Below are 72,089 nucleotides of genomic sequence, written 5' to 3'. Positions count from 1 at the left end.
GTGTATACGTATGTATTTGTGCATGGCCCTGATCTTCATTTCTCACTTTTCCTCTCTTTCTCTCTCTCTCTCTCTCTCTCTCTAGAGTTATTGGGACTCAATAGAGTCATTAGAGAAAGAGAGAAGAGAGAGATATATATCTAAATAAATTTTTGATGAGAGAGAAGATAAGAGGAAAGTTTTTAAATAATATTTGATGAGAGAGGCGATAAAAAATAATTACTAGTTAGGAAGATCAAATTGTGTGTATATTTATGATTTGTTTTAATATGAGACATAGTAGATTGAGACTTTTTGAATAAACTATATTGAAATATTTGGACCTTACAAACAAAAACAATTCTCTCTTTTGGGAATTTTTTCTCCTAACATAGAAAACTAATATTTAACATAACATATAATGGCTATTGTCTTTTGCATTGTATATGTGAAAAAATAAAGACTTATCAAATATTTAAAAAAGTTTTATACTATTGATCAAAACGTGACTTTTTGGTCTAATTGTACTTGGGCCAAAAACTTTTAAATAGAGAAAGTTGATCTCAAGTTGGGGAGAGAGAGAGAGAGAGAGAGAGAGAGAGAGAGAGAGAGAGAGAGAGAGAGAATGTGTGTGTGTATTTTGATAAAGGTCCAAAGTTATTAATATAAGAGAAGTCCAAAGGTAGTATTGTAGTATTATAGAAGAGAGTTGCTATAATTGTTTTAAGCCATATATATATATATATATATATATATATATATATATATATATATATATGTATGTATGTATGTATGTATGTATGTATGTATGTATGTATGTATGTATGTGGAGAGAGAGAGAGAGAGAGAGTATGTGAGTGTGTTGATAAAGACCCAAAGTTATTAATGTGTAAGAAAGGCCCAAATGTAGTATTGTAAAAGAAAGTTAAAATAAATTTTTAAAGCCATACACATACACATACATACACACACATAAAGAGAAAGAGAGAGAGAGAGAACATGTATGTGTGTGTGTTTTGGTCCAAAGCTATTAATGTAGGAGAACTCCAAAGGTAGTATTGTGGTATTATAGGAGAGAGTTATTAGAATTCCTTAAAGCCACAAGGAGAGAGAGAGAGAGAGAGAGAGAGAGAGAGAGAGAGAGAGAGAGAGAGAGAGAGAGAGAGAGAGAGAGAGATTGTGTGTATTTTGATAAAAATTGAAAGCTATTAATGTGTAAGAAAGGCCCAAAGTTAATATTGTAGTATTGAGAGAGAGAGAGAGAGAGAGAGAGAGAGAGAGAGAGAGAGTATGTGTATAAAGATCCAAGGCTATTAATATAGAGAGAGAGAGGGGGTCTAAGGTAGTACTATAGGAGAGAGTGCTAGAAAATTTTGAAGCCAAAGAAGGGGGGGTCAATGCCCTCTTCTTTGGCTTCAAAATTTACTACAATACTATTCTTGGGCCTCTCTTACATAATTTTGAAAAAGGTATCTCTCTATCCAAAGTACTTTTCACATTTCTTTCTCTTCTTTCTTATCAATGATTTTTAAGAAGACATTTCTTTTTTGACTCTTATCAATAATTATTTTTATCTCTTCTCTCTCTCTCTCTCTCTCTCATCCAAAAGTTATTTTATCTCTCTCTCATTCCTCTCTTCTCCATTGAATCCTAATACCCTTCCAATTGAAATTCCTTATATTCAAAGTATCTAGAATATATTTTTGATTTTAAAGACTAGGCAAACCATTCATAAATTACTTAATCAAGGTAGATTAGAGTTTGTATGAGCAATAATCTCTAAAGCTATGCCTTTAGTTCTATAATATACACTAGCGTTTCACATGTGCTTTGCATGCATGGAGCCTTAGGTCGCTTTCGAAGTGGCAAGCGAAGTTGTCGTCTATCGCATGACAACTTTACTCAACAATCAATTTCTCATCTTTCTCTCTCCTCTTTTTTCTCTTTGTTTCTAATTTTTTAATTTTCTCTCTCTCTCTCTCTCTCTGCCTTCTATTTTACTTTTATTTTTTCTCCTCTCCCAGTTCTCTCTCTTTTTTTATTCTCCTCCCTCTCTCCTCTCTTTTCCTTCTTTCTCCCTATCCTATTTTTTCGTTTTTTTCTTTTTTCTTTCTTCTCTCTCTCTCTCTTAATTCTCTTTTTAATTTTTTTATTTCTCTCTCTTTCTTCTTCTTCTTTCACTTTCTTCCCCCCTCCCCTTAGTCATTCTTAAAGTATGTAAATTTTACATTTTTCCTATATATAATTCTCTCTTTATGTTTATATTCTCTCTCTTCTTCTCCTCTCTCTCTCTCTCTCTCTCTGCGCCCCCTTTTCTCCTCCTCCCCTTTCTCCTAATTTTTCTTTTTTTCTTCTCTCCCTCTCTCTCTTATATTTAAATTTAAAAAAGACTTTTCTCTTTTCTATTTTTCCCATCTCTCTTCCTCTTTTCCTCTTTATTATTATTATTATTATTCTCTCTCTTTCTTTCTCTCTCTCTCTCTCTGTCTCCCCCCCCTCTTTTCCTTCTCTTTCCTCTTTTTTTCTTTTTTTCTTCTTCTCTCTTAATTTTTTTTCTTCTCTTTCTTTTAAATTTTATCTTTCCTCTCTCTATAATTCTCTCTCTTCTTCTTATTTCTCTCTCTTTTTCTTGTCTCTATCTCTCTCCCCCCTCTCTTCTATCTCTTAAATTGTATATTTCCTCTCTTTATAATTCTTTCTCTCAATTCCCCCTCTCTCTCCCTCCGTCTCCTCTTCTTTCTATTTTGCTATTTGTATATCTCTCTCGCTCTCTCTCTCATAGTTAGATTAAAAATTTTAATTTAAATTTTTAAATTAAAATAAGAAGAGAGAACCTAGGCCCTACACATGAGAGAGAGGAGGGAGGGAAATAATAAAAATGTTAGTTTAAGAAAGACTATTCTCTTTCCTCTTTCCCCTTCCTCTCTCCATCTTCTTCTTTTTATCATTCTTCTTCTTATTTCTCTTCTCTCTCTCTCTCTCTCTCTCTCTCTCTCTCTCTCTCTCTCTCTTCTTCTATCTCTCTCTCAAAGTGTGTGAAAAAATATGTTCAAAAAACTTTAAATTAAAAAAAATCTTTTAAAATATTTAATTGAAAGAAAAGCTTAAATTAAAAAGTTTAATTTGAGAGAGAGAGAGAGAGAGAAAGAGAGAGACAGAGAGAGAGAGAGAGACAGAGAGAGACAGAGAGAGACAGAGAGAGAGAGAGAGACAGAGAGAGAACCTAGGCCTACACATAAGAGAGAGAGGGGGGAGGGGGGAAGAATTTAATTAAAAAGGGTAGGGGGAAAAGAAAGAGAGAGATTATAAGTGAGAGAGAGGGGAGAGGGTTTTAATTTACAAAAGGGAGGTGGGGGGGGGGGGGGGAGGGGAGGCTTTAATGAAAAAGGAGGGGGAAGAGAAAATGAGAGATTACAAGTGAGAAAGAGGGGAGGGGAGGGTTTTTATTAAAAAAAGGAGGTTTGGAAAAGGGGGTAAGTTCAGGAAGCTCTCTGAAGGATTGGGGCTTTCCGAATTTATGGCGAAAAAAATATAGTAGTAAGACTAGCCAAACCTACCTTGATTTGTTTCTCTATATGCATGTATGTGTGCATGCATGCACATATGTTTGCGTCTCATTAAGAACTTGTTTCTATATCTCTCTCTTATTCAAAAACTATTGTCATTAAAAACTCTTTTTCTCTCCCTCTCTCATAAATATATATACATATGTATGTGTGTATGTATTTATGTGTGTATATTAGAAGTCCTAATAACAGACATATGATTGGTTCAAAGTAGTATAACTATAGAGACATATGTATGTATGCATATATTTATGTGTGTATATTGGAAGTCTTAACACACACACACACACACACACATGTACACACATATAACTAGTTCAAAGAAGTATAATTATATTTTATAGCCTAGGAATATTAATATTACAACAACATGATGTCAAGTTAGCAAAGACATGCACAATGAGAGATCAAGATGATGCTCTTTCTCTCTCTCTCTCTCTCTCTCTCTCTCTTTCTCTCTCTAAGCATATTGATTGAGTATCGAATTTATACTTATTTCACCAATCAATATTCCTTCTTGCCACCACAACAAATAATCCACAAATGTGCAAGCTTTAATAATGAGTTTTTATTTTTTTATCAAATTTTAATGAGATTATTAAAGCCATGTATAAAGAAAAGTGTTTATTAAGTATTTGGAATGGATGCAAATGTAGACATCTTTATACACAAACCCATGCTTACTGTAGAGGACTTATATCTCATATTTGGAAACATCCAACATCACCCATAGTGTGACCAACAAAGTAAAGACTCTGCTAATTCTTAGAGCAAATGCATTTTATTTTATTGCGAAAATACATACATACCTCGTTTGGTTAGCTATGATCAAATTTATGATAATCTTTTATTATCATTGTCTATTAGTTTGTGGAATAATAGTACACTTGCCAGAGGTCAATGTAGCACAAATCTAGATCAGGATTGCTTATATAAATTATTTGTATTGTAAATATGTGTGTATGAGAGAGAGAGAGAGAGAGAGAGAGAGAGAGAGAGAGAGAGAGAGAGAGCTATTTACAAGTAAAGAGCTAACTATTTGTTGTGATACATATCATAATCTAATGTAAAATAAATTCTATCAAACCTAGAGTACTCGCATAAATACTTTTGTGTTGCAAATGAGAGAGAGAGAGAGAGAGAGAGAGAGAGAGAGAGAGAGAGAGAGAGAGAGAGAGAGAGAGAGAGAGAGAGAGAGAGAGTTGTTCGTTGCAACACATATCACAATCCAATGTAATGCAAGTTCTATCAATTTTTTGGAGTGCTTATACAAATGTTTCCATATTGCACACACACACACACACACACAGAGAGAGAGAGAGAGAGAGAGAGAGAGAGAGAGAGAGAGAGAGAGAGAGAGAGAGAGAGAGAGAGAGAGAGAGAGAGAGAGCTATTTACAAGTAAAGAGCTAACTATTTGTTGTGATACATATCATAATCTAATGTAAAATAAATTCTATCAAACCTAGAGTACTCGCATAAATACTTTTGTGTTGCAAATGAGAGAGAGAGAGAGAGAGAGAGAGAGAGAGAGAGAGAGAGAGAGAGAGAGAGAGAGTTGTTCGTTGCAACACATATCACAATCCAATGTAATGCAAGTTCTATCAATTTTTTGGAGTGCTTATACAAATGTTTCCATATTGCAGAGAGAGAGAGAGAGAGAGAGAACTGTTCGTTGCAACACATATCACAATCCAATGTAATGCAAGTTCTATCAATTTTTTGGAGTGCTTGTACAAATGTTTCCATATTGCAAAGAGAGAGAGAGAGAGAGAGAGAGAAAGAGAGAACTATTTGTTGAAACACCTTTCATAATACAATATGATACATATTCTATCAATCCAAAGTGCTAGCACAAATTATTTTTGGGTTGAGAGAGAGAGAGAGAGAGAGAGAGAGTGTGTGTGTGTGTGTGTGTTGTGTGAGAGGAGAGAAAGAGAGGGAGAGAGAGAATGAGCTACTTACATGTGTGTGTCTGTGTGTGTAGAGAGAGAGAGAGAGAGAAAATGAAGGTGGTGGTGAAGGCAATGATGGCAGCAATGGTGGTAGAGCTAGTGGCGGCAATGGTGGTGGAAGGTGAAGTGGAGGTGGGTACATCTAAGGATGGAATAAGTGAACTATGTGGAATAAGAATAGAGGGGTTGTCAAAAAAACCTTGCTCAAAAAACTCGCTTCTTGCCCTTCCTCCATCCAATGAGGCTTTCTAGGCATCTGCATAAATAGATTGACAAGGTCAACAACATAGCTCAAGTTTGTGGCCTTGTGATAGTCGTGTAAATTAGACTCCCTTCTATCCTCCTGAACATGGTAGGGTCTTCTATCTCATCCACAATGTCAATACTCAACTTCACATTTTTCTCCAATGGTACTGAGAAAGGATTACATGTTGTCATATCATACTTGGATAACATATCCAAGCCATATTGCCTTTGGGATAGCCGTATACCATAATCACATCTGATCACCTCAATACCAAGAAAGTATATCAGCTCACCCAAGTCCTTCATCTCAAACTTCTTCTTCAAGGAGTCCTTAACCTCAGCAATCCCATTGTCACTATCACCTATAATAATCAAGTCATCCACATAGATAACTATGATGACCAAACCTAAATCTCCCCTTCTCACATAAAGTGAATGATCAACATTAGAAATACAAAAGCCAATATTGACAGGATACTCTCTAATCTTGACAGACCATGCTCTAGGTGTTTGCTTTAGTCCATAAAGTGTCTTCTTTAACTTGCGCACATATGTGGGATGCTCTAAATCCTCATAACTTGTTGGCTGCTTCATATACACCTCTTCTTGTAATTCACCATGCAAGAAGGCATTCTTGACATCCATCTACTACAAACTCCAACCTTTGGTTGCTGCCAAAGCAATCACACATCTAATATGTTGTTTGTTTCTTGGTTCAGTTAGGTATTGCTCCATCCTAGCAATTGGATTGAATGTCTCTTCATAATCTATGCCATATGTTTAAGCATAGCCTTTCGTAACTAGTCTAGCCTTATACCTACTAACTGAACCATCTGCATTATGCTTGACTTTGTAAACCCACTTACAACCAATAGCTTTCTTGCCCTTAGGCAAGGGTACCAAATCCCAAGTCTTATTAGCTTCTAATGCAACCATCTCCTCATCCATTGCTACATCCCAATAAGCATGACCAACAATATCCTCAAAACAAGTGGGATCAACATTCTCAACTACCTTCACCATATAAGCATATTGGTGAGCTTCATAACCTTCAAAATCAAATCTTTTAATAAGGTATTTGACCCTGCTAGACCTCTGTACCACTGGATCACTCAGTGGAGCCTTTACATTACTATGTGCTCTCTATATACCTAGTGTCCTGACTAAAGGAATACCAAGATCATCATTCAAACTCTCTAATCTCCATCAAATCCCAAATGACTAGTAGATGCATCATTACCATCCAACACTTGTAGATCCACTTGAAGATGTGGGGCTACTCCTTAGTCTCCCAGACCAAGGGCTAACTATAGGTGTAGTACCACATGATGTTTATGGTCCACTAAGAATCCGTGATTCTTGCTTTTCTTTTTGCACATAGCTATCATGATCATTATCATCATCTAATACGTCACCAACAGGTGCATACCAACAACTGCTCATCTCATGAAAAATAACATCCATCCTCACTCTAAACTCACCTGTGACAGGGTTATTATAACGATACCCTTTCTCCTCTAACGAGTATCCAATAAAAAAATACATTTTTCAACTTCTTTCACAACTCATCTGGCACCTAAACATATGGAATGCATCCAAATACTTTCAAGTGTGATATATCGGGCTTCTTGCTTGTAAAGCATTCTTTGGGAGTCATCCCATAAATTGTAGCTATGGGAGTTCTGTTCATAATATAGATAGCAGCATGAACAACTTCAAACCAAAAATGTTTTGGCATATTCTTTTCAACCATCAGTGCCCATGCAACTTCTGCAATATGCCTATTTTTTCTTTTTGCAACTCCATTTTTTGTGGGATATACCTAGAAGTAAATTTCCTCTTTATTCCATGAGACCTCAAGAAGCCACTAAACTCATTAGAGAGGTACTCTTCTCCTCCATATGATCTCAAACACTTAACTTTCAAGTATGTTTCTATTTCAACAATTGCCTTGAAAGATTTGAAGTGCTCAAACACATCACTCTTTTCCTTCATGAAATATACCCATGGCTTCCTTGAAAACTCATCAATAAATGTGACAAAGTATTTGCTGCCACCAAGATATACATTCTGTGTAGGTTCTCAAACATTTTTATGCACAACATCAAGTATATTTCTACTCACTTCTCTGTTATGTGAAAAGGATTGTCTTGCTTGCTTACCAAACAACTGACACGCTTTACACACTTTATGAAATTTTACAACTCTAAAAGAAGGAAACCCTATAACCAATCTTTTGGAATGTATTAATTTCAACATTTGCACATTTGCATGTCCAATACGTCTATGCCATATTTTAATGTCTGCAAACCACTCCTTTTCCTTTAGTATACATAGCATCATCCATTGCCGAAATTCCAGCATCTAAAGTGAACATGTGACCAAGTCTACTTCCTTTTTTGAGGACCAACTTGCACATATCCTTAAAGTCTTCTACAAAACAACCTTTTGCATCATTGAATCGAACCTACAACCCTTGCTCTATCATTTGGCCAATAGACATTAAATTCTTTGTGATTGATGGCACATGTAATACATCTGTTAGACTTTTTTTCTAGCCATCATGTAAGGACAATGGAACTTTTCTAATGTATGAAATTGGGTGGCATGAATCATCACTCGTATGCACATAACCTGAATTTTGTAACTCCTGCATCTCTTCAAACCATTCCACATGATTGGTCATATGATTAAATGTACTTGAATCGATATATCATACATCATCATGTGTCCCCTTTTCTATAATTGCATTCATCATATGTTGCATACCAAACAAATGTTATTTTTGTCTTCATTATGTCGTGAAGACGATGCATGGTTTCCTTGCTGCAATTTACCACTACGAACATCATCCTTCTTAGCATAAAAATGGGCTGCAATATGACTTGTTTTGACACAATAATGGCAAACAATAGTAGAATTTCTAGAACCTCTGTTCTGCCATCCACCTCTTCCTCTAGAGCTCTCCTTGTCTCTAAGGTTTCCTTGGTCTCTTGAAACCTGCATTTCACCAAATTACTGATTTAATGTGTTTTTCTAGTTATCACAAACACATCCCATGTCACAGCCTCTCAAAGAGGATCTACGATGTCCCCTTCTCAAACTTGAGTAAAATGCTTGGACCTCTTTACCATTTCTTTCAGATGAGTCATCATATATATTAATATCTTCGGTAATCATGAGAGAGACCAGCTCATCAAAATTTGAAAATGGCTTCCATACATATACAGAAGTGACGAATGATTTTCAAGCCTTCTCATTATTAAGGCCACTCAAAGTGGATGAAATCAAATCATCATCCTCAGGCATTGCATCAATCGCTGCTAAAGCATCTGCAATGCTCCTCACCTTCTGATGCCAGGAAGCATATTTCACAGTGGATTCTGTGCCACGGTGGATTCCGTAAACTTTGTTGACCCGGGCTCATACACAAAGTGGATTCTTTGTGCGAGAAGTTGATGGGGACTGCTATCCTTTTCGGGCGTTTCATTAATTTAGTGTGTACATGGGTGATTCCATAGCGGGTGATTCCGCAAAATACATATTAAATTAATAAACATTTATGAGTTTAGAGTGCGCACTCGTGATAAATTAAGGTTAGGATTGATTTCTAACCAGTTGATTTATTTACGTAGCTGAAAACTGCTAGGTATTCACTTTTGTTGGTTTAATTGTATTATTTTACTAACGATTGTGAATGCTTCAGTTGATGTGTAGAGACAATAGCAGTGGCGGAGAAAAGCATTGGAGGATAGCGGGTATTCAAGTTATCACTTATATTTTGATAGGCGCATACCTTAGGCATGGCGCCTATATTTTGTCGCGCCTATTTATTAAGGCGTTGTATATTTATTTATTATTTTGTATGCGCATGGGCGTACAATTATGATATTTGTATTTGGACATTGTATTGGGTATGCCTGACTCTTTGGGCGCTCACCCATTAGCTTTATTTCTATTTTGTGTTAAAGCAAACTCAAAAGCCAAAAGCGTGCTATTTTGTAATTTGGGCTATTATTTGAGCTTGAAGATGATTAATATATAAAATGCATGCTTTGTGGAGCGCTCACACAAGGCATGGGGGGAGATTGCACCCAATTGGTCTCTTGTTCATGTCGTACATGCTTTCTACCTTGAGTTTTGTGCAAAAAGTAGAGTTCTTTTGTTCTTGGGGACCTTCCCGCGTTCACTACGCGAGCATACAGTATCCGATGTGTGCACCAGTGGTATCAGAGCGAAGCTGAGATCGAGAGCTTCCAATCGCTACCCATCTTATGCGAAGGTGGAGCTCTTGGAATGATCCAGCTCTACGGTCAGTCTCATCGCAAACGGTCGATACGAGTGGATTCCTGGCGGTCAAGAACCTCTGTTTACAGCCTCTGATCGCGAAGGACCGGCCTTAAACGGCGGAGGACCACGTCAACATCTCCTTCTATCAAGTCGTCTTCTCAGAGATCATAGAGATAAGTTTCAAATCATTCATAGAGTTTAAAAGCTTCAAGGCTAAGCTTAAGCTTTTACAAAGCTTAGCCCATAATTTGTTAAAATCGGCGCATCAGAGGACCTCAGCGTGATTTCCGCCGGCTGAAAACCCCCCCCCCTCCCCCCCTAAAATTCACCGTTTCTATTCAGATTAGCTATAAGCTAAGTCATCCAAATCTCAAATCACACAAAGCTCCAAAGTTTATCAAGTTTCATAAGTTTTGTTACTCTGCAAGTCCAAGAAGTCACCGGAAGTCAGAACTGACTTGTGCCAAAAACTCCCATAAGGAATGTTCCTGCGCAGAAGCATCGAACTGCAAAGTTGTTTCCTGGAAGACGCTATTCGCATACGCAGACTTGCTGAACCAGTTTCAGCACATGCAGAAGGACATACACAGATTTTACAAAGATTTTAAATGCCGCAACCGTAAAAATCGAAGACCATGAAAGCCAAACAAAAATCTATAAGCCTTGTACACCCGATTTTGAGCTACGCTCATCCCGCTAATTGGATTTTGAGAGTGTGAGGTCTTTTGAATTTTTATAGGATGACGGAACAAAATATGGATGATTTAATGGCTGAAGGCGATCTTCCTAAATCTACGGTGGAATAAAAGTTGGATTTAATTATGATGTAGTTGGATTAAGAACGAAGAGCCCGGTAAGCATTGCAAGTTCAATTGGCCAATTTACAAAGATCGACTACCGACAAAGATGGACCACAACATGAAGATCTTATCCGACGAACCATCGATGCGACTCTCGAAGCTCAATCCATCCGCAAAGAAACAAAGATAAGTAAAAGAAATTTCAAATTCCGTACTTTCAATGGCCCTCGAGATGGAAAGACTGTTCTTGCATTCATAAGTCAGTTTGATGATTACTTTCATGAAGAGACATATGCTGAAAAAGATAAAATCAAGTGTGTCACTAATCATTTAGTGGATAGAGCATCTCTTTGGTGGACCGTGGTTCGTAAGAGCATAGATTGTCCCACTACCTGGGAGAGTTTCAAGACAAAGTTTATGCAGAATTTCCTTCCTCCACAATTCCATGAAAAAGCCATAAAGCAATGGGACCTTCTTCAGCAAAGAGATCGTGAGCCTATTTCCCAGTACACCGAACGCTTTTGGAATGCCTACTCCAACTACGTATGCTTGAAGATGTACCTGAAGTGACTCACAAGCGCAAGTATATGTCTGGATTACTTGGGCATTACTACGCTGAAGTGAATATGTTCAAGCCTGCAACTCTTGAGGATGCAATTTCTTTAGCTCATGACACTGAAGACAAGCTTTGAGGAAGAGACAAGCGTCCACAACAATTTCAAGCAAATGGTAACTATGGTTCTAAGCAATTCAATTCAAATTTTAGAAGATTCAATCAAAGTCAATTTCCTTCATCATCTTTCCGTAAGTCTTGGACAAAACCACTTGCTTTGCCTTCAAATACCAATCAAAACCCTAAGCCATCCTCACAGCCAAATCCTAATATTCCTAGACTTCCTGCCATTGCAAACAATGTATCTAAAGCCAAACCTATAGTATGTTACAAATGCCATCAACCTGGACATCTAGCAGCCAATTGCCAATCGAAGAAGCCACCTGTCCATATCAACTATCTTGGAGCAATGGCAGATGAAGAGCATGAGGAAATGCTTGACTTTACGGAAGATGAGGACGACATTACTACTCCTTCGAATACTTTACCAGAGTTAAGAGACATCATGGTAAACAATATGGATTACTTATGCCTTTATCTATTCCATCAAGACCATGGGAATAGATTTCTATGGATTTTATTACTGGTTTACCTAATACTAAAGCTAACCATGATATGATTTGGACTATTGTAGACAAGTTTAGTAAACAAGCATATTTCATCCCATGCAAGAAAACTTTAACAGCATCTCAAGCAGCACAATTGTTTTTGAAAACTGTTTTCACTAATCATGGATTACCAAATGTTATTATTTCTGACCGTGATTCTAGATTTTGTAATAATTTTTGGATTACTTTATTTGCTAACCTAGGAACAAAGATTGATTTTTCATCTATATTTCATCCTGAAACTAACGGCCAAACAAAAGCCACTAACAGTACTATTTTAGATCTTTTACGTGCTTACACTATTTCTAAACCACAAACATGGGACACACATTTGCATTTACTGCAGTTTGCATATAATAATACACCACACACAGCTACAAAGAAAGCACCGTTTGAAGTGATTTATGGTTATAGATTGTCTACACATGTTGCATCTTTATCAAATAGAATTCAGAGTGCTGATGATATTGCTAACATGCACGCTACTATTTTTGATGAGGTTAAAGACATGATTGCCAAAGCCCAGCAATCATATACAAAACAAGCCAATAAGAAAAGACAGGCCATGAATTTCAAAGTTGATGACTATGTTTGGTTGAGAATAGGAAAACGTAGATTACAAAGTGTAGATAAACACCCAGTTGTAAAATTGGCACCTAGATTCTATGGACCATTTCAGATAATTCACAAAATCAATGATAATGCATTCAAGTTAGAACTACCACCTCATTGGAAAATTCACAACACTTTTCACATTAGTTTATTATGACCCTTTAGAGGCCAATTACCTATACACCTTGTTTATGAAAACCCACCTTTGTTAGATGAAGAGACTGAAATACTTGAGCGTGAAGCTATCATAGATACTGACTTTATGACTACTAGAACTGGCCCCACAGATATTCTAGATATTTGGTCAAGTTTAAAAACCATCCTGTTGAAGAAGCCTAATGGATGCACGCTAGAGACTTAAATGATTTCCCCACTCTGTTAGCTCCACATTGAGCTAATAGCAATTGAGGACAATTGCTATCCCACCCCGGGGGTATGATACCATGAGGCATATTTCACAGTGGATTCCGTAAACTTTGTTGATCAGGGCTCATATACAAAGTGGATTCTTTGTGCGAGAAGTTGATGGGGACGCCTATCCTTTTCGGGCGTTTCATTAATTTAGTGTGTATATGGGTGATTCCATAGCGGGTGATTCCGCAAAATACATATTAAATTAATAAACATTTATGAGTTTAGAGTGCGCATTCGTGATAAATTAAGGTTAGGATTCATTTCTAACCAGTTGATTTATTTATGTAGTTGAAGACTGCTAGGTATTCACTTTTGTCGATTTAATTGTATTATTTTATTAACGATTGTGAATGCTTCAGTTGATGTGTAGAGACAGCAGCAGTGGCGGAGGAAAGCATTGGAGGATAGCGTGTATTCGAGTTATCACTTATATTTTGATGGGCGCATACCTTAGGCATGGCGCCTATATTTTGTTGCGCCTATTTATTAAGGCGTTGGATATTTATTTATTATTTTGTATGCGCATGGGCGTACGATTATGATATTTGTATTTGGACATTGTATTGGGTATGCCTGATACTTTGGGCACCCACCCATTAGCTTTATTTCTATTTTGTGTTAAAGCAAACTCAAAAGCCAAAAGCGCGCTATTTTGTAATTTGGGCTATTATTTGAGCTTGAAGATGATTAATACATAAAATACATGCTTTGTGGAGAGCTCACACAAGGCATGGGGGGAGATAGCACCCAATTGGTCTCTTGTTCATGTCGTGCATGCTTTCTACCTTGAGTTTTGTGGAAAAAGTAGAGTTCTTTTGTTCTTGGGGACCTTCCGGCATTCATTACGCGAGCATACAACATCCGATCTATGCACCACTTTCAAAACATACTCATTGATAGACATTTTTCCTTTCTTCAAGGTATTCAACTCTTGCTTGAGTTGAATCTTTCGTGCCTTTGTATTTACTAAAAACATGTTTTCAAAAATTATCCAAGCTACATGTGAAGTTTTTGCATTCCTGATATGTCCCAGCATAGTATTATCAATGACTGCAGAAGATAGCGAATACATCACCTTTTTATCTTATGCATTTCATTCTTTCCATACCTTTAATTCATCTATAGTTGGAGGGATACTCTACTCTGGCTCCTTTTCTTCACCTGAAACAAACTCATAAAGGCCATTTCCAATGAGGAATTTCGTCACACGAAACTTCCATGAAAGGTAGTTATTCTTGTCGAGCTTCTCAATGATGGGATTTCCATTGTTCTCTACCATTATCACAAAAATGATACAAAACAACAAGCTAGTCTTCTGCAACCTTTCACAACAAATGCATAACAATACACCAAGCAACCTTTTTCACTGATTGCTCAATAGTACATGTAATCTGCAATCTGTTTGCAAATAAACCTTATGTTTGCTTCCTAGCAAACACCTCAAAAAATTATAGATTTGAAATCTATAACTTGTGCACCCACTTTCAGTCAATACAGCTGAAATCACAATATACCTTGAAACCATTGTCTGCAACCTTGTGGCTCTAAAATGGGGCCTAAAATAGCCTCAACAGCCCTAAAAATTTGCGGGAAAGCCTTGAAGGGCTCATCTGCACAGTAGAATATATAATGCTATGCTCGCACACCAAATCTCATAACAATATGAGATTTTCACTCTATCGTGCTTTCGGTGCCTCCACAGGCACTATCCAAGAGAAAGAGTGGAAGAATGGGAGAGCTTCTTACCCCTTGCTTGCTTGCTCGAACTTTGCTGCTTCTCCTTTACTTCAGCCTTTAAAACCAGCCTCTCTCAGTTGCACTGCTCTGATACCATATTAAGAATTTTGTGGTTGGGGAACTTGCTTGAGCTGATGTGTCAAACACACGCTGTATACATAAGAGGAAGCTCACTCAAGAACACAAGAAGAGAGATGGGTGCCAAAACGTTTTCTTGCTGGTTTCTTCTTATTCTTTCACACACAATACAATGTACACAAAGTATAAATAATATATAATATAAAGGAAAGTGGCCTACTAAGTCAAACAATGCATAACTGACTAGACTAGTCGATTGGTGCTATATCTATGCCAGTTGTAGGTAGGCGTAACAAACTAAATATGATAAGTGATAAGTTAGTGGCCATGTGAGTATCATAATGACCACCTGTGTGCTAATAGTAGACGCATGGACCCATCTAGCCAAGTGGTCCATCATCAATGTCTGGACATGTTGAGCTTGCCATCTCAACAGATGCAACATTCTCCATTCTTGCTAATAAAACTATAACTTAACACATTAAACAACTCCCAAAGTTTGAAAATGTTAATAATATGGGTTTTTATGTCATTAAAGTATTATATGCATACCAGCCTCACGAATTGCAAATGAGGAAAGTAAATGATGGACCTATCTCTTGATAATGAAAGTCATGAATAAATAATATTTTCACTTAGCCCTTGGTGTATTGAATGCTACAACTATCAATGAGCCCCTGGTGCACTAAATGCTACAACTACCAATGAGCCGGCTTTTCAATTTGAATGAGGCTTTTTCTATAGGACACATAGTCTCATTGCTCGATCTCATTCTCATGTATAAGATGGACCCCTATGGTCCAAGGGTGCACACCGCACAATATCCTCCCCTAGAAAATCATTACTTGATAATCCATAAAGAACATAGGTATAGAAATTTGTGGCCCTTACTTTGGAGTTCAAGATATATGGCTCCATCCTGGCACTATAGGGGTTGAGAGTATAATACATAGCTTAAAATCAATATGGAATCTTCCACTCCATGTCTTAAAATCAACATAGAAGATAATAAAATAAACATAGAGTTAAATCCCCATATCGTTGATATCTTAAAATGTTGATATATTTCACTCCATGTCTTAACATACATATCTTAACATGTTCATTCTAATCCAATGTAAATCCTCATATTTTAAAGTGTGTGGGTAGGTGTTCTCTATATAAATCCAACATTAAAAACTCCACTATTTCAAAAGACGAGAGGAAGAGACAGATAGACAAACACACATATACACATAGCTTTTGCCTATAAAACCAAATTATTATACAAACTCTACATACCCTACATGTAAGAGAGAGAGAGAGAGAGAGAGAGAGAGAGAGAGATGTCTCATCCACTACAATCTATTTATCAGAGCAAGAGAGAGACAAATATGTGTTCTCCATCCCCCCTTCTCTCTCTCCCTCTCTAACCAACCAACCACCCAACCTACTAACAAAACTAACCTACTAACCTACTTCACACCCTATATAAGAGAGAGAGAGAGAGAGAGAGAGAGAGAGAGAGAGAGTCCATAACTAATCAATCAATCAAATTTTCTCTCCCTCTCCCCTTCTCTCCCATACCTGATTTATTTATCAATTAATTAAAATCAAAATAATCTCTATTTCTTTCTCTATGTGTGTGTCCCCACACCTACATCAAGAGAAAGAGAGTCCATAATTATGTAATAATCAATTAATTAATTTATAAATAATCAAAAACTAATAATTAACCAATAATTAATAATCTCTCTCTCTCTCTCTCTCTAACCAACCAACCAACCTACCAACAAAGCCAATTTACATCAATTTACTTATTAGCAACACAAGCAAAACCAACCTATTAACAAAACTAACCTACCACCTCATCAATAACTCACCAACCACTAACAAAATGAACAATTAAAAAATAATAATAAATGAACATTCATTCTCTCTCTTTCTCTCTCACTTCCCATTAACAAATAACAAACTACTCTCTCTCTCCCTCTCATTACATCACACAATAATAAAATAAGTAAACTAAAATGAAAAGTTGGGGTTGGGGAGGTTACTTGGGTAGGTTAGAGAGAGAGAGAGAGAGAGAGAGAGAGAGAGAGAGAGAGAGAGAGAGAGAGAGAGAGAGAGAGAGAGAGAGAGAGAAGAGAATGCAAGAATATTTATTAGTTTTATTAGTGGATTGGAGAAAGAGGATTGGAGAGGTCTCTTTCTCCAATCCACTAATAAAACTAATAAATATTCTTGCATTCTCTTTCTCTCTCTCTCTCTCTCTCTCTCTCTCTCTCTCTCTCTCTCTCTCTCTCTCTCTCTCTCTCTCTCTCTCTACCTCACTAACAAAACTAATAACAACAAACATAACCTTACTAACATATACATAAGCTTGCCAATATAAACCAAGTAAACATCTCTCTCTCTCTCTCTCTCTCTCTCTCTCTCTCTTTCTCTCTCTCTCTCCTACTAACAACACCAGCAAAACTAATCTAACCTAATAAGCCAATAAATATATTCTCTCTCTTCCTCTTTCTCTCTCTCTCTCTCTCTCTCTCTCTCTCTAACTATACTAATAACATAAGCCAATAACAAACACAACAAAATGCAATCAAACCAAATCAAAATTACAACAATACCGAAGGAGAGAGACCACCAACCTGAAAGAACAACAGACGCAAAAAACTACTTGAAAGACCAATAGCCGTGAAAAAACACCAACAAAGAGCAATATCAACCAAAGCTTTAATTAAAAGCTCTCTCTCTCTCTCTCTCTCTCTCTCTCTCTCTCCCCTATTATATCACTTCACACCACATCAAAGAATAAATCAGTACCTAATCCAAACCGACCAAACCAATTAATAACAAAAACCTAAAGCAACCAACCAACAAACTAAAGCAACTTATATATATATATATACTAACATAAAGAAATTTCCCCCTCTCTCTCTCTCTCTCTCTCTCTCTCTAAAACATAAACTAACAAATATACTCTAACAAAACCTACCAACATAAACTCTCCCCCCCTCTCTCTCTAACCAATGTACCCAACTACCTAATATCCAACCTACCAACAAAACTAATTAACACAAACCAACTTACTATCATAACCAATACCAAGCATACACATATATATAAACATAAGCAAAACCAACACACACACACACACACACACACACACACACACACACACACACACACACACACTCTCTCTCTCTCTCTCTCTCTCTCTCTCTCTCTCTCTCTCTCTCTCTCTCTCTCTCTCTCTCTCTCTCTCTCTCTCTCTCTCTCTCCAACTAAGTAACCAAAATCCAAAATATAAAATAACCATCTATTGTAACTCTAACTATAATAATAATTATATAGTTACTTAATAATTAATAATAACTATATACACATATATAAGAATATAAAAATACTAAAAAACTATTAATTATTCATAACTAACTAACTAATCAATTAATTAAACGTTAATTAATAATAATATAATATAATATAAATCATATATAAGAATAAAAAATATTTAAAAATAGTTAATCAATAAATTTATTACTAATAATAATAATAATAAGGAATTAATAATTATTAAGCATCAATTAATTAACTTTAACTATTAACTTCAATCAACTAACTAATAACTAATAAAAAATAATAATAACTAACTAACATAATATAATTAAATAAAAATAATACCTAATAATAATAATAATAATCTTAACCTAATAATAACAATAATATAATATAATTTAATTAATAAATATTTAAAATTAACTAATTAACTTTAACTACACACACACACACACACACACACATACACCCCAATTAATTATTGACAAATTAATTAATTCATAACTAAATAACTAACTAATTAATGAAAATAATAAAAATAAAAAATAACAATTAACTAATGAATTATTAATTAATCAATCTTCAAACTACTATTAGTTACTTATAGTTATGTCATATTACTATAATAAAATAATATTAATCATCAGTATTAATTAATTATTAATTATTAATTATTAATTAATTAACTAAAAATAAATATAATAATTAATAAAATAAAATAAACAATATACAATACTTATATTATTAATTATTGATTAATCAGTCATCATATTATTAACTAAATAATTTAAAAAAAATAGTTAATATAATAGTAATAATAATAAATATTAATAACTAATAATAATAATAATGAATAATCTTATAATCTTATCTTAACAACAATTATAAAATAATAACAATAAACCCTAAACAAACTAATAATATAACTAATTAACTCATCTATAAAAATAATGAATAACAATAATAATCTTAACTTAATTTTAATATAATAATAGTAATAATAATAATAAATATTAATAACCATCAATAATAATGAATAATCTTATAATCTTATCTTATCTCAATAATAATAAATACTAATAATCATCAATAATCTTATGATCTTATATTATCTCAATAACAATAAAATAATAATAATAATAATAATAAAATTAATCTAACTATTAATATTAATATTCTAATCTATCTAATTAACTAATTTAATTAACTATAACTATAATTATAACTTTAACTTAGTTAACTAACTGAATAAATTAATAACTCTTGCCATGTCATTGTGCCCTCCTACCATGTCATCGTGCCTTCTCGCCATGCCATCACTACATCATCAGCATGTTGCTATCCACCACATCGAGAGAGAGAGAGAGAGAGAGAGAGAGAGAGAGAGAGAGAGAGAGAGAGAGAGAGAGAGAGAGACACACACACACACACAGAACTGTTTAGGAAGATCACCACCTTGCATGTGAACACCTACGTCCAAGCTCAAGAAGAAGACCACCAGCTTGCTTGCACAATCACTTGCCTGCCTGCACCACCCACCCAGTTTTCAAAAGCGACAGGAGTGCCAAAATTAGAAAGAGACCATGAGAAGAGAGAGAGAAAGCACATCATGCAATAAAGTGACCTCAATTGACTTCAATGATTATAGATTTTGTAGCTATTATAAAATCCATAAACCATCAAATTCGAATTCAAAATTAGGGTTAGGGGAAATAATAGGTTTGGGGCAAAAATTGGAGGTTTGAGAGATCAACGAACCAAGAGCTAAAATAAAGAAGAAGTATAGATTTCAATTCTAAAGTAGTATAAGTATATATAGGATCAATTGGGTACAAAATTTTGAAAGGCCACCATTCCTTAAAGATTAAAGGAAAGACATAGTAGCTATAACTTGCCTCCTCAAAATAAGTAAACCACCTTATTAATTAGATGTGTCTTTGGTATTCATCAACACTATGCAATACATTAAAAGTACATTCATTAAGTCTCTTTTGTTGCACCGATACCATAATCACTTGGCGCCATTCCATACAATATATAGTATACAAAAGAAGAAACTATGCTTAAACCATTGATTTTATATATATATATATATATATATATATAATAAAACCATTAACTTGAATGTTCAGGAAGGTGAAAAGCATAGGCAACCGAGCAAGGCTACTTTAGTTTGCGTTATAAAGAAAAGAAACGTACTAACTTTAATTTGTGTTAAAAGGAGAAATCATAAGGATATTCGAGGATGAACGCATATTCATAGAAAAAGGCGCGTAGCGGGTCAATTTCTTTAAAACGTGGACGATGCCTCCAGCACCGGGGCGTTTTCATATAATGTTCAAACCATATGATATTGATATACTTTGTAAACCGATATGATATCGATATAGTTCTAAACCGATGGCGCCCGCCCAATACCTTGCCCTGCCCGCCCGGTCAGTTTGATGCGAAACCCATGTTAAGTAGGCCAGAGTCAATCCCTGGGCTTCTCTTGTTGCCGGCTGCAGACATCGTCTTCTGCTTGTGTAACCAACCAGCCAAACGACCCCATTGATGATTGATGATGATGATCAGATACCTTGCCAGATCAACCCCATGTATGTTGTTGCTATCATTGACCAAAATCGCTCCCATCTCTGAGAACTTTTAGCTGGTTTTTGCCCATCAATAGCGATCATGATCATCAACTTGTGAACTTAAGGCATGGATTCAGAGACAGTCTATAGCAAGCCTTAGCCATCATCATCATCATCATCATCATCATCATCATCAAATTGCTATGTGATAATGCAGAGACAGTCTATTTTGGGGCAGCTTTACCCCCAAATTGTTCAGCTTTGGGACAGCCAGGCAACTGTAGAGTGAACCAGTTCAGCGGCTTGGGTTTCAATCAGAATCATAGTTTTTTAACAAGTCAACTTTGTGACCTTTAGACATGAATTCACATCTCGGAGAAGAGCATTAACAGGAGACATCATTACACGAAGTTGCTTTGTGGTCTGGATACATCATTAACAGGAAAAGGAATGTTCCGAGTGTACAGTGACGAATCATTTGACTGGGGATTACAGGGTGCACCAACTGGAATTTCAGGCCGGGGAGCTAACCTGCATCACTTGGAGTTTCCTTGTCTGCCTAGGGAGTGTATAAAGGGTTCTGCATTAGTTTGCAGACTATATTCACACGTAGTAGTCTGTGACTCTTCGCAGCTAGAGATTTTTTAGAAAAGGAACGCATGCCATTATCACCCCTCATCCAAGGTGTAAGCAATTGGTTGATTCCCTCCATGAGATTGCAGATTATGTCACAAGAGCAATGACTTCTGGATGCTGATGCAGCATGGAAATGAGAACAGCTCAGCTTCAGGCACCAAGTACTTATCGTTTTCATATTTGTCTTGTAACTGATAGTCGCTGGTCAGAATACTTTCATCTGGTTAAATTTATGTTTGTCAGTCTATGTAAGAAATGATTGAAGGCCTGTATACAGGCAGGGGCAATCACATCACTAACAAGTTTGCTAATGCAGAGCCTTTGGAACTTGCTCATGTAAATTGTTTGACATTTTGTTCCAGGTTAATGAGTAACAGTGGTGATACTGGAGTGATGAATAATGGTGGGCACAGTCGAGAATGGTGGATAAAGGTGCTTGTGGGATCCTTGGTGGGTGGTTTTGGGTTGCTATTTACACTGGTATTGCTGGCTACACTTATATATGTGTGTAAGCGGAATAGAAGGCATATAATCTCTGTTGAGACCAAAGAAACTCGGATTTTACCTCCCAAATGTAACTGCAAGTGCCTCTTCATGTTTTTTATGGAAACACTTTGCTTGGCTATTGCCAGTGTTATTCTGATGTGAATCGGTTGACTTTACAGATCATGCCAAAACTGTCCCAGAGCCAGATATTGTAGACCTGAAAATTGTAGAAGTACAGCAGTTTTCTTTGCTAGAACTGAATGAAGCCACAGATAGTTTCAGTAAGCGAATTGGAGAAGGTGGTTTTGGTGCAGTATATCTGGGAATTCTTTCAGATGGGCAAATTGTGGCAGTGAAGGTGCGTTCGGCCAACTCGATTCAAGGATTGCGTGAATACAAAGCTGAGGTATGGGGCAGCATAGGATAAGTTTTTGTACTGCTATAATGGAAGTGTTTTTAGCTGTGTTTCAAGAAAGATTTAATTACTAGAAAACAGAAAGCCTGTTGACAACCAATTCACACAAGTGACAAAGGCTATTTTAGATTTTCCAATTTGAGAAATCTGTATTAGGTGTGATAGCACAAGCTCGCTGAAAATCTTCTATTGTTTCCAACACAACTTCAACTGAGGAAACTTGAAACTCAATTTGTGAAACAGTAAAATGTTCAGACCTAAGTGTATGGTTGTTCTAATGCATCAAGAACATTACTTAAATTTTCTGCTTTCTCTTTAATGCCCTTGAAATTTGATCAAATGTATATCGTGCAATTTCTTTATATCTAGGTTCTTATAGAGAGACTTGGCAATAAGGATACTTGTTTTTGTTGTTGAAACAAGGTGGCTACCATGTTTGCTTGTTGGTGTTGGGATTATGGGCGCACAAGGTTCTCTACTTTGGGTGCCTCATTTTTAAAGACTACAGAGGATAACCTCTGTATAGTATCAACACATTGGTTCTAAGTTTCTCACAACAGGTTGGATTGTCCTTTCAAAGCTGGTGCTGAAATCATCCAAAGCTGATATCCTGCAACTTGTGCAGTCCACTAGGCTGTTGGAAGCATAGTTGCCCTAAATGGCATTTTGGACCCTCGTAATAGAAAAGTTGAAATGGAAATGTTTCAGGAACTCCGAAACATGTTTCTGGATCGTTGCTTTAAAAAATGAATATAAGTTTTTTTTTTTTGGGGGGGGGCGGGGGGTGTGGGCCTGAACTTTACCCACTTATGTTTTTGTTTTTTGGTTTAAAGGCAATGTGCTTTAGTTTTCAGCTTTCATGTCTAGTCTTCAAATTCTACTTTTATTCTATATGTTTGCATGCTTTCTCTCTTTATTAAAGCCGTCTATAGTGAGAGGATGCATGGAGTTCCACAAAGATTTGTGTAACTATGAAGATAGTACTAATTCTTAACTCTTGCTAGCAACCAATAGCTACTAAATAGTAAGTGTAATGTGTATGTTTGGCAACGTAAGCATCTAATTATGTAAAGGCTTAAATAGTAGCTTGTACAATGTACTACAACTACATGTATAGTTGCATTTATATATTTGTGTATTTTTTACATATATATCTTTCGAGTTTCCTTTCCATCATTTTGGACTGAGGTTGAAACTGCATTTTGTGACTCCAAAACTCATTTTAAAAACTCCTAGCAACTATGGTTGGAAGGCTGTTGTTGTGTATGATTTCTATCCTTGAAGATGTTATTGAAACTGGTAGAGGTTGTAAGGAGATGGTGTAGTGAACTAGTGGCAGCTGTCCTAATGTGGTGCTTTTGTGAAGAGGCAGCTGTTTGGTGTTGTTTCTTTTGTATATACATGGTCTGGACTAAGGATATTGTAGGATTACAACTGAAAAGCAAGAGATACATAAATTCATTAACTATGCAGGGGGTTGCTTAGAGTTCATGGGTCTTTTTTATTGTCCGATGACAAAGAGATTCTATTGCAAGGGGCACCTTAATGTAAATTACCACTAAGGTAAAATGCACAGTACAAGATTCCACAACAGAAGTAGAGAAAAATATATTTCTCCTTGGCTACTACTACTCAGGTGGCCTATAATGCCAAATTACGATGGGCTTGCAATGTGGAAGAAGATGCCAATCTCCTAGGTGTGAAGAAAAGTCTCTAGCTCCACTCATGCAATTAGAGTCTCCTTGTAGTCTTTCCTAGCCACCTTGTCTTCTTTGTGCAAATGAAAGAAAGGTTCTCTGAACTAGAAATCTATTGCTGCTCTATAGCCTCATTGCATCTGGTTGTCTAGATATAACACATAATGATGCTACCAGTGAGCTTCCATTTGTGATAGTGGCATGTAGTTCGCTTTGTTGAGAAAGTTAAGAGGGGGAATGCTATTCTGCTACTGTTGGTATTTGATAGGCTAGAGGTCCTCTATCCATGACCCATTCTGCTGTTCCCAGGTCACTATCATCTCACCATGAGTGTGTCATAATGGTATGGAGCAATGGAAGCAAAGAGACAGTTGATAGAACTGGTGTATATACAAAGAATAGAAGAGAACAGCAAGAACACAATGAACTCAAAGAGAATAGACTTGGGAAATGGAATCCATATACCAAGGCTCGAGAGTGTGTATAAAGGCACTAGCAAAAAGATGATCATTTAGCCATATTTTTAAATACTCAAAGATTATACAAATCACATTTTAAACTCTTTGAGCATCAAACTAATGTGAATCAGTGAGCTAATACGTCTAGGTGGTAGTTGATGTATGAAAGGTTGGTCACATTCTCTCCATTTTGAAATCTGTATTGTCCTCAAGATGTTGCTTGGAAGTACTTCTGGTCCTACAACTTCTTTTGGAAAGGTACATGAACTATATTGCTGATGCACTTTCTAGGATACCTCACCTTCAAAATGTAATAGGTGTTGCAGTTACACAATAGTGGGACTTTAATGGAACTGTTACTCTTTCAAGGGCTTCCCTTCCCTTCAATGGCACAAGCTACCTCTCACATAGCCAGCGTGTACTCTAGCTGCAAGCCGAGCATACTACCTCCACTTAATCCCATGAATGCAAGAAAGCAAAGAAGTCTCAAAGGCTGTAGTAGACTCACCAAACTCACCTCTCTTGTTGTAGTCTAATTGACTGAATAATGTTGCTGTCCAAATCTCAAAATTCACACTACATTATTTTGGGCCTAATAAATGTGCTTTTTTGAAAGTTGAAAGTAATTGCTAATCTTTAGCATGTAGAAAGAATCTAGGGTGCACATTCTCAAAGGTAGTAGACAAACTCACATGATTTTCAAAAGACATCCTATGGATGCAAGTGATGTGAGAAATCCACCATTTCAGTATTTTGAATCTTCCGAATCCTGGCTATCTATATAACACACAATGGACCCATTAATGATGTGGAAAAGAGAATAAGCGCAGTGGATTTTGGTAGAGATTTCATCATTTGGATTCAAATTGTTAAAATTTGAGTTAGGATTTTTTAGAAATGGAGCAATACTGGCATACCTCAATAAGACCTGAGCATGGGTTCTAACTTGATAGCCTCAGCCCTGGCACTTTGATCAATGAGGATGGGGCTTGGGCTCTGGGTCAAGTATATTTGTGCCTAGGTGTTAGTTATGTTATATTAATATCTTATTAGTTATGAAAGTTCCATGTTTGGTTCCACTGCACCAGAGCCTTGACGGAAAGCCTTTGCATAGGAGGGGCTGGTCGAGGGTGATGCTTGGCCTTTGCATTTCAAGGCCCGTGCTCTCATCAATGCTGCCACTGAGGTCAACATGATACTCTCCCCTTGTAACATGCTTAACTAGATTGCACACCACCTAGCTTTTATGTGCATGTTTTTATGGGCTGTCTATTTGGATAACAATATAATTGTCTATTTTCTAGGATGTGAATCACAAGGACTCTTGCTGGCTCTGGATACTCTCTGTTTGGATGTCTCTCCCCTCTGATCAGTAGCTTCAAAGCTATTCTTTGATTTGGTTTTGATTACCAAATTGGTACTAACTGTAGACTTTAGCAAACGTTGAATTTGTGCACATCGTTTTTTCTTCTACTGTCCACCTTTTGTTCCATCAGGAGTCAGGGCCTGTTCTGTCATTATCTTTGTTATGTCTTTAAAATAAGAGATTCTGAATTATGTTGTGATTGATAAATAGCATTATTCAACTGCTTCTCAAGCACAGTGGAGAACAAAGGCAGGACAATTTAGCTGGCCTGTTACAGCAGTTCAATAACTAATGCGATGCCTATGTGGTTTGGGTTTTCTCTTCTTCTTGGATGCCTTATGACAAGCTTAATAGTTTAAAGTACAGACCATTGAATCTCTTCAGAGCTTCCATGATCATGCATTCGTTGTATCAATAGCTGCTTATTCGGTCTTCTTTAGTTTACTAAACCACTTTATAGAAAGCTTGAAAAACCAAATTTGTCTTGCTTAATGTGTTTCTCCAGCTCAATCTTCTGTCGAGTGTCCGGCATGAGAATTTGGTTCCTTTGATAGGATTTTGCCCAGAGCAGCAAATTCTGGTCTATCCTTACATGTCAAATGGGTCATTGCAAGATCGACTATATGGTAAGTAACATCTCAGTATGTTGATTAGAAAAAGTCTTGATGTAAATACACTTCGTTCAAAGCAGTCATTGTAGCCTCTCCAGTGCAAAATGGGGATACTTCACAAGAAAAGCAGGGGGATATCAAAGAAATAGCTACATTAGACATGTCTGCATGCATGCACACACTTCTTTCCTTTTATGATAAAAGTCACCGTTCTGCTACTTGAATATTCATATGTTTGTATCTGTGTGTGTGTGTGTTTGTTTTTTTTGGGGGGGGGAGTGAAGTCCTGAATGTATAGAAACTTATGGGGTCTTCAAATGTAATGGGAATAGCAAATATATTTGTTACTATTATCCGATCGAAAATCCAACCATTAAGTAGGAGATTTTGAGAGATCCTTAAAGAAAAAGAGCATGTCTGGACTGTGTTTGTGGAACAAAGTATGCTGTCCACAATAGTAGGAATCATGAAAGCCAAACCCAGGAGAAGAAAATATGATGTGAAAGAACCATGAAATATACACATCTCGTAAGATGTCTATACTAGACATGCATATTCAGTTGCCCAAGATGCCAAAGGTGAACTAATGATCTTGTGTAAAAGCGTAGGTCAGTCTGCATCAAATGGACTATCATATTCTGTCTGTTCTGTAGAAATGTCATTGTCCAAATTAGCAGAAATCTTCTTTGTATGTCAAATTGTGCAATGCAAAACTGCTGCATGTCAAATTTGTAAGGGAGTGGTTAAGGATGCACCCTCTTAAGTGTTTGTGGCGCAAACTCCAGACTATTAGCATGTTCGTATTTTGGAAGGGTTTTCAGAGTGTAGAAGGCATTAAGGTTCTTCTACTGCAGGAGAATCTGCAAAAAGGAAATCCTTGGATTGGTTAACAAGGCTGAACATAGCATTGGGAGCAGCTCGAGGTGAGTTGTCCTCGCTCAAACTCTTATTTCAGCATTCTGTCTGCTGATTGTTCTGAATGCTTGATATTTTGTGTTAGGTTTGCATTTTCTCCACAGTAAAGCGGGTGAGAGATGCATCATACATAGGGATGTGAAATCGAGCAACATACTGCTGGACAACAGCATGGTTGCCAAAGTAGCTGATTTTGGCTTCTCGAAGTATGCTCCTCAGGAGGGTGACAGTATGGTATCTTTAGAAGTCCGTGGCACAGCTGGTTATTTGGATCCTGAGTAAGATTTGTGCGTTTATAGCTCAATGCATGGGGAATTACTGATTCCTTACGAGAAAAACTGACCCCTTTTTTATACAGATATTACTCAACACAACAGCTTACAGTAAAGAGTGATGTGTTTAGTTTTGGGGTAGTGCTTCTGGAGATAATTTGTGGGCGGGAGCCATTGAATATTCATCGTCCTCGACCAGAATGGAGTCTGGTAGAATGGGTGAGGTTCACTGCTTTATGAAAGGCTTTTGCCCCGTCTCTCTGCATTAGTGTAGTTGAACTTGTGATTATGATGAGCTGAAAAGTATCCCTTGAAGCCCCATTAGACAAGCCTCTGATAATCCTCTTCCCTTTCTACACACACACACACACTCTCGTGAAGTACCGTTGTTTGAGCAAACCGTTTCATTGTGTTAGAGACAGAGAGAGAGGGAGAGAGGGAGGGGAAGAGAGTGATATGATTGGATAATCTTCTCGTTGTTGCAGGCCAAGCCCTTCATTCAAGAGTCTAATATCCAGGCTATTGTAGATCCAACTATCATGTCAAGCTATACCCCAGAGGCAATGTGGAGAGTAGCAGAGGTTGCCATTGCTAGCGTGGAGCCTCAAGGAGTAAATCGACCCACTATGGAATCCATAATTAGAGAGCTTGAAGATGCTGTTATAATCGAAAACAATGCCTCACAATACATGGCATCCTTGCAAGAAAGTGTCGACTCATTTCAACTGTTGGGTAGTGCTGAAAAGCTACCGCCACCCATGCCATTGTTTAACCAATCACCCGTGTTCTCAGAGACGATGGGCTCACCAGATCCCAGGTGATCAATTATCCAAAGAAACATAAGAATGGGATGCTCCACTGATGATGCGTGGAAGACTGTAGCTACTCTTTCATCGAATTTTGACTTACTTCAGCTGCATGATCATTGTGCCGAGGTGAGTTTGATACTTTGTTGTACAACAAGCTATATTGGTTCAGGCAACTCAAGTGTCATCCATTTTGTGTCTACTGTTTTTTCTTATTACCCAGCCATGAGAGAGAGAGAGAGAGAGAGAGAGAGAGAGAGAGAGAGGGAGATGTGTTTACTAATCTTGATTTAATGGTTTGGACATTAAACTTGCTATTTGGGAAAGTTGAAATTTGAAGGCTTTCTTCACATCAGTCAAGTTGCACATCCAAGTACGTGTGTGCATGGGTTGAGTTGTTGCTTGAGTTCATGTAGCTCCAAGTTTGAAGCTAAAAGGTCTATCGAATGAATATACTAGAGTTGTTGTTGAGCTCGCTTATTTGAAACTAATAAATTGTATTTAACGTTGTTAGTTCAAAGTTGCGATTGGCAATCCTAGAGAGGATCAGGCAACCTCTGTGTATGAGTGACCCTATGTGTTCATCTACGACACATGCTCTCATTGATTGTAATAAAACTTTAGCCTACATGTGAATTTTCAAAGGCACATTTTGATATTTGGTAACTTCTAGGTCACCTCTAGCAATCATAGGGAAAGTGTGCTTCTAGAAAGATCACATTTAAGGTACTATTTTATGAGTTGTTGACTCAAAATAATCACTTGTTAGTAGCAACAAATGCGTCTTGTCGTCAACAAACAAGATCACCAATATTTGTGAAGGCATATGCTTATATGAACCTAGTGTGGGCTAAGATGTGTACTTCTCTACAGTTGGATTGTGTTGGCTTCTCATTGTTCATGGAAATCACAAACATCATTTCAAGAAGTAGAAGGCATGGGATATTGTTACAAGTTCACAAACTAACAAGTAGGTTGAAGACACAGTATTGGATAGTTAGTAATCTATTGTCAATTTGTATTATGTCATAGGAGGCTTAGACACTTGCAACCTAAAAATTGGTTGACAACATTAAGTATAAAGTGCTAGGTAACAACTTTAGAAAGTGCAAACTCATCTATGTACGCATGCATTGGGAATCATGGTTTATTATAGTATTTAGCTATATATAGTTTTTCAAACTTGGTTGAAACCTTGAGACGGTAAAGTTGTCTGATCTTTGCATTAACAATGAATGTATATCAAGTAATGTCATGCATTAAACGAATGGAGATTGGAAGGCTTAAGGAGAAGTGTGAGATGGCTTTTAAAAAAAATAATGCATGTTATCTTGCCTCAAAGGTATAATGATCTAATGAGCCAAGGTGATTCTTTGAAGGATAATTGATGTCATTCTCAACTAATTGCTTTGTTCACCTAGGTTGCTAGGAATGTGAATTACAAAAATAACACATGAACCTTTTTTGTCAAAGAAAACAAAGTAAACCATGATACAAAAGGAACCATTGTGTTGCATTTGCATATGTACTAAGAAAATTTATTCTAAAAACTATCATAAACAAGTTGCATAGTTTTACTTTATATAGTTGATTGCATATGTACTAAGAAAATTTATTCTAAAAACTACCATAAATAAGTTGCATAGTTTTACTTTATATTGTTGATTGCAGTGTCCTCAACAGGATGATAGTTACTCTTGTGGCTGGAGAGTAACTGTAAATGCCAGAAGATTGGTTCAGTTTATTTATCTTAATGATGATAAACTTATAAAGGTAATGTGAAAGATACTAAACTTTAAGATAGAGGTTTATTGCAAATAGTCCATTGATGATAATAATATGGTCCATTGTAAAAACACACATTGTGATATAAACAAGACATCCTTGATTTTCTATAACTAAACCATGATAGTTAAGGGATTCATAAAATCTCTTGAGAACTCAACGGGGAATATTTCTAAGATCAAACAACACCCTTTGATAAGTACTAAGCTAGGTTATAAGGTCCAACAACAAGTCATGAGCTTTATGATAAAGATCCAAGCATCATCAACTAGCTTTATCTTGATGATAGGTCTTGATTCTTTGAGTAGCCAACATTTGTGTGAAATTTGTTACCTCCTATATGATTTGTAGTAAGTCAAATAAAAACACAAGTCAAAAAGAATGATTGAAGGTCATGATCAAGAAAAATTAGGAGACCTTCCACAAGATTGTGTGGACATATATAGCAAGAGATATGCTTTATTCATAAAAAACTTGATATAGTCAAGTTGAAGGATATGCGATTGGGCTGGTTTAAAGAATTGATTGAAGGAATTAAGTTTGGATCAATTCTTCTTCAAGGGTTCACTAAGCCCTTATTGTTTGCTTTGAAGGCTTTACCTATCAAGAAGACAAAATATTGCTAAATAGTTGCAAGGAGATTGTGGAGGGCTTCAAGGACATGGCATATACAAATCATGTATTCTTAAAGATTTCATGCATCAATTTGATGTTGATAAAGGTTTTAAGTGCATTTGGAGCTTCCTTTTCTTCAATATCACCCCAATATTTTGACATTTCAAGTTGATGCTATTTGCTAAAGTGACCATAAATTTTCTAGCTAATGCTATGTGTTAAAGTCACCATAACTTTTTCTTAATGATAAAAATTTGTTGATGAAATTTAGATTCTCTAAGGTGATGTTTAATTCTCTTTGATGAATGGTGGACTTAAATTTGTTGCCTAAGTTTTATAATTGAGACACTACTATACTTGTTGAGAAGGAAGAGAACCCAATAATGATTGTATGAGGTTGTACTATTTAGAGCAACTATCAAGTTAATTTATGTAGAGCATCATTGCTGTTGTAGATTAAAAAATCATTCATGCATTATTTATTTAGAGCAAATTCAAAGTTAATTTATGTAGAAAATGATTGGCATTGTAGATTTACTCTCATTCATGCATTATTTAAATAAGATTATTAATGTAGGTATGCACTAATTGCATTGGTAGATATCAAGGTGGATGTCTTTGAGTTATTAGGATAAGCTTGCAAGCCTTGTTTTATGGAATTATCTTTATTCATATAAGATATCATCAACAAAAAGAGGGAACAAGAAAGAGAATAATGTAGTAGCGTGAGGAAATATGAAAAATACACAATAGACAGCTTCTCCCTTGTCATGCATTAGAGTTTAGTCATTCACGATTCATTTTAAAAGCTTCTCCTTGTAGTTCAATGATTTATGAATCATTTTAAAGGTTTTCACATGTTTTGCACACCTTGTTGATGCTTTATTACATGCACCCTAGGGGTGCTTCTCATGTGTTATAACTTAGTCCTTTATCATGGTCCTCTTATTACATCATTTCATCTTGTTGGGGCTATTCGTGACACTCCAAATTCAATGCTTTCTAAGTGACTAGCAAAAAGTTGAGGGAATGAGCTCCAACGTGAGATCCTCTTCTAAATCCAATTGAAAGGTGGTCAAAATGTAATAAAAGGATTATTGAAGTCATTAAGCACCATGGTAGGGTATCTTAAAGCTCATAATAAAAGACAAAGCAATGATAAACTTGCAAGATGTAGAAGCTCTTGTGCATGCTATTACTCTTCATCCTAATGATCAAATTCTTGTTCCTTTGCTATAAAACATTGAAAGTCTCATCAAAGATATGGAAAGAAGTAGAGCTCAAAGTGTTAAGATACAACTAAAAGGAAAATGGAAAGGAGTTGCTACCAACTCCTTTTTCTTCAAGGATCTAAAGTATAATAGCCAAAAACAAATAAAAGCAAAGATTGAAGATGGCAATGGCCTAGTTTTTACATATATTATATCATAGTACCTTGATCTTCCTCTACAATCATGATAAAAGATATTTATGGACTCTCCAATGATAGCACCAAACTAAAACAATGTGCTTGGATGTTGAGGGTAAAATTTCAGCTTGGTATATTAGTAACATAATTTGTCACAATTCTAAGACATTTAGATTATATCAATAAGGAATCTAAAATACATTAGTTGGTAGAATGTCCTAATTGTAAATTGAAATTGGTAAGGCCCTCCTCCTCCAAAATCCTAAATAAATTCTTACTACCCTCTTTCCTCAATGCATGTCCAACATGAAAATATCCTCTAGAGACTAGGCATATACATATAGACACACGAATCCATGTATAAAACTATGTTTGACATAAAATAATGGGAGAGTATCTACTTTGGGTAAGGTTCTTTTTTGAGACTTGCAAATTTTAGATAGTATGATTAAGCATAGCAATAAGTTATAATGCGCTTACATGTGCCTTGGTTATTAATAAATAAAAAAGATTATAGGCTTCCATCTTGTGTACTTGCAAATGGATTGCATAATACATATAAATAATACTAGATGATACCTTCCATGCTTATATCTAACATGTTAACATTAAGTGCAATCTGGTTTTTGTTACATGTGTATCATGATTACAAAAAGGAATCATTTAGGTTGATGATGCCATAGACCTACATTCACATCACATAAAGGGCACCCACAATCATATGCATATAGAAGTCCCCCCCCCCCCCCCCCCCTTCTCTCTATACTATTACATACATAATTGACAAATATAGAGAATTTAGGTATATCTTCAAATCTCACATTGCTATGTAACATAATGATTTCCTTCAATTAGAACCATGGTTTGAAGATATTATCCACCCTACATATGTATCATACACTGTGCACACATGCACTGTCATATAGTTCTTACTAGCATCCCTATTGAGTTTAGTGAGGAAGGAGGGAATGTACTTGTCTTACACCCTCCCTCTCAATTAGACTTTGATTATCATAAGTACGAGTAGGTTGATTGCCATGGCAGGTTACATCAATGAAGCTTGGGTCTATACATTATATTTTGGTGGAGCTTCTCGAGGACTTGCTAAGCATGTGAGTGTTGGGGTTGTCATTAAAGACCCTCATTGTCGAGTAGTTCTAAAAATGGGAGTGCATTTAGGCACTACGTTTATGAATAACAAGGTGGAATACAAGGCCTTGCTTATGGGGTTGAATCTAGCTAGACGTGGTGGTATTCACTGGTTATTGGTGAAAGGCGACTTGCAGTTCGTGATCAATCAAATGAATGGGACATATAGTGTAAGAGATCCCATTCTAAGAATGTACCATCGTGCAGCCTTGAATGCCCTTGAGATCTTTGAGGCATGAATATAAATCTCTCTCTCTCTCTCTCTCTCTCTCTCTCTCTCTCTCTCTCTCTCTCTCTCTCTCTCTCTCTCTCTCTCTCTCTCTCTCTCTCTCTCTCTCTCTCTCTCTCTCTCTCATATTACAACCACATGCTAATAGACATTAACAAAATTGGTTGGCCAAATCAACAATATACTCCTAAATATCTATCTCATGACCAAAAATCTTTCTCAAAATAACTAAATAATGATAATAGATGTTAAAAAAATTGGGTGCCCAAATCAACCATCTACTCCATATCTATCACACAATCAAAAGTGTTTCCTAAAAATAATCAATCTCTTGTAATACATATTAAGAAACTTGACATGCCGAATCAGTGATGTAGGTTGTAGGCATTGTGGAGCTTTAGCATATCAAAAGTCATGTGCTAATCTTGCAAATTAACTTTTAATTGTCAATTGAGTTATTGACATACGAACTGTCAAGAAATGTGATAGATTTTGAGCATTTGTTCTCCAAATCTTATCATTGTATTGAATACACATGTTCTTCAACTCTAATAATTGGAAGCAGTCCAATGCTTCATCATAAAAAACACATCTTCAACATATAGATGAAAACACTACAATGTATTCTAGGAGACTACATCCCAAGTAGAGATCTTGTCAAGACATTGGTGAGCTCCTTAATCAATGTTCTCCACCATATAAAAAGTATAGCCTCAACTAACCTTGTTCAACATCTCATATGTAGCCATGAGCATTCAAGTTGGAACAACTATATCATCAATAGAAATCAATGCACCACTAGTCCTAGCCAACCATTGAAAATAGTCTAAAGCCTATTGAGAAAGCCCATATTTAGGATAATGTGCATTCCATGTGACAACCAAAAGAGAGAGAGTTGCCAAACATGTCTATTATGGTATTCACGATAAGAAGTCATTCACTGTAGGCGACTATTGCTTCATCCATTGCATCAGAATGCACAAACAATTATGATAGAAACCATGACACTTCCATGGGAGGGTGAGGGTGAGACATCCACACACACACCCACGCACGCACACACAGACACAGACACACACACACACACACACACACACACCCACACGCATGCGCACGCGCACACACACACACACACTCCCTCTGTGTGTGTGTGTGTGTGTGCGCGCGTGCGCCTCCCCTCTCTATCTCTAACATAGCAATAGTATATCTTCAGCGGCATGTTAAGTGGAGTAGTTTTAACATTAAGGAGGTGGCTTGCACCTCTCCACATCTTGCGAGCCCTCGAAGCCTAGGGCTATATTTGGTTGAAGTATACATCATCCAATCCTAAATTTTCTCTCTCTATGGTCCTTGCCTTGGGTATGGAGGAGGATTTTGTCTTAGTTAACATGTTCACCGACAAAGCTTATGATTATAGAAGCTAGAATCTTATTTTGATAACATTGCTAGCTATGGACTTCCACTCCACCTTCATTGGGATGGAGAGTACATGGACAAGAAGGTGACCTTGATAGGGGTGTCCACTTGGCAAATAATAATTAAAAGTACATGGTGTGTCTCCCCCTCTATTAGATTAAGTTTCATTAAGTGGAGGGTGGTCACATGATGCTTCCCTACAAAAGATAGGATGGCCAAAAATATGAAAGTCCTATTAATTGTGTCCCTTATGAGCAAGGGAAGAAGATGCAAAACACCTATTGTAAGAGTGTTTGGATGCAATGATCTTATGGAATAAGGTTAGGAGATGAATAAAGAATGATTGTTTGAAGGATGTAATAAATTTAAGACTTACCCTTTTTGGAGAGGTAGCATACATGGATGAAGAATTAGCTTGAGCATGGCACATTGCAATGTCTATTGCAATAAGTCATATTTGGTTTTTAAAGAATTCTAAGCTAATTAAGAAGATCCCAACTTTGAAAGCTTTGTTTGAAACTTTTGGTACTTGTAGATCAACAATGTTGTGCGCCTTTAGGGGTGCTTAAAAGCATGCCAAAGTATTTTTTGTTTCTTTTTGAGAGGCATAGAGAAATGTGAGGTTTAGGTATCCTTATTTAATCATCTATCAATATGTTGTAATTGCTTATCTTTATTTAACATAATTGCACATTATAAAATCTAAATGTTTACCAATATTACACTTATATAAAGATTTTGAAGCACCACAAATATTGTCATATTATAAAGAAAACTTAAAGAAGAGTGATTTTTGATAATTAGGTCCACCAACTTATTTGTGACTACTTTTGAAGTAGAAAAACCATGGTCCGTAGTAAATAATGCTTTGTAACAATTAAACTCACCCTTCAATTGTTGAGACAAAACAAATGAGACAAACACTAAATATTTACAACATTTCTTTCAAATAGAGACAAGTACATTAACACACTACAATGTTCATTGATTTAAAGCATAAGAAGTACACAATGTGCTACATGGAAATATTGGTTATTATAAATTTAAAGGGAAACGTTGAGATAGGCAACATGACAATGCATTAATGTGGTTTTAGAAGACACTCTAACAATGTATTCATATAATGAACCAATTTGAGTTATTGAAAAGTGCATAATACTATCATTATCACCAACACAACTCAAGACACATCTACATGATCAAATTCATTATAAAATGAAAATACCATAGTGCTACAAGTTATTGCACATCATGAATCACAAAAGAAGGTACCATAACAATATAGCTATTAAAAGATGCATTTCACTTTTATGTCAAAGACAAGGTGATCTAAACACAAGGACTTGCCAAGGTAAGAGTAGAGATTTAGGGTCAAAGACTTCATGAAAGTGAAGAAGCTATCTAAAATAAATGTCAAAATATCTGAAATCATGCACACATGCAAGCGATATATGTGGGTCTAGACATGCATATTTATACATGCATGTTAAAAATACATAAGTTGAAGATATTTATGCATATGAGCATGTGCATTCATGCATGCATATAAAGAAAAGCATGTTTTAAGAAGTATGTGTATGTGGGTTACTAAAATGTTAATGAGAAGTAAGTAAATTACAAAGGGTCACATGAATGGACTTTCTTAAGGAGTGGACTAAGTATGGACTATAAAATTTCTATGAGAGTGCAAAACTGTGCATGCATGCATGCGTGCGCGCGCGTGTGTGTGCGTGTGTGTGCACACACGCGCATGTGTGCGCACACGTGCACACATGCATGTGGGTGTGCAAGCATGCATGTGTGTGATACTAAAGCTTGAAATAAGGGCTATCGATTGTGTTTCTATTAGCTACTTATGCATGGAAGGTCAAATGGTGATTTATGAGTCATTATTTGGGACATAGGTCCTCTACAGGCTTTGGTTCATTGGCCATTTATAGCTATGCATTGTTGTGCCCACTTGCACTAATTTTCCTCCTACTAGTATAAATTATGGCTAGTGATTGATTGGCTCGAGATCTAAATAGACAAAGTGTAGTGCATCTAGCTCACTAGTGGACCCATATATTACAACTATTTCATTATTTTGAACTGTTAGAAATAATTGAGGACTACATTTTGAAGACATTGCTCAAAGTACATTCATCAACACCCCCCTTCTTCTCACTATAATTAACTTATCTATGAGGAACAGGGTTCCACTTGCTTTGTGTTGCCAATCCCTTCTTCGTTGCATCCACTTATTATGTCCACTACAATCACAAGAGCTTGTAGCCATGTGCTTATAGAGTGTAACCATTGAGAATAAGTACACTCAAAATGGGCCAAACCATTAGTCTCACAATTTTTGGCTTTCAAAAAATTTAGCCAATATGATGCTAATCCAATGTACTCTTAGGTTGATCCATTGTGGCCCATGCTACTTGTAAAATAGATATCAACGTTCAATTATCTAGTGGGAGTTGTGTGAGTCAAACTTTATCTCTCTTCAAAGTCTTGTTATTTTGTGAGTTGCACTTTCTAAATTTAATAGTTCTCTCCCAAAAGGCACTCGTCTCCCTCCCAACACCTTCCCAAACCATTCCGTGTTAAACTTTTGATTTTCTCTTGCTTTTCTCACTCTCCCATTTGTGTTGTAGCTTCCTTTCCACCAATTTGGCTATTTCTCTCCACCATAGCTTTCCCCTTTTTTTCTCCATAGCTTCTGTCCTGTTGCATTTACTTTCATCTTGCTTTGGCTATAGGTTCCACCTTGGGTTGTTTTCCACCATTGTTACTATTTTCTATCACATCCATTCAAACTCTCCCCCTTGCTTGACCTTTCTCAACCACACTTTGCATCCCTGCCTTGCTTCTGTATCCTCCACCACTATTGTAGCTTGAGCTTTATGATCTCCATCTCCATATCCCCCTCCCTCTATCTTTTATCTGCATCCTCCTTTATCATGGCAAGCTCGAGCTTGTGCTTGAAACTTTATAGCAAATCAAAGGGGGTACACACAACATCATGTAAGGATATTATTCTCTTTTCCCTTACTCTTAATATTATAAATAGATTGTTCAGTCACACCATCAATATTCTCGTCTTGGTCTTCTTACCTCCAGGACCTTTACTTGTCATGCTGTCATGGAGATATGAAGAGGAAGGTAAAGTGTTTTTAATGCTAAAGGTGAGCATAAGAAAATTCTACATTTTGATGTAGGGTTTCATTAACCATACTCATAAATCCTCTTTTTTATTTTTCATGGTAAGAGCTCTAAGAGTTTCCTATCAAAGCCATGACAAGTTGAAGGAGGCATCCATACAGCACTATCCTTAACAATAAAGTTGTAGAATCTCACAAATGATGATGATGGATACCAAAGGGAATAATTAAGCGTGTGATTAGATTTACATGCAACCATGTCTTTGGTCCATGCAAAGTAAAAGACCATCATAACCTAAAGAAACATTAGAAGGGTTAAATATTGCTTTCATGGAGATTATCTCTTGCAAGTATGGAATATAAGCATAAGTTTGTCACTCATTCATAGTGGACGAGATGAGCATCAGAAACATTCATAGTTGATGCCATTCATAATGAATATATAGGTTTTCTATATACTATAGTCATATTCTCTTCTCTTCTTTTGACAAGAAATTGTTGGATTACTTGACTTGAAGAAATACTTGCCTATGTGCATATGTGGTTGATTTGCTATATACATGTAGGACTTAACAGAGCTTCTAGCTTTTGATATCTTCTTTGACAAGCACACCTACAAGACTTCAAATGATTCATCTTTTGAAAAGCTCAAAATATCCATGATCCCATTCATTTCTAGCAAGGAGTGACCCACACTAGATTTCTAAGAAACACATGATTTCAGATTGAAAGTGCTACATGATATTCATGCACCTTTGAAATGGATCAAGAGTGGGTCTTAAGTGGTTCACTTACATTCATGGATTTGTGCACTTATTTTCTTACCATGAACCACAAAGGATACCTATGTGTTTGTGTGTGAGAATCTATACAACATATTTATGAAAGGTCTACTTTGCTTTGGATGGGAAATGAAGAAAGGTCACAAAAAGGGAACATGTATGAATGGATAATGAATATGAAACGTATGATATTTTGTGATGTAATGAAGTGTATTTGGACACTTGTTTTTGGGGGTTATTTTATAAATACTTGGTGCTACGCTAGTCTAGGTAAGAGAAAACTTTTCATTTTCACCATAACATAATACAAGTTCAAGTCTCTTCATCTTCTCACCTTCTTGTTAAGATTTTATGGCTTTATGTCTCTTTCTCTCTCCTTTTTCTCAATTCTATTTCTTGTTCTAGTATTTCTCTCTCCTCTCTAGCTCAACCTCTTGCAAGTAGTATCAAATCACAGTCTTTGATCCATTTCTTTCTCCTTTCTTTCATAACAATTTCAATTTACGAAAATTCCAAGATAGTGTTGTATAGGTTTTACAAGCCATTGATGTTACCTTTGTATGACCAGAGGACCTTCCACAAATAGTAGGGGACAAGTCTATAGTTATTGAGAGCAGAGACATAGAAACATGGAGTAATGACCAATTTAGTAGCTTGTCACTCATTTTGAATCTTTTTTTGTAGGCATTTTTGTCAAAACGTGGTTTAGAGTAAAGTCATTGCTACTTTTCAAACAATCCTCTTCTTTAGTCATTCTTCCAAGTTGCCATGGATTCTTCAAGCTTTTTTCTCATCGATCTTTACTACTAGGCTCAAAGGACTAGTGATAAGGATTCTAGTCATCATCCTCAACAAGTTGGTAACCATTTGTTGAGAATAACAAATGATGATTGCCCATAGAGGCTAGAAAATAGACAAATGTTGTATGCTCTAGGAAGAGGGTTTAGAATCCCATATGCGTAGTGAGGAGAGTGGTACTATTCAAAAGGCTATAAAGGCATGTACTTGACACTCATTTCAATGGAATAGAACTATCAGTTTGAGTTGTTCAAGATTGTTTTTATGAGTCCAAGCTAATCTATCTTGGAACCTAATTCACTTGAGTTACAATCTCTTATTTTGATAATATATCATGTGTTTGATTTGTGTCCACCATAGCTAACCAGCTCTAGATCCGTGTTTCTCAACATGGTATCAGAGTCATGAGATAGGTAGTTAGTGGTGTGATTTCTTTCGTCGATCCTTCTATCGCTGATACAATCCTCCTTGAGAAGCACAACATCCCCTGCACCCTTTTTTTTTTTTTTGGCGATCTTGCCTCCACTATTACAGATAAGGAATTCAAGAATTATTTTTCTTAGATTGGGAACATCACAGATGTTGTGGCTATGTATGACCATAATACCCAGTGGCCCCGTGGACTTGGCTTTATCAGCTTTGATTCAGAGGATGCTATTGAGAAAGTCATTCAACATGCATTTCATCAGCCGTTGGAAGGAAAAACAGCTGAGGTTAAAAAGGCGGTTCCGAGGGAACTGTCTATGCCAAATAGTGAGCACACCACCACTGCACGGTGGGGCAAGCATATTCGCTCACCGCTTATGGCCAGTAAAATAGACAACGGGGTTTTCGACCCGTGCCGGAGAGCACCTGCGACAGTAGGAGCAATGTAGGAGCCTCAGGTACTCCATTCTACCAGCTTGAGAAGCCTACACAGTTTTCCGAATTTGTATTGTCTAGATAAATGTCCTCTCCTGGACCAGTCGCCGTAGGTGGGGTAGAAAGGTTTACTCTGGCTGCACTATTGCTGATGGTTGCCTCCTTCAACAATTTCCTCAACAGCTATGAGCAGTAAAAGATCACATGAGGTTTGCTACAGGGTCTCTGCCTTGAGGAAGGTGGATACAAACTACAAATCACATTCTTCTTTCAAATTGAAGCCATAGTCAGATCCCCGAGATGACCTGAAGCTGCAGCCTATAGTATATGAAGGATCCTTCTTTGACACACTTAATAAAGTGAAAAATATCTCCATAATTACATGCTACCTGCCCGTTGTTACAAGGCCAATCTTCACTTTTTCCTTGTTGCCTCAGGTGTCTATTGTTTGGAAGGGTGGGATTGCCATGGGAACCGAGGGCGATACAAACATGCGACCTATAGAAGTCTTTATGTGTAGCAATACATTTTCAGTCCAAATCTATATTGTTAAAGTAAAATTTTACCTAAGATTAATGGGTATTAGACACTATGATACCCATGATGACTCAAAAGCTATGTATCCTAAGGTCCATGAAAAGCCAAAAGCCAAATCTATGTGTACTAGGTTTATGTCACGTCAAGCTACATCAATGTATCTATTTTTTATCCATCTCAACTCACTGAGAAAGAAGACCAAAGGACCTCACAAGGAAGACTAGAGCACAAGATAATGAAAAACAAGTCAAAGATGAAGAACAAAAGACCAAGAAGAAGATCAAAGGTTACCAAAGAAGCAACAAAACAAAAAGGATGAATAAAATATTTTCTGCTGCTACAAACCTTTTCTTTTTTTTTTTGCAAAAAATAAAAAACTCAAATTCCCATATAATGGATTTAAAAATCCTACCAAGATGTAAAGTTTCAAGCCTTAACTTGACTAGGCTACTAAAGAGCTAGTCTCCTAGTCCATGTTTACATGCAGGGGGGCAAAAGCCAACTAGGGTAGAGACTCATCATTTGGGGGGGGGGGGGGGGGTGTTGAGAATAGCAAATGATGATTGCCCGTAGAGGCTAGATGTATACCTTGAAGAGGCTAGAAGATAGACAAATGATGTGTGCTCTGGGAAGAGGGTTCAGCATCCCATATGCACAATATAAACACAGATATGATGAAGAATGTTCTCGAGCTTATATTGTTCAACAAACTGCAACTAATGATGATCATACTCATCAGAGGAGAGTGGTACTATTCAAAAGGCTATAAAGACATGTACTTGACACTCATTTCAATGCAATAGAACTATCAGTTTGAGTTACTCAAGACTGTCTTTATGAGTCCAAGAGCTAATCTATCTTAGAACCTAATTCACTTGAGTTACAGTCTCTCATTCTGATAATGTATCGTGTGTTTGATTTGCGTCCACCATAGCTAACTAACTCTAGATTCGTGTTTCTCAACACCATTGTCAAGAGTCTGTGGCTAGTCTTTGCTCTAAGTAGCTCAATGCATTTTTCAGTGCATTTTGAACTTATCTAAAATAGGTATCATCTCCATCTTCAACCATTATCGAGTTCATTACTCCAACAAAAACCTTATATTTGGTACTATTGTTGGCATTGATTGAGCTTTATTCTCTCTTGTTCTTCTTGGCACTTTCATTCTCTTGAAATCATAATGGACAACAATGCTAGCCATTGAATATATTTTTAAAATTATAAGATCTTCAAATAAGGCTTCATTATACTAATCAAATGGCTCATCTATATCAAACATCTTGAAGGAGGCATCACGATTCATCGGTTTGAAGACTCATCGATCCATCATTAGAAGAAGAGTAAGGATTTGGCAACAATCTCGATTTCAGCCCATTCTTTCTTATTGGAGCATTCAAGATCATTGAGGGTCATTGGAAGGCTATATTGGAGGTGTCTTTGGACCTCCATGTCTAATGAATCAAATGAATCAATCTATGGATATCATCATACTCATTCAAGCTCCAACAAGCTTCATTTTAAGCGATACTTCTCATAAATCTTTCTTAATCTATCTTAAATCCTATTTTTGACATTGAATTCATTTACTAAAGAGAGATTCAATCCATCATTCAGTCTTTTATCTTGAATCTTTGGATTATTAGAATCATTCTATTTCTGAAATCATTGGATTGATAGAGCCATTCAAAGCATCATTCATGCTTATAGATTCATCTAGTTCATACTTATGGATTCTCTAACCTATTATCATTAATTTTTTTCCTCTTGATCAATCCATTTATGGAAAGAGGATATTGAGTAAATTAGTGAGAGTTTACTGAGGTATATTTCCTATCCCATCCATTTTTAATATTCAATATTCAATATTCAATTCCATTTCATTTGATTGAAAGCTTCTGTCTATTAAATCCATTTCAATACTTCTATTCTTAGTATTTTTTCCATTTAACTAATTCGAGAAATGATACCCACCTAGGAAAATGATGGATACTAGGGAGAGAGTGGGATAAAAGAGAGGTGGCCCTCCCTCACTCTTGAGGATATTGATGGGGTGCAACAAACTAACACAAGAAGAAAATTGGCTACCTCCCAATGATTTAGAGCCCATGTAGATGACCTTGGATATGCCACTTTATGCCTTGCATAGGAACATACTCATAGATTAATCATCTTGGAATGATTCTTGAAGCAAAGAGGTTAAATTAGAGCAATTGAAACTCAAATTTGGCAAGGATAAATAGTGGACAGATTTTGTATATCTTACTTTAGTAGCCATATCTTTTTTGTTTTGATCCAATCATATTGAGCTTAAGTATTTCTATAGAGAGGATCATCATCTTTCTACATCAAGATATCATAGTTCTATTGACAAGTAGTTTAGTATGACTACATTATTATGATAGGGAATAAAGGCAAGAATAAGGCACATGATAGACCGCAGGAAGACCTTATATCCAAGAAGAGATTAGCACACTCAATGTTACAATGTGTGAACATGAGATGAGGCATGCATCCAGACATAATGAATTGAACATTAGAAAATTGGATTAAATGGTACTAATTGGCACTAAAACCAATGAAGCTATTGACAAGCTTGTGGAGACTACTACTCAACTTACATCTCAAATAGCTAAATGGATGCTCTTTAAAATGGGGGCAAAACATAATAGAGATAAGGCTCAAGCAAGCATGGATGGATAGCTTCCAGTTCAACCAATTAACTCCAACTCTTAAGGAATCATTGGACGAAGAAGAACTCCAAGCAATCACTATGAAATGGGCGAGCCATCTCAATATCATGATGATCATCGTGGAAGTGTTCATGGGTTGAATTCTCAAGGACAAAAAGGTTCATTACTTGTTGGTAGGTTTCAACCATCATTTGGGAGAACTTAAACAATGGAGGTCAAATGGGTAGTTATTATGATTAGCCAAATAATGGACAATTGGTCTTTGGGAATTGAACAATAAGATTGTTTTGTCCAACTACAATGGCCATTCCTAATCTCCATCTAACTCAAAATAATGGACATTTAAGTTGAAGTCCTAGTTTAACATTTTTCCAAGAAGTGATGAGCCAAAGATCACATTTTCTACTTTGCATTTGGAAAGAGTTATTGTAAAACTTGGTGGAGATATATAAAATGGGAGAATTGACTCATTCAGACTTAGAAGGCATTTAAGGCACTTATGGTGCAAGGCTAGTTTAGGGATCCTTTAGGAGGACCAACTTTGCAAATAAGCAACCCAAGGGTCTCGACATATCTGCCTAAAATGCCAAAGATAAGGAGGCAATGTCAGACCTACAAACATCCCTAAAATAAAGAATAAAAAAACTTATTTTAAATCAAGAACCTCTCCAAATCAAGGCAATACAAAGTTCATCCCTATGGATCTTTTAAAGGAATGGAACAAAAGGGCTTGTGTTTCCGAATACACTCAATACCATGCTACCAAATACATCCATAAGAAAGCCAAAGTTAATGGAAATTTAGCATAAAAGAATTAGGTGATGAGGAGGATGTTTTACTTCCCTATAACCACACTCATACTGAAGAATTTGTGGCTAGTAGTGATCAATTCTATGACTCATTAGAAGATTGTCCTTTTTATTTGGGTGGCTATGTACCTTTTGATCTAGGTGGAAATGATTATGATGCACTATCAGGTAGCTCTACTTTAGCCTCTTCCTTTTCCATGGATACATAAACAAGTTCTAGAAGCCCTAATACTTCGAGGATTCAAGGCAGCATTCATAGAAATGTGGTTTACATTTTGGTAGATAGTAGGAGCACCTATACTTTCATTTATAATCAAGCCACTGACTAACTCAAATGTTCCCTTACAAATTTATATCAGCCAACAAACGTCCAAGCAGCAAATGTTGATGTTACACTCTATGAGCAACGTGGGGAGATCATGGGCTTAAAGTGCATCCTACTATGATTTTGAAATCTGCAAGTGCAACAGAAACAAGTGTTGTTGATTATATTGTAGGTTCCAATTTTTCTTTGATTAATACTAGAGTACCCCCACCATCCACTTCTAAGTAGATTTTCTAGGATGGCAAAGATGTGGAGGCTCTTTTATATATGATTTTTAGGGTTAAGGTTTTTTCATTCCCCTTGGGTATCCAATCCTCTTTTTAGCCACATGACTACTCCTCCCTCCTTTAATGTATATAAGCCTTAGTTTTAATGAAAATTTTAACTAGTACTCATCATAATCTTATGATGTTGCTTAATTTGATGTGATTTGTATGGGAGGGAGCCCGACTCTAAATAAAGTATTCAATTGATTTATATAATAGTCCTTTTTAAAAAAATTTGTAGCCTTTTCCGGTAATTAACATTATGTTCCCCTCCTAGATAAGTGCCAGTCCCATGGCACTCATGTCAAAGGTAGCTTGCAATTGATATTATGTCCCCCGCCTAGACAAGTTCTAGTGTCCCATGGGACTCACATCAAAGATAGCTTGCTATCACAAGTGAGGAATGATGCAATGGTCTATGAGGAGGTTGTGGTAGAGGAGGGATGGTGTTTGATAATGAAGGATTTGGTAAAGAGAGATAGCTTACAAGGTCAAAGGTTGCTTGCACTTTGACATGGACGTATCAAAGTGTGGGAGAGTGGTGGTTTCTAGTGGTGAAGGCATAATGGATCATTGTTGACATGGGACAATGATATTGAAGGGTCTGCAAGAATTCTAGTGTACACCCCATGTCACTCATGCTCTTCTTAAGGGGTGTCTCTACCTTACTTATGCAGTGAGTGGTGCATGTGCTTGTGCAACTAGGAGCTAGTCTATCTAGTTAGAATGAAGTTGTTTTGTTCTATTGATCTCAGGGTGATAGGTTATCCGAGCAAGCCCGAGGTGTCCTATCCTTGATGTGCCTTGAGATTGTGGAGGGGAGCTACGGAGCTCTACCCCGAGACCTACGGACCGCTTATTGATCAAGCGTTTCAAGCCGAGCGGCCATGGCTACCTCTCACATACGCAATGCGCAATGCCTACCTTACGAGTGTAGTGAGCTTACCTTGATGCTCGATTGAGTTCCCTCCTCTCTCTTGCACTTTGGTAGCTCCACCATCCTTGCGGCAAGCTCAAGCAAGCTCAAGCCCTCTCCGTCAAGCTCCATCCTCCATAGCCGTGCGAGAAAGGAGAAGAGAAGAGAAGATGAGAAGATGAAGAGAGAAGATGGGGAGCTTCTTCTCCATGATCCCTCACGCTCACACACTCACTCCTTCACGCCCTCACACTCCCTCAATCCTTCATTCAAGCACAAGCAAGAAGGCAAGAAACAAGAGAAGAAGAAGAAGAAGCTTTGGCCACACACAAGAATGAGGTTCTCATTCACTTTTGAACTTTATATACATGCCCTACTTTTTGGGCAGTCATCCCCACTTTTTACATGGCTGGCCATTAGCCTAGGCTCTCTTTTCCTATTTTCCACCATTCTAACTTATCCCATTCCTACTAATGCATAAAATTTGCACATGAGTGAGCTTGGCGCTCTTTTTACAAGGATTCAGGAGCACCTTCATATTTAATGGCGCACTTTTACTCTTTTCTTTTCTCGAGGTGACACTGAAGCCTTCTGGAGAGGTCGTCATTCAAATTTTCAGGGTTTGACCTCCATCAGGGGCGCCTTTTCCTTCCTTTGTCCCGTGCCTTTTTGGTTATCTTCTTCTTCAAATTTTCCCGTACTTCTGCACCATTTTCAGATCCTCTGTGCTGCGGTAAACATTACTCCCCTCCTAGCAGAGTGCCAGTCCCATCGCACTAGGGTGGGGAGCAGCAGGGTGGGCTTCCTCGGCTGTAGGCCTCTGCATTAATAGGAATTTGATAAGCCTAAGATAATTGCAGGTGGTTAGGAAGGCTGGATCCGGGCAACACGAAAAATCCGTGAGGAAGCAGTTGATGGATGGAAGGAGAACCTCTACTCTAAAAACTAGGCATTCCTCGGGATTTTGGGCATTTACATTATATATTCTAGGAAAGTCAAAATCCCCATGAATAGTGTAGTCATAATCAACTCCATGCCTACGGGGGTAGGGCATGTAGATGGGGTCGTTACATTCTTCGGGAAGTGAGCTGCAGAAGGTGGTCCAGGCGTCAAAATTAGCATCCCAAATCCTCCTCCGCCACTTCGGCTGTGCCTTGTAGCCTTGGACAGTTTTGGAAACCCTGTTCACCTTGTCCTGCCAGTAATCTACAGGCTCTTGCCTCCACCTGGTTATTATAAGGCTTCTCTCTTCTATCCATCTGTTCGCCAGGTCATTGGCTAGGTCCTTGCTCTTAGGTAGAATGCCTAGAGGCAACGCACGGTCCAACGAGTGTGGATAGGCAAATGAAAGCTCAAATGGTCTCGTCTGGAACTCCCGGTCACACCATATGATTAATTCCTGAGGCCAATCGATAGGGTTGGGATCCCCTCGTAGTGGCACTGGCTCATTAAGGAATTGTCTGGGTAGTGACCGTGCTTTGCGTTGTGCTTCCTCTGCTAGTTCTTGCCTTCTTCTTCTGGTTGCCACAATGCGCTTAGGCATGTGGGCATCTTCGGGCTCTTCAGGTGGGAGGTTTGGTAGAGGTGGACTGGGCATTGTTCATTGTTCTTCTTCAGCATCGTGCTCCAAGTCCAGGCCCTCTTCGGCATTCTGCCCGGCCACTTCTAGGGCCACTTGTGGTGGTGGTGTGGGTTGCTCCTGTTCTTCGAACCCTAGTTCCTTGAGCTCAACGGTGGAGAGGCCGGCACAACGCAGGTAGTGGAATTGTTGCTCCTTCGGGATTCCCGTGCCGGTGGGAAGATCCCGTTCCCGAAGGCCATATCTTAGCGCTCGGGTAGTCAACTCCAGCTTCCTTCTCACCCTCTCCACTGAATCATTGCCCTCTGCTTGGGTGACATGTAGCACTGTGCTGAGAAAGGCTTGCCTTTGTGCATTAGCGCATACATCGACTGCTTTGGCCTTGAATTCGGTAAGCACTCTCTCGCACTTAGCCACTGCCAAGCGCTCTGTTAATTGCCTAATTCTTTCAAAGTTGTTCTCTTCCCACGCGTTGGCTCTTTCACCCATCTTCCTCCTTCCCTCTTCCAGCTCACTTGCCAATGTGGTCACCACCTACTGCTGTTCATTTGTTAAGACCCAGAGTTGGTGCCACTCCCTGGATTTCCAAGCTAGCTGTTCTTTGACAATTTCTTTTGCTTGATTTGCAATGCTGAACCTCTGTTCTACCTTAGTGATTAGTTCTTACTTTTCTTGCGTTAGCTGCTCGTGGCTCTGGATCTCCACAAGGTGCAGTCTTCGTTGCGTGAAGGCCATGGCCATGAGGGCCTCTGTGTCTTCCTTGGCAATCTCCAACGCACCTTGCAGTCGTTGTGCCTCCTGTTGCCACCCTTGTGCTTCTGCTGCGAGGGTTGCCAGACTTTCCCGTGCTAGGAACTCTATCTCTCTCTCCAGCTTGTCTTGTTCCTCGAGTTCATACCATAGATTTGCTATGGTATCCTCTTGCCGCTTGCTCGGCTCGCCTTCTTGAGCTGCCAAGTGTCCATACCCTTTTAGTCTAACTGTTCTCTGTTCCAGGTCGACATATTGCTGCACCAGCAATTTTAAGCTCCGTTGCTCTGCCACCAGGTTTTGTTCTTTGTCCTCTAGCCTTTGTCTCAGGCGGCTCTCGTTGTACTGGGCTTCTTTCGTTTTCGCCTCCAGTTGATCTTGCAGCACTTTCACCTCCCTTTTCTGGTTGGCTCCTTGCCTTAAAACTTCGAGCCTCAAGGCTGCCAAAGTTTCCCTTTTCTTTTCCAGTTCCACCAGGGCCACCTTCTTTTCTTCCTTTGCTTTATCCAACAGTGCTAGGAGCTCAGCCACATAAGCATCGTAGTTTGCACCAGGTGGCATGGGAGTAGGAGTTGTGGTGGTTGACGCTTCTAGCTTTTGCCATTTCGGATCTTTCCTGGACTCAGCATCTACAGTGGCGGGTCTTTTTGCTCCAGTCTCCGGTACAATCTCAGCTACTTTGCTAACAAGCATCTGCATCATGCTCATCAACTAGGCCGTGTCCAAAGAGGAGGTGGGTTGCAGGGCGGTTGTGGTGTCGGTTGGCACCGGCACGAAGGAGGAAGGCAAGGGGTGCAAGAGTGACTTGCCCTTGCCTACACTCACTGGGGCTACTTCCGCGCTGCCACTTGCTTCGCCCTCATGGTGGGGACTCAAGGGGTTGATCTCTCCTCTTCCATGAGTTTCCTCAATAGATCTGCAAGTGGTCTCTGCCAACTCAGCTAGTTCTTTCATCCTTAGCTCGTTGGCTTCCTCCTCCACCCTTCTTTGCCTTTCCTCTTCTGCCCTTTTTGACTCTTCTCTAACTCTTTCAAGTTCTTCCTCTTCCTTCTTCCATCGTTGCTCCTCCACCCTCTTTGACTCTCTTTGAGCCCTCTTCACCTCGGCCCGCTCCTCTTTGCTCAGTCTCTCCTTCTTTTTCTGGCTCTTGTTGGTCTTCATTTGCTTCTGTGGCTCAGCCGTTTGAGTGGGTGGTATTTCAGGCTCTCCTTCGTCGCTTGTCGTCTTTTCGCTCGAGCCTTCTTCCTCATGGTGAGGTGAGCTTTGGTGCCTAGCTTGCTCTTCCTCCATGCCGGCATCCTTGATAGCCTTGTCAATGATTGCTGTGAGGACACCTCCGTATCTGATTGTAGAGGCTTTTGTGGTAGGTTTCTTTCTTGTGGATCGTGCGGTAGAGGTCGAAGATTCCCCACCAGCTGGTGCTACGGCTGGAGCTAGAAGGGTGGCTGAACTTCTGATAGTTTTCCGGACAAAGCCGTTCCAATCCACCTCCTCTTGAACTCCTGCCGCAATGCTTTCCAGCAGTGGCATGCCAATTCTACTCATTAGTGTGTTGTATCTGTGGCCCGAGAAGAGAGCATGGATCATCTTAGCTTGCATCCTCGTCACAGGGTCTGGAATGCCAGCTAGATTGATTCCATTGACCCTATGCACGTCCTCTTTTCTGACTCCCATCATGGCATACACATCTATTTTTGGGTGCCTCTCTTTCTTGGGCATGAGCCCCATGGCTCTCTCGACAATGTCTACGTTAAGGGGCACTTGCACCCTTCTTTCCTGATCACCCTCCCTCACTATGACCGTGCCACAGCTCCTTCCTTCATTGAAGCTCCTTAAGAAATCCGAACACATGCTGTAGTCTACAGCCTGTCCGACCTTCTCCACGTACTTTTGGAGGTTACATTTGTCCACCAGCTCCCTCACGGCCGGCTCTTCCAGGATGGCTTCATCTAGATTCATGGTATGCTTGAATGTGAATTGGCTAAATCCACGCATCTCGATGCTGATTCCATACTTTGTCAGCTCCGCCTCCATGAATGGGAGTCTACCATGTCCTGCCATGGTAGGTGCCTGACATCACCCAAGTCAACATTAGTGTTATAATTTGATTTATTCCTAGCAAAACCCAAGAAAGAATGCATGCGACAGTTTGCTGTGCTGATTCAGAGAAATGAAAATTAGAAATAATTCACAACCAACATCTATTTCCTCCTTGCATTCTTTCCTATTTGAATTCAGTTGATCATTTTCATCCTTTATACCTCTTGCTACATCACTTGGTTCGTCACTTGGCTCTCATCCCCCCCCCCTCTTCCTTTCCCCAAGTGTTAAGGGAATCCTTTTTAGGATTAGCGAGGGGAGGAGGAAGGCTCGCATGGGCTGTGAGGGGCGAGCTACTTGGCCAACAGCCAAGTGTAAAGGTTAGGGTTATATTGAAGTTGGGCATGGCAAACAAGTTCGCATGGTTGTATGGAAGCTTGAGTGATGTAGGTCAAGACATCATGAAAGATGTCCCCGGAGTTGAGGCGACTAGCAATATGCAACTCCTCTTCCTTGAGGAACTGGTCAATGTAAGGGTGGTGATCATCTAAGTGTATGTTGCGTGTAATGGCCAAAACTCTAAATAAAAGAGGTGCCACATAAGTAGGGTCGCGTTCAATTGATTGCCCTCCTTTGCTCAACATTGGCCATGATACGGCGGCCTTTTTTCTCCCATTGGAGTCGTAAGGCATACCACAGTTGTAAGAACGAAGAAGAGGAGCTTGCAAGCTGCGTGAGCTCCTCCAGTTCTCGTTCAGGTGTAGAGCGAGCAGACTTGCGGTAAGAGGTGACTAGTCTTCTGAGAACAGCCTGCTCCTTTGAGATTTCTCCATTAGCGATTAATTCAGCCGCAATTTTGGGAAATTTGATGGTCATAAACTCGTAGTCTTCCCAAGTGCATGACAACGCGTGAACATCAGAAGCAAGGGGTTCGTCAAGAAGTCCTAGGTCAAGCCTCTCATAACTCCTAGCGAATGTGGTGAAGGTGTCATCCAACTCCTTGATGCACGTCACTACGTCATTCCCCAAGGTCTCAGCGAGATTCTTGGCCCACTGAAAGGAAAGATCGTCTTTTGTATGAAGGCTTAAGACTTGCTAGTGGTGATGGCACAATTGGGCTGGATAGTGGTGACTCCATTTCCGGCGTCACAAATGGAACTTTGCACTCTGGAGCACTTGGAGATGCTGCCGTGGGCTTCAATGGCATAGGAGGCGTGCTACATTCCATTCGAGCTGGCATGGGGGTGTGCAACTCCTCTGACTTGGATGGTGCTAGGGTATCTAGCTTGGGACAATGAATGTGTTAGGAGTCATTAATCATCACTGGTGCTGGTTTAGCATTCTTTGCAGTTTGTGCTTTGTATGTGCCAACCTGTCTAGCTGGAGTGGGGTTACTAAGAGTTGAGCTTCTTCCACAGTTAGGCACCCATATCCAGGGGTTGCCCTCATAGTATCCTCGTGCTCGTAGGAGATCTTTGAAGATCCATCGTGGCGTGGTAGTGCGCCTATATCGATAGCATTTGAGCTGCCTCTTAGGCTGCGAGGACAGATAGTTTTTGCATTTAGAAGCATGTTTCTGCGGTTTACCAAGAGATGGCCCTCGCCGTTTTGGCACCCATATGAGCATGGGCTCTTTGGCCATGTGAATGGCTTGGGTGGGTTTGATTCTAGCAGTTGGAGCGTGGGCTGAGATATCCATGACCTTCTCCTTAGGCTTGGTCGTGGGGGTCTCTATCAGTGGCTCTGCAGTTGTAGGAGGTGTAAGATGACCCTTGCTAAAAGTAGTTACTATGTGCACATTGCCTACAGCAAGATGGATGCGATTTAGGTTGTAGTCCACATTGCATTTTGTCTGCTTTTTGAAAGTGCGGCCTAGTAGTGACTTATCATCAGCCCCTTTAGTGTTTGATAACACATAAAAGACGACTGGGATACTTTCAGACTCGATGGAGATAGCTACTTTGCATTTCTCTAAGAGAGAGTAAGTGTTGCCCCCAAATGGGCTGAGTTTAGCGGTTGTGGACTGTAATTTAGGCTAACCGATGTGCGTCCAATGGTCATGCATCAAGACATTACAGTCGGCACCTTCGTCGATCAGGGCATCAAAAGAATACGTCCATTCTGTGATGACTGTGATTTATAGGTACGCGGGGTGCTACTGCTTCTTCATCTTGATCTATTAGTTTGGTAATTGTGGCTACGTAGACATTGATAGGGGCTTCATGCATGGGTGGCTCGTGCAATGGATGGGAAGGAAGATAGTACTTTTTCATGCGACTTCCATTGAAGAAGCCTATTTCTTCCCCTTCGAGCATCTCTAACTCGACATTGCCCATTCTACTAATTGCATGCACCCAGAAAGGTCCCAATCCTCGAAATCTCATTTTTTGTTTGTGACCTTTCACCGAGTATAGTAGGACAAGGTCTCCTTGATCAAAGTTGCGCTAGTTGACATGCTTATCAAACCACATCTTTCGTCGTGCCTTCTCACAAATCAGAGTGTGGGTGGCTAGGAGTCGAGTCTCCGTGAGGCGCTCTAGCTCCACTAAGTGGTCGGTCCAAGCTTCTCTTCCCACCCAACGCTCCTGAGTTGCTATCCTTAAGCTAGGGACAAATAACTCTAAGGGTAGAATGGCCTTTGTTCCATAAGTTAGCCTAAAGGGCGTCTGTTTGACAGCCGTCTTATAGGCTGTATGATAGGCCCACAAGGCCACCATCAATTTATTATCCCAGTCTCTTCATGATGTGGATGCTATTTTAGTAAGCACATTGACTAGTATTTTATTTGTGGACTCTGCTTGGCCATTTGCTTGAGGGTAGTAGGGCGAGGACCTTCTGTGAATAATTAGGAAGGTTGAGAGCAGGTGGGATATCACTTCATTAATAAAGTGTGTGCCCTGATCACTCACTAGTTCTATTGGATAACCAAACCGTGAAAAGACCTGCTCCCATAGGAACTTCGCAGTGGTTCTAGTATCGTTCTTTCTAGTGGCTCTGGCCTCCACCCACTTGGTCAGGTAATCTGTTGCCACAATGATGTAGCATGCCTGGGAGTATTGTGCCGCAGGACTGATAGGTCCAATGAAGTCAATGCCCCATTTTTTGAAGGGCTGTCAAGCTATTACGGGGGTCAACTACATCTTATCCTTGCGCATGGGCAGCTTAGTCCTCTGGCACTCATCGCAGTGTTTGACAAACTTAGCAGCATCACGCAATAGGGTGGGCCACCATAGCTGGAATTGTAACACCTTATGGGCAGTCGTATCCCCACTAAAGTGTTCGGCAACTATTGCGCCATGTGCTTCTCTCAATACATCATGCATCTCGTGCTCGCACACGCATTTACACAACAAACCGTCTTGTCCAAATCTATAGAGTTGGCCATCGATCAGTTGGTATGGCGGCTGGATTTTTAAGATAAGTCTCCTTAGCCTGGCTTTCTCAATAGGTCTCTCAGGCAGACTGTTCTCTAGCACTTGAACTATATCATCGGCCCAATATGGTGTCAAATCAGCCCTAAACAAGTCTCCTTCGCTAGACAGGCCAAAGAGATGAGCGTCCGGTAAGTCGTCAGGTATGCCCTATCCAGCAGCTTCTCCTGTTGGTATGCGGGACATGTGATCTGCCATGTAGTGCTACTTTCCCTTACGTACAACCACAGAGAAATCAAACTCTAACAAGAGAAGTAACCATCTCGCTATGTGACTTGTAGCACGGATTGTTCATAAGATACATCAAGGCTTGATGGTCAGCGAAAAAGACGAAGGGTGTGGCCAACAGATAATGCCTAAATTTCTTTACAGCAAACACCATGGCTAACCCTTCCCTTTCTGTAGTGGAATAGTTCATCTCCATTTCGGTGAGCTGCCTGCTAGCAAAGCTCATGGGGTAATCAAGGTTATGTTCATTAGGCTAGCATAGAATAGCCCCAATAGCAAACTTAGAGGCATCTATGTGTACGTGGAATGTTATACTCCAGTTTGGGGCTCGTAAGATTGGTGTAGTGGTGACAGCCTTCTTCAACTGTTCATATGCACGTTGGCATTCCTCAGTCCACTCGAATATGATTAGCAGCTTGTACAATGGTCAAGCAATCAGTGCATAGTTCAGTACAAAGCGTCGGTAGTATCCTGTATGGCCTAAAAGACACTGAACGCCCTTGTAGTTGATGGGTGGTGGTAGGTCGACAATGACCCTAACTTTTGAGAAGTCGGTGGCAATGCCATTCCTTGACACTACGTGCCCTAGGATACATCCATGCTTCACCCAGAACTGGCACTTCAAGGGGTTCAATGAGAGGTTGTATCACCAACACTGTTCAAAGATAGCTCTCAACCTTTCTAAGTGTTCAGCCCAACTAGAGTGTATGCATAAATCGTCTACGAAGACCTCTAACTCGTGTCTCAGCAAATCCTTGAAGATGGTGCACATTAATCGTTGGAAGGTTGCAGGTGCATTCATTAGCCCAAAGGGCATAACGATGTAGGCGAATACACCCCACTCTGTGGTGAAGGCAGTCTTGTGCCTGTCATCAGGGTGCACTTGCACTTGATTATAGCCAGAGAAACCATCCAGGAAGTTGTACGCTTCTTTGCCTGCCACCCTCTCCAACATGTGCTCGGTATACCGTAAGGGGTAGTTATCCCTCTTCGTAGCGGCATTAACTTTCTTGTAATTCACGCACACCCGAATTTTACCATTCTTTTTCATAACGATCACTATGGGTGATACCCAATCCGTGTGCTCAATCTCATATATAAATCTTGCCTTCATGAGCTTATCGATTTCTTCCTTCACTGTATTGGCATGTTTGGGATTCATAGGGTAAGGTCGCTGCTTTGTTGGCACCGCATCTAGAACCATTGGAATATTATGGGTCACAACCCTAGGATTGACTCCTCTAAGTTTCTCCAAGGACCAGGCAAACACATCAACATACTCTCATAGGAGAGTAACAAGTCTATCCTCCTCATCCTTGGTTAGGTCATCAGCGATGAACACAGGTCGAGGCTTCTCGCCTTCCCCTGCCAGGTCGACTTCCTTGACCCTGGCGGGTCCCTCAATTGGTTCACTGACTTGCCCTTGTCTCTTTGCTCCTAGTAAAACCACCACTCTATCACCCTTCTTAAACTTCATGAAGCGTTTGGGGAGATCCTGCAGCTTCTTTTGCCTCTCTGCTTCTAAGTCTTTAGTTTGCTTCCTGGCCTCCTCCCTTAGACGTTTGTGCCTTAGGTGGACTGGCAAGTCTCCTTTGGTGCATCTGACCTTAGAGGGTTGGGGTATTTCAGGATCACTCTCTATATTGACTTCAGACTTTGAGTTAAACTCACATCCCTCGCTTGAGGAAGGAGTTTTGCCAAGGGGTCGTAATTCAGTAGGTGAATCCGTCTTCAGTACTGGAGCTTCCAGTGGCTGCACCACCCCTGCCTGCTCGTAATCCATGGCTCCCATGTGCTCTAACCAGGACCTATCGCACTCCATCAGCATGACTCCTTTTTCATTCCAGCCTGCCCTTTCCCTTCTAGGCCTAGAGTCTGCCTTGATATGTTCGATTGCTCTCCCTTCAGTATCATATTCTATCGTGTCTAATTCTTCTTCACTCTCGTCCCCCACAAAGGGACAGTGCTCGTATCTCTCATTATCGGAATCTTGCCCCTCTGACTGCTCGTCATCCCCCAGGTTTCCCTCTCCAATCTCCTCTTCGTCGGTGACTAAAGCCCAATCATATAATAGGTTAAGATCATGAATTTTGATCCATTTCCACTTAGGCCCAGCCAAGAGATCACTTAGGGGTTTTAGATTAGTAGCCATGTTGCCCTTCAGTTTATCGGTCAGGCATTGTATGATTTCCTGAAGCTCGAGCTTGTTGGTGGGGATATGGAACGAGGCTGCTTTCCCTGGGTCATGTGAGATTCCTGCTATCATGCAGAGTGGCATGGTGGGCTCCTTTGCTGCCATGCTTGGTGATTTAGCAGCTTGTCTATATAGCTCTTCCTCATCTGAGAATGGTAGGTCAATGGTTGCCAAGACATGCATCCAATCCCATTCGTCCTCAGGGCAAGGGATATACTTGGTCAATGACCCATAGGGTTTGCTTGCCTATGCATCACCTTTTAGCATGGTTGAGATAGCATCGAGGTTAGCTGGGGTAGTCTTCCAGGTGTCCATCTCCACCCTCACCGCTTTTGTTCTATTCCCCAAGAAGATGAGCCCAATCCTCAATAACCCGTGCGTTCCTCATCTAGGGTCGGCCTAGCAATATGTCGTAGTCCACTCCCTTCATGACAACGAAGTTCACGAAAAACTGTACTCCTGCGACCTTCACTGGTGGCCACCTCTTTAGGACCCCAAATGGTCTAACCTTCATTTTGTTGGCCAATGTAACATTGAACCTAGCCGCTTCCACAGGTGGGTTTCCCCAGGCCTGTAGAACTGCGTGGCTCAAGACACTAACCCCAGCGCCCGTGTCCACTATTCCTTTTCGTGATGCGTCCCCCAAGGCTAAGATAGGTAAGACTACATGCGTCTCTATGCCTTCCCAGAAAGCATTGATGTGCAGTGACCTTGGAGCCGAGTATAGCGTTAGGCTTGGAATCTGCATGGCTATGTCCTGCACTTGCAAGTCAGTGGTAGTATGCTCCCCTTTTCCCTCCACCCAGTGCCTTAATTCTTGCCATAAGGGAGGGTGCTACCGAAGCAAATATCCTAGGCTCACGGTTACTAGGGTGGTTACTAAAGTGGTGAGGAGTTTGCTGGGTGGTTGGCTTCCTCCTTGTTCACCATTCTTTGGCCATATGTCATGGTTAGTTTGTTGACAAGCTTCTCCTTGGTCTTGCCTCTGTGGACACTCTTGTGGTGTGGGTGCGTTCACCGATTGAGATCGCGATGGTGAAACGGGTGTACTCACACTAGAGAGGTCTTCCATTCGGTCTTCCAATATGGGTTCTACATCTTTAAGGTGTTCTTGGGCATCCTTGACCCACTCCTTAACTTTGGCTATAGCCTCGAGTTGCCATCTGGGATGGGGGTACTCGCCTACCTTGGCACTCCCTAGTTCTGTAGTCTTAGGAGCTAAGGTCTTTGCCTCTGCATCAGTGATCCCCTTTCCTGCCACTAAAGTTGTAGCTTCCTTAGTCTTAAGGGTAATCTTTGTGTATGTTCTCTTTCTTCTTCTCCTCTGGCTTTTCTTTCCCAATGAGGCTACATCTAGGTTACTTGGCCTAGGCAACGAGATGCCTGTTTGTTTTTTTTGCGCTTGCATCATGACATGCAGTGGGATGGGTGTATCCTCACTGCCAAAGGTCTCCACACCAAATAGTCCCAGGGGTATGGAGGGCACGTTGGCTGAACTAGCTGATGGCTTCTGTCTAGGATAGTCAGGAAATAGGTGTGTGATCCCACACTCGGTGCATCGAAGGTCAGTTTTGTCCTTGTTTGCCTGTTCCCTTTCCGGGCAGCATGATGAAATATGGCCTGGATGACTGCAAGTCCAGCAAGAGATTGGATCTTGACTTGGTCCTCCAAAGCCTCTACCTCTTCCTCTACCCAACGCCATTACCGGTATTGGTCGATAGTCCATCAGGTCTGGATTGCCTTCCTCGTCATAGGAGATATATGGGTTCACATAGGTTTCCTCTTCACTAGGTTCTTCCACATAGTGAACAGGAGTGTCACTTGGTGGTTGGGTTACATAGGGCCCTGGTGGTCTAGGTATACCTGTTGGGTTCATCTCTAGCCTAGGAATGGCCGGTCTTGCGTCATTTGGTACTGGAAGCGCCAGCTGGGCTCCCCTCCCAAAGGGGTTGGGTGGCGTGTTGCCTAAGTATGGAGGGTTTTATTGCTGCGCATATGGGAATCTCCTGGGCAATCTGCAGTGCAATGCGTCATGACCGAACCTACCACAGTTCGAGCATGTCCTAGATCCAGGATCTTGACACATGGCTGGGAGGTGGTTTCCACCACAGTGAATACACTGCACATGAGATCGCGCAGGCTTCCTCATCTATTCTTGCAATCGTGCAAGCTCCATTCTTACCTCAACTAGCTCCTGGCCTTGGTCAACACCTTTTCCCTTATTCCGTATGCTAGAGTTCTCTCTCTCTTCCAAAGCTATTGTCCGCTCTAGAGCTCTCTGGCTTGTACTATCCTGATTGGAGTTCCTCATGCTTCGCTCCCTAAACTGATCGTCCACCCTTATTGCCTCTTCAAAAACTCTAGCTAACACGTCTCTATGTAGGGTGGAGTTACTAGCCAAGGCCTTGTAGAGCTCCTCGCTTCGAATTCCATTTATAAACACGGTAGACACAGCCTTCTCATTAGGTCGCTCATTGGCCGGGATCCTCTTGAAAAGGCTACGCACATGAGTGACATAGTCTCTTATGTCTTCCTTTTCCCTCTAGGCTGACATTCATCAACCGGACGATGAGGTTGTCAGAATACCTTGCCTCAGAGAATCTCTTGATAAAATGGTCTTTAAGAAGGGCAAAGTTCGTGCGCTTGGCTGCATCTAGACTAGTGTACCAAATTCTCCCCTTATCACCTAAACACAGCCCGAAGGCTTGAGAGTGTCGTGCAAGGTCCGTGAGACCGTTTGCTTCGCAAACTTGTTCGAACTGCTTCACAAAAGCTATATGGGTCATTGCTAGGTTCATACTTCTCTAGTTGCTTTGCTACAACAGGGATTCTAGATTGCCCCTTTGCCCCTTGCGTGACCCCTAATCCCGAGAGTAATGCTGTGGCTAAGGCTATTGCGCTCTGCTCAGCGGACGTGTTGTCCATGAGCCGCCTGGCTACAAGTTCACTCAATGATAAGTTAGCCTTTACTGCTTGCTCTCTCTCTGTATTTGGCCCTGCTTTGGCTGCACCAACCAGGGCTGCACATGCTGGGCCTTGTACATGTCTACGTCTTGTTGGAGTTTCCTAGCCTTTTGCTCGTGGTTACAGGCAATTATGCTCTCTAGCGTCCTTCTGAACGCCTTTCTTTACTCTTCTAGGTTTGCTACCACTTCCTCTACTAGCCTGCCCTAAAGTACCATCCTAGTCAACGAGTCATACTCATTGACTAACTCCTACACTATGACTGGGAATTCTCCCACAGTCCTCTCCTTATCCGCCTCGTGATCCTGTCATTGCTCCCACTTCCAGCTCTGCAAGGTTGTCGATCAATTTGAGTAGCTTCGGTAGCGTCCGATCCTCTATGTTGTTGCCTTTTGGATCTTCATGTCCTCTTAGAGTCCTACTGATGGGGCTCTCAGGCAGCCAACTATGTTTTGGGATCTTCTCCTAGTAGTGGGTTCCTTGATGTTATTATGTCTCCTGATGAGCTCCTTGTTATTGGAAGTAGTTGTCAATCTTATTCACAAGTTGTGCTTCGTGCTTTCTAATGCTCATTGAAAAAATAGGCTTTTCGTTTTCTTACATTGCACCTTAGGTGATGAAATCAAAAAGTGAGGTGCGGATGCATGAAATGCTCGATGCAAACTCCACTCTACCCCTCACGTTCGTAGCCTAATGTGGCTCTAAGCACAGGTTCTGACTGATCTAAAGTTTTATTGAAAGACACTGCTGCATTCTCTATTCTGCTTCAGGGTTGGTTGGTTGGCTAGTCGCCGAATGTCAAGTCAAATTCTAAATTTGGTATGCTCAATGTCTAGCTGTTCGGGGTGAATCCTCGGTTATCCTGTCTGGCCTCTAGCTTCTAAGGCTAAACTGGGTTCCCTAGGGGATCAGAGATGTGACCAAGGTGGCCAAGATTGTGGGACATGTTTAAAAACCCTCTATTAAAGCTCTGGTGAATTGGTACGATTTTGGGAATCGGACGGGCTGGTCCGATCCTGCGGATCGAACGGGCTGGTCCGATCCTGGGAATTACCCGGGCCGGTTCGAGTTTCACACTAGGAACGGTGGTCAAATTCTACTTTGGTCTAATTTCCCTAGTCAAACAGGGGAGGTCCGACTACTGCAATGGGTCGAGTGGTCCAAGTTTGGGACTAGGATACGTGGCCCGATTTTGACACTGGATCCGATTATAACAGTCGGAAGGCTGGTCCGATTTTGGAGATCGGATCGAATAAGTGGTCTGATTTTTGGACTAGTCCGATTCTGGAGATCGGATCGAAAAAGTGGTCTGATTTTCGGAGTCGTATGGTCCAACTTCTGAAATCAGGTAGTCCTATTCTGGGACTCGGATGAACTGGTTCGATGGCACAGACGACGGCCCATGGGTTGCGTGCGATGCCTCAAGGTCAACGCCTACTCCATTGAATCGTGCCGTGCCTTCCAAATAGGTGCAAAGCAATAGAGGAAACTGCCCAAGCGATGTGGCGCTTGAATCGATCAGCACTTCGCGATCTCCCCACAGCTCTCTCTCTCTTGCTCTCTCCCTGGCTCTCAAGCTCACTCTCTTCTCAGAAGGCAGAATGTCAAATGTGGTGTTTCCTGGTTCCCTAGGCCTCTTATTGGCCCATCCCAGCCTGCTACAACCTCAGAAATTAATCCCCCACACTCTTCCATCCAGAAATCTGAATATGTGTCCCTATTTCCTTGTTTCCAACAACAGCAAAACCCTTCTGTTTTTCTTCTTTTTCCTATCCTAATCTTACCTAATGCAACATAAATAAAAAACAGAGATAGAGATGGATGGTCCTACTCTGATATTCAACAACAAATCAAAATATTTACTTGCTCCAAGGATTGAAACCTCCTAAATCTCCTAATTATCTCGAGCACCGGTTCAGGCTGCAAACCCTACTTCTATGCTCAATTCGATGCGCGTGGCGCTCAAGGCTCGATTCTGTCAGTTCCGACAATGGAACCAAAATGGAGGGGAGCTACGGAGCTCTATCCCGAGACCTACGGACCACTTATTGATCAAGTGTTTCAAGTTGAGTGGCCATGGCTACCTCTCACGTAGCCGACGCACAATGCCTACCTTATGGGTGTAGTGAGCTTACCTTGATGCTCGATCGAGTTCCCTCCTCTCTCTTGCACTCTAGTAGCTCCATGATCCTTGCGGCAAGCTCAAGCAAGCTCAATCCCTCTCCGTCAAGCTCCATCCTCCATAGCCGTGCGAGAAAAGAGAAGAGAAGAGAAGAAGAGAAGATGAAGAGAGAAGATGGGGAGCTTCTTCTCCACGATCCCTCACTCTCACACACACACACTCCCTCACTCCCTCACACTCCCTCAATCCCTCACTTAAGCACAAGCAAGAAGGCAAGAAACAAGAGAAGAAGAAGAAGAAGCTTTGGCCACACACAAGAATGAGCTTCTCATTCACTTTTGAACTTTATATACATGTCCTACTTTTTGGGCGGTCATCCCCACTTTTTACATGGCCGGCCATTAGCCCGCCATTAGTCCAGGCCCTTTTTTCCTATTTCCCACCGTTCTAACTTATCCCATTCCCACTAATGCATACAATTTGCACAGGAGTGAGCCCAGCGCTCTTTTTACAAGGATTTGGGAGCGCCTTCATATTTAATGGCACACTTTTACTCTTTTCTTTTCTCGAGGTGACACTGAAGCCTTCTGGAGAGGTCGTCATTCAAATTTTTAGGGTTTGACCTCCATCCGGGGCGCCTTTTCCTTCCTTTTTCCTATGCCTTTTTGGTTATCTCATTCTTCCATTTTTCCCACACTTCTGCTCCATTTTCTGATCCTCAGTGTTGCAGTAATCCTTTGTGCTGCGGTAAACAGATTAAGATGTGGAGGTGTGGGCTAGGCAGCTAGAGACAGAGCTAGCTAACCAAGGCTATTAGATGCTTCCAACTTAAGGATCCCTAGGTGCAATTAAAGTGTGATGTGTTTTTTCTTTTTAAAACAAGTATAAATGAGGACATAAATGATAACATACTATTAAGAAAGTGGTTGAAGTGTTCTCTAGAGGCATTCTTTGCTAAGTAGATATTCCTTTATAGGTTCAAGGAAGAAAGGATGTGTACACATAGCAAACCTGTTGTACTTTCAACTATGTAGGTTTCTATCCTCCATAATTCATTCATAATTTAAAATAGCTCAAAACATAGAACATTCAAAGAGCATATTGCAGTAGTGAAACAAAGCCCTTAGCTCTTGCATATTACTCATCCACAAGTTCATTTTCAAGGTAGAGAAGCTGTTAACCTCGAGTCAAGATGGCGGAAAATGAAGGAAAAAGCATAAAAATCACGGAAAAAGAGCAAAGACACGCAGGCGACCGCTAAAGCTAAGTCGGGACAAAAAGCGCAATTTTAAATGAAAGGCGTCTCAAAAACTTGGAAAACTCTTGTAAAAGAGCGCCATGCTCCCTCCTGTGCCAATTGTAAAATATTAGATGGGTGTAGGCTAAAGGCATAATGCTAGAAGAGTAAAATGGAAAAAGGACCTTGCCACAATGGCCGGTCATGTAAAAAAGGGGATGGGTGCCCATGGGATTTTAGGGCTTGTATATAAAGTTCAAAAAAATGAATGGAAGCTCATTCTTTGGTGTGTGGCTAACAAGAGCTCTTATCTTCTTCTCTTCTTCTCTTCAGTCTTGCTTGTGTGTGCTCTTGAGAGAGGGAGTGTGAGAGTGTGTGGGAGTGAGGGATCAAGAGGGTGAAGCTCTTCACCATCTCCTCTTCTCTTCTTCTCTTCTCTTTTCTCGCGTGCGCGGCTATGGAGGATGGAGCTTGGCGATGGAGGAGGCTTGAGGATGCTTGAGCTTGCATCAAGAATCGTGGAGCTACCGAGGTGTGTGAGGGAGGAGGCTACTCACATTGACATCAAGGGAAGCTCACTATACTCGTAGGATTGACGGTGCATCGGCTAGGTGAGAGATAGCCATTAGAGCTCGCTTGAAACGCTTGAAGCAATAAGCGGTCCATGGGTCTTGGCGGTTGAGCGTGAGCTCCCTCTACATTTTGGTTCCGTTGTTGCCGAGACCAACGGATTCAAGCAGCACTTGCGCACCTCATATCGAGCATCAAAGTAGGGGATTCATCCCCGAAACGGAGCTTGAGATAGGTAGGAAGTTTGGGTGTTTTTGATTTTCAAAACAAGTAAGTATTTTGGGATATTTTGGTTGTTTGATGATTGGAAAACATGGAGAAATTATTTCAGTTTTTTGCTTTTGATTCTTGTTGCGTTTAGAGTAGGCTAACATTAGGAAATCGCACCCGAGAGGCATAGGTTTTGCTACTATAAAACAGGGAGAAAATTGGGGAAAACAAGTGGAAAATGGAGGAAATGCTCTTTTGAATGTGTAGGAATCGCAAGGAGAGTGATCGGTAACATCCGGGTAATGTTTTGCAGGGGTATAAGTTCTTGGAGGGCAAGGAAATCCTCATTTGCAACTAGTTGAGAGTGAGAGAGAGAGAGAGAGAGAGAGAGAGAGAGAGAGAGAGAGAGAGAGAGAGAGAGAGAGAGAGAGCTTGGGTGAACCATTTTGATCGATTAGTGTGAGGAGTTACATTGCTATCGGTGATCCCTAGGTATATAGATCTCTTCCCCACCATCACTCCAGCATCATTCCTATTGAATCTTGTAGCTTGTAATAATCAATACCTTAAGATTTTTGACGATTTCATGCTCGAAAGTGCGTTTGGGTCGGTGGGATCAAACATCCGATCCAGTGTCCAATTCTCAGAATCGGACATCCGATTCTGAGAATCGGACGCTCGGACAACCGTCCGATCAGACCATCCTGTCCGATAGGACCACTCGGATCAACCCGTCTGATTTTGGAAATCGGACCACCTGTCCGATTGGACGCCTCGTCTGATCGAGACAATCGGACCCACCCCTGTCCGATTCGTAGAATCGGACCCACGGATTAGGATACGTCAGCAATTGGACCACCCACCTAGTCCGATCGAACCACTTGTCCGATTTTTGAAAATCGAACACTTGACCCCTGTCTGATTCTGAGAATTGGACAGCTCAAAATCGGACCCACCTGGTCCGATTCTAAGAATCGGACCATTGGTAAATCGGACATCCGATTCTCAAAATTGGACAACCCTTAGGCAGAAAAAAGAAAACATAAAAAATTGACCCTCACGACCGACTGGAAGTGCAACACGCTCCAGGACAATATAGTGAATGCCTTGTAGGCAGTTCCTGACGTAGGAGTCATGACCAAGGGACAAGGGGACAGTGCTGGAGCGGTCCCCAGCGACCTAACGCGTTGAGAATGGAAATCCAATCGTAGGATCTGTGATTGACCCCCGAGTGAACAGCAAGAAGCAGCGCAGACCCTAGAACCCACTAGAACGGCCAGGACTTGAGCGACAAATCTTATCAGGCCCCGAGACAAGACAAGAGGGCGTAAGGCATATAGAGATTGTTTGCCGCACTCACATTGAATTCCACACTTGAAGTACACATAAGAAAGCTGAAAGCCTGATTGACCACAAGTGCACGAGAAACGACACACATTGAGTGATCATAAATTGAGGATTGTATTCAATAAGTCAAGGAACTCACTCAGATAAAACCACTCAAGGAACCCACTAGTAGGAGAGAACCAAGACATAGACAAACCATCAAAGCGTAGAGTAGGACCAAGCAAGGAGCGCCAACAATGTGGATTTGTTAAGTCTATTCAACCTGATCGACAACTTAGTGGAGCGTGAGAACTCGACCATGGCGGAAGAGAGCTCAAACCATCGGTCTAATGAGGAGCTCGATTTGAGCTGGTGAGCAGTTACGATGCGCACGCCCGGTAGGAGCACCACGACAGGACAACAGACGCAATCATCGCAGATCTAGAAGAGGAGAGAAGGCTAGCCCGCAAAGCATTGCAGAGCATAGCCGAGTACAATAGGGATCAGCAGGCTAGGAGCCAAAGGCAAAGTATGGAGTTGCATGAGGTGCAGCAAGTACTGAACTTAGCTGGCCGAAACCGAATGGACCATGAGAGAGCACTAGAGGGAGACTTGACGTTGAGCAAGCTTCTCATGAAGCGGCTGCTCAGTAATACAACAGCAGAGTAGAGTGCCACCGCACTAGTGACATCGATGCTCGTAGGATTAGGGGCAAGCCAAGGCTCAAAGAGCCAGGCCAAAATACCAATTTTTGCCAAGCAACTCGATAAGTACCAACCTCATGACGACCCATACAGCTTTGTTGGAGCAGTTTGAGCAAGTCTGCGAAGCCAACGGCCTCAATGACCAAACTCAATGCTCGCAAGAGTTCGGGCTTTGCCTAGGTGACAAGGGTAGGACGTGGTATACGAGCTTAGATACTGCAGAGTGTGCCAATTTCAATAGCCTCAAGGATCTCTTCATTAAGAGATTTTCCGAGCCTGGATATTTCGATAATCTACTAGTATGCTTGATGAACGTCAAGCAGAAAGAGAAGGAGGACATCCGCGGGCAACTGCGTAACCCATGTGAGGAGCCTCTTCAAGAGAATCCCTATGGGCGAGCGACCGACTAAAAGAGTAGTTTCGACTGTGTTCATCAGCGGCATTCGAGACGAGGAGTTATATAAGGCTTTGGCAGGCAATTTGAGCTTGCAGCGAGACGTGATAGCTAGAGTGTTTGAGGAAGCCATCAAAGTTGATGATTAGTTGAAGGAGCGGAACTCCAGGAGCTTGAATCTAGAGGAGACCAACTCGCGAAGCTCAGAGAGAGTGTCAGCCTCTAGTGAGTGATCAATCCCATCATCCCAAGATAAGGGGAAAGCCACTGAGACAGACCAAGGCTTAGCTGATGTCAAGATGGAATTAGCCAAGTTGCAAGACATGTTGAGACGACCAACGCACCCGCACGTCTAATGCGTGTACTGTGGCGGAAACCACTTGCCGACCGAGTGTCAAGTCCCTAGGTCAAGACCTTGTGCTAACTACGTTAGGTTTGGCCATGATGTCGCGCATTGTAGATTACCAAGAAGACTTCCATGCTCACAACCCTACGACCAGCCTTACCTAGCGAATAGGCCGCAACCATTCTTCGGAAGGGGAGCCCCATTGGCTCTTCCTGCGCCTACCGATATGAAGCCAACAGTTCCTAGGATGGAAATAAATCCTACGGGCATCCCTAGACTGCCTGGTCCTTACATGACCCATCCACCGAGCGATGCTCCAGTCCACTACGTGGAAGATCCTAGTGAGGAAGAAACCTATATACACCCTTACGTCTCGCATGACGACAAGGGCAACGCTGTCCTCATGGACTATCGACCCGTGCCGGTGATGGTGTTAGGAAGAGGACGAGGTAGAAGCCTAGAAGGGCAGACATAGAATCCAGTCACCTGTTGGACTTGTAGTCACCCCGGTCATGTCTCATCATGCTTCCCTGAAAGAGAGCAGCAAAATAGAGACAAGACTGACCAAAGGTGCATAGAGTGCAGAATCACCTATCTCTTTGTAGATTGCCCAAAGCGAAAGTCATCTTCTAGCTCAGCCAACTTACCATCTGTCCCATTGGGACTGTTTGGTGTCGAAAACCTCGATGGGGAGGCCACACCTATCCCATTGCGAGTCATGACCCGAGCCCAAATGAAGCAGGCCGGCATCTCTCTGCCATGACCTAGCAACCTTGATGCAACCTCGATAGGGAAGAAAAGCCGCAGGCGAAATAAGAAGAGATCGTAAGCTAAAGTCGCACTAAAAACTGGAGTGCTATGACTCTGGCTGCTGATGGAAAGAAGGTTTCAGATGCAGAGGCAGAGACTTCAGCCCCTAAGACGGTCGAAAAGGGAAGCGCTAAGGTAGGGGAATACCCGCATCTGAAGCGACATGAATGGGTGAAGGAGGCTCAAGAGAATCTCAAGGATGCTGATCCCATCATAGAGGACAAGATTGATGATCTCTCTAGCATAAGCACGCCAATATCACCTCCTCAACCAAGGTCAAGAGACGCAACTGCACCACAAGGAGTGCCGCTAAGACCAAGCCTTGGCACTACAGGGCCATAGATCAGTCACGGCCATTGGCCAGGATGATCCAGGTTAGGGGAGAGACGAGCACACAATGATCTCCTGACCATGCTAGTGACCACCCCTGTAACACTTTGCCTAGGAGATCTTCTTAGGCAGCATCGTACCCTATGGCAAGATCTTAAGCAGTGGGTTGAAGGGTCACGAGAGAAGGTCACGGCAGACCCTCAAGACAATGACGTAGAAACACAAATACTGAGCTTGACGTTGCACTCTATGCCTAAATCCTTGCACATCAATGCCTTCTGGGAATCATAGACACGGGAGCTAGTGTTAGTGTGCTTAGCCACGCAGTGCTTCAGACTTGGGAAAACCCGCCTGTCGAAACTACTAGGTTTAATGTCACATTAGCAAATGGTATGAGAGTGAAGCCATTCGGGGTACTTAAGAATTGGCCAGTGAAGATCGCAGGTGTCCAGTTCTTTGTTGACTTTATAGTCATGAAGGGAGTGGACTACGATATCTTATTAGGCCGACCTTGTATGCGCAACGCTAGAGTCATTGAAGATTGGGGTAATGGCTTGATCTTCCTTGGCAATAGAATGGATGCCATAAGGATAGAGATGGACACTTGGAAGACCTCACTAGTCGACCTAGATGCCATCTGTGCTATGCTCAAGGGTAACACTCAGGTCAAGAAGTCTTATGGGCCCTTGACCAAGTATATCACATGCCCAGAGGATGAGAGGGATTGGATGCACGTTCTCGCTACAATCGACCTGCCATTCTCAGATCATGAGGTGCATGAGAAAGCCTTAAAACGATCGGTAAGCCTAGCAATGCACTCTCCTTGCCAGTCTGCATGATGATAGGAACCCTTTGGGGAAAGCCTAAGCCTGTCACCTTCCAAGTACCATCCAACAAAAGGGAACTCCATGGGATATTGGAATACCTAACGGACAAGCTAGCTGGCAATAGAATGGATGCCGTAAGGATAGAGATGGACACTTGGAAGAGACCTCACCAGTCGACCTAGACGCCATCTGTGCTATGCTCAAGGGTAACACTCAGGTCAATAAGTCTTATGGGCCCTTGACCAAATATATCCCATGCCCAGAGGATGAGAGGGATTGGATGCACGTTCTCACTACAATTGACCTACCATTCTCAGATCATGAGGCGCATGAGCAAGCCTTAAAACGATCGGTAAGCCTAGCAATGCACTCTCCGTGCCAGTCTGCATGATGGTAGGAACCCTTCAGGGAAAGCCTAAGCCTGTCACCTTTCAAGTACCATCCAACAAAAGGGAACTCCATGGGATATTGGAATACCTAACGGACAAGCTAGCTGGCAATCCAACTACAAACTTCAAACCACTCTAGGATCTCTTAGAGGAATCCAAGTGGCAATGGACCAAGGTGCATGATTTAAACCTCATGTATAACTGGGCCCTAGTTCCTGACCAACAACACGAGACATACCAAACCCTAGGAGACAACGAGCAGTCGAATGACAAAGATTCTAGCGATGAATACAAAGACTGCCAATCCTTCAGTGATGAGAGCGAGGGTGAAGTAGATACCGTAGAATACGACACTAAAGGACAAGAAATTGAGCAGATACGAGCAGACTCCAAGCCGCAGAAAAGGAAGACCTTTAGGGTAGAGAGAGGAGTCATGCGCATGGAATGTGATTGCGCTTGGTTGGAACACGTAGGAGCCATAGACCTTGAGCAAACAAGCCTAGCCCAGCTAGGAACGACATCAATACTTAGGACTGAATCACCATCTGAACTGCAGCCACCAGGGGAGACCACCTCTTCTAGCGAAGACGGAGGGTTTGACTCTGAATCGGAAGTTAGTTCGGATAGTGATCCAGAGATCCCTAGGCCGCCCATGACCAGACGTACCAAGGGGGACCTACTCATCCACCTGAGGCATAGACGGTTAAGGCAGGAAAAGGCAAAGCAACCCAGGGATACACGAATAGAAGAACAACGAAAGCCGTAGGACCTCCCTAAACGCTTCACAAAATTCAAAAAAGGGGATAGGGTAGTAGTTCTGTTAGATGCCAAACATCAAGGGCAAACGAGCGAACCAATCGAGGGACTAGCCAAAGTCAAGGAGATAGACTTAGCCCAGGAAGGGGAAACACCCCGACCAGTATTCATTGTCGATGACTTGACTGATGAAGAAGAAACAAGTCTTTTCACTCTCTTGCAAGAGCATATAGACGTGTTTTCCTGGTCCTTAGAGGAGCTTAAGGGGGTAGATCGGAGTGTCGTGACTCACAACATACCCATGACGCCAGACGCAACGCCGGTCAACAAGCAGCAACCGTACCTTATGAATCCAAAACATGCTCATGCTGCCAAAGAGGAAATTGACAAGCTTGTGAGAGCTGGATTCATTTACGAAATTGAGCACACAGACTGGGTATCACCCATAGTCATTGTGATGAAGAAGAATGGAAAAATCCGAGTGTGCGTCAATTACAAGAAGGTGAATGCTGCTACAAAGAGGGACAACTATCCATTCCGTACACTGAGCATATGCTTGAGAGGGTGGCAAGCAAGGAAGCCTATAGTTTTCTGGACGGCTTCTCAGGGTACAACTAGGTGCAAGTGCATCCTGCGGATAGGCACAAGACCACTTTTGCCACTGAGTAGGGCGTCTTTGCATACATAGTCATGCCCTTCGGGTTGACCAATGCCCCTGCCACTTTCCAACGCCTCATGTGCACCATCTTTAAGGACATGCTTCCTAAGGAGTTAGAAGTCTTTGTCGACGACTTGTGTGTCCATTCGACCTGGATTGAACACAAACTCCGTGCAGTCTTTGAATGGTGTCGCTTATATCATCTCTCCTTGAACCCCTTGAAGTGCCAGCTTTGGGTAAAGCACAGATGCATCTTAGGACACGTGGTGTCAAAGAACGGCATTGCCATTGACTTCTCGAAGGTCAGGGTTATTGTTGACCTTCCACCTCCAATTAACTACAAGGGAGTTCGATGCTTCTTAGGCCATACGGGGTACTATCAACGGTTTGTACTGAACTATGCGTTGATCACCAGACCATTATACAAGCTATTGATCGTCTTCGAATGGACCGAGGCATGCCAACAAGCGTACGAAGAATTGAAAAAGGCTCTAACAACATCACCAATTCTACGAGCCCCAGATTGGACCATTACCTTCCACGTGCACATCGACGCTTCTAAGTTTGCCGAGGGGACAGTGTTGTGCCAACCTGGCGAACACAACTTAGATTATCCAATGAGCTTTGCTAGCAAACAACTCACTGAGATGGAAATGAACTACTCAACAACAGAAAGAGAGAGATTAGCCATGGTGTTCGCTGTGAAGAAATTCTGGCATTATCTTTTGGCCACACCCTTTACCTTCTTCGTGGACCATCAAGCCTTGCTCTATCTCGTAAACAAACCTTGCGCTATAGGATGCATATCCTTCTGCTTCTAGAGTTTGATTTCTCCGTGGTAGTATGAAAGGGAAAACAACATTACATGGCTGATCACATGTCACGCATCCCCACAGGAGAAGCCATTGGACAAGGTATCGTTGATGAATTACCCGATGCCCATCTATTTAACCTGTCTAGCGAGAGAGAGTTATTCAAAGCTGATCTAACGTCATATTGGGCGGATGACATAGTCCAAGTGCTTGAGCACGGACTGCCTGAGCGACCAATAGAAAAATCCCGACTTAGACGGTTAATCCTTAAGATCTAGCCCTATCAGCTGATTGCAAGCCAACTCTATAGGCTGGGGCAAGACGGATTACTGTGTAGATGCGTGTGTGAGCATGAGATGCACGATGTGCTCTCGGAGGCGCACAGTGGCATTGCGAAAGGACACTTTAGCGGAGGCACGACATCACGAAAGGTGCTGTAGTCTCAACCATGGTGGCCTACGCTTTTCCGCGATGCCATGCGATTCGTCAAGCATTGTGACGAGTGCCAACGGACAAAAGTCCCGATTCGCAAGGATCAGATGGAGTTGACCCCAATTATTGCTCAACAACCCTTCGAAAAATGGGGAATCGACTTCATAGGATCCATTAGTCTTGTAGCGCAGTACTCACAAGCCAAGTACATCATTGTAGCCACAGATTACCTCACCAAATGGACAAAGATAAGAGCGACACGTAAGAACGACGCTAGGACGACTGCCAAGTTCTTATGGGAGCAAGTGATCTCGTGATTCAACTGCCCCATAGAACTGGTTAGTGACCAAGGCACGCACTTCATCAATGAAGTGATAGTGCATCTTCTATCCACCTTTCTCATTATCCATCGCAAATCCTCACCATACTACCCTCAGGCGAATGGCCAGGCAGAATCAACTAATAAGATTCTTGTCAATGTCCTGACTAAAGTAGTCTCACCCTCACGTAGTGACTGGGACAACAAGTTGATGGCAACTTTGTGGGCCTATCGCACAGCTTATAAAATAGCTGTCAGCCAAACCCCCTTTAGGTTGACATATGGAACTGAGGCAATTCTACCATTAGAATTCTTCGTTCCTAGCCTAAGAATAGCACTTCAAGAACGATGGGAAGGGAAGGAGGCATGGATGCAACGCCTAATCGAGCTTGAATACCTATCAGAGACTCGTCTTCTAGCCACCCACGTGCTTATCTGTGAGAAAGGCCGACGCAAGAGTTGGTTTGACAAGCATG

At 40.6% G+C, this 72,089-nt stretch overlaps 1 protein-coding gene across 3 annotated transcripts; it reads left to right on the top strand.

The window, feature by feature from the left end:
* The first annotated feature begins 20,693 nt into the window (after positions 1-20,693).
* On the top strand, positions 20,694-30,998 carry LOC148009510 (nodulation receptor kinase-like). Of its 3 annotated transcripts, XR_015689660.1 has the most exons (10): positions 20,694-21,588; positions 21,790-22,001; positions 22,093-22,319; positions 26,355-26,475; positions 27,315-27,383; positions 27,461-27,653; positions 27,734-27,866; positions 28,133-28,582; positions 30,125-30,226; positions 30,832-30,998. XR_015689660.1 is itself a non-coding variant. In XM_087672462.1 (8 exons), the coding sequence occupies exons 1-8, from the start codon at positions 21,542-21,544 to the stop codon at positions 28,466-28,468; spliced, it is 1,338 nt and encodes a 445-aa protein (XP_087528588.1). In that variant the 5' UTR covers positions 20,694-21,541; the 3' UTR covers positions 28,469-28,655. The 3 variants fall into 3 exon arrangements, 1 of the variants encoding a protein (XP_087528588.1); XR_015689661.1 differs by lacking the exon at positions 30,125-30,226 and having other exon boundaries at positions 30,832-30,993; XM_087672462.1 differs by lacking the exons at positions 30,125-30,226; positions 30,832-30,998 and having other exon boundaries at positions 28,133-28,655.
* Positions 30,999-72,089: the final 41,091 nt, after the last annotated feature.

Source organism: Lygodium microphyllum, chromosome 30 (assembly GCF_053477565.2).
Source record: "Lygodium microphyllum isolate KBCC chromosome 30, Lygodium_microphyllum_v1.1.10, whole genome shotgun sequence".
Lineage (NCBI taxonomy): Eukaryota > Viridiplantae > Streptophyta > Polypodiopsida > Schizaeales > Lygodiaceae > Lygodium > Lygodium microphyllum.
This window is presented reverse-complemented; position numbering and strand designations above follow the sequence as displayed.

Coding starts and splice junctions, on each gene's coding strand:
- LOC148009510 (XM_087672462.1), top strand. CDS start 21,542: ATGCTGATGCAGCATGGAAATGAGAACAGCTCAGCTTCAGGCACCAA. Junction 27,384..27,460: donor AGCATTGGGAGCAGCTCGAG/GTGAGTTGTCCT, acceptor ATTTTGTGTTAG/GTTTGCATTTTCTCCACAGT. Junction 27,654..27,733: donor GCTGGTTATTTGGATCCTGA/GTAAGATTTGTG, acceptor TTTTTTATACAG/ATATTACTCAACACAACAGC.